This window comes from Carcharhinus amblyrhynchos, chromosome 20, assembly GCF_965287045.1.
Source record: "Carcharhinus amblyrhynchos chromosome 20, sCarAmb.v2.hapA, whole genome shotgun sequence".
In the NCBI taxonomy this organism is placed as follows: Eukaryota; Metazoa; Chordata; class Chondrichthyes; order Carcharhiniformes; family Carcharhinidae; genus Carcharhinus; species Carcharhinus amblyrhynchos.
Window position 1 is genome coordinate 45131546 of NC_137343.1, and position 69410 is coordinate 45200955.

Genomic DNA, 69410 nt, shown 5'->3' on the forward strand with positions numbered 1-69410 from the left:
TGGGAAGGCAGGACTGTGGCAGGGAATTAGCATGCCAGGCAGTATCAGGAAATTCCGCATCTACCTGCCTCCCACATCAGCACCAAATCCTGTCTTTGGTTTAATATTTTAATGGAAGGCTGGCATCTTTGGCAGTGCAGTACACTGTCAGGAATGGGAATTGGTCCCCCTATAATCTTCACTGAACTGAGGCTGCTGTATGTTTTCATAATAGTAGTTAAATTTTGGCTATGCATTGGTTAGAAAGTAGAACGAAAGGACATTCTAATCAGACTGACATCAATGTCACAGGGGAAAAAAAATGATTCTCATGATTCAAATGGCTGTATTGAGAACCTGTGACATTAAGGCATCACTTGTTCTCACTATTGTGCTAATCCAGACTCCTGGACAATCACCCTTTCGCAGGGTGTGAAGTTCTTTTCTCAGTAAGTTTAATTCTAAATGGCTTCTAACTGACCGCACTGCATCAAATATGTATCCATAGTAACAGGAAAACATTCTGTGATGCAACAATCTGTGTTTGAAAAATATTCTAAACAGTAACTTGTCATTGAGACATTTAAGTCTTGAAAGGTTTTCGCAATCAAATGCTGACGAATTGTAAACCTAAAAGTAGTGGCTTATTTGTAAATGATGTTCTGATTGCGATGGACCATTCAGACTGTGAGATGACCTATTAATGGTAGTGTCTGTTTACCTTGTGATCGGAAGTTTTAATTACAAACGTTTGATGAGTTAATAACGCAAGTTTCTGCTGCTACAGGAGCACTGTGAATGAGCATACTGTGGGCATGGACACAGCACATGATGCAACTGGTGACGTAGTAGATAATCCAAAAGACTGGATTGATGTGCTAGGTATGTGTTATGAATGTTAGTTACTAGTAAGATACCTGGTGCAGAAATCTTACTTGAGATAAACTGATGTGAATGATCCACTGTTGCAGGCAATGGGCTGCTGAAGAAGAAGATTCTAAAATGTGGCAATGTTAACCTCGAGAGACCCAGAAATGGACAGAGTGTGAAAATCTGGGTGAAGATAATGCATGAAAATGGAGATGTCATCCTGGGCCGCCAAAGGCTCTCATTCACCATAAATGGAGAAGATGTCATTAAGGTGGGTGAACAGAATAATGTGGACACAAACCAGCTTATCACTACACAAAAACAACATAGCATTAGAAGTCACAGCTGTGTACGTCACGCATATGCATGCTACAGCAATTTTACCCATCAGTAAGTCAACCTGTGTAATGTCTCGGTAGGATTCATGATGCTGTGTAATTTGCATATGTATAGAGTCAGTACTTAGACATGATTCAGATCTGCAGTATAAAACTATGGTTCTTTTTATACGCTCGTAGCTCACAGCATAAGTGGCAAATGGTAGACAGAGCTAGATAATTCCACAACCAATGGATCAAATCCAAGCTTGTAGTTCTGTCACATCCAGTTGTGAATGGTGGTGGACAATTATACACAGATGTGGGCATTACTGGCTGGGCCAGCATTTATTCCCCAATCCTAATGTCCCTGAACTGGCTTGGTAGGCTATTTCAGAGGGTTTCAGAGTAATCGCATTGATATGGATCTGGGGACATGTGTAGGCCAAATCAGGTAAAGACAGCAGATCACCTTCCCTAAAGGGGTATTAGTGAACCAAATGGGCTTTTACAATAATCGGCAATATTTCATGGTCAATATTAGACTTTTAATTCTAGATTTTTAAATTGGATTCAATTTTCAATATCAGCTGAGGCAGGATTCAAACTCAAGTGCCCAGAGCATTACTCTGGGTCTCCGCAATGGCGGCAGAGTGCTTAGCACTGCTGCCTCAGCACCAGGGTCCCGGGTTCGATTCCAGGCTTGTATCACTGTATAGAGTCTGCACATTCTCCCCGTGTCTGTGTGTGTTTCCTCTGGGTGCTCCAGTTTCCTCCCACAGTCAGAAAGACGTACCGGTTAGGGTTAGGGTTAGCATTGGCTATGCTAAATTCTCCCTTAGAGTACCCGAACAGGCGCCGGAATGTGGTGACTAAGCGATTTCACAATAACTTCATTGCAGTGTTATGTAAGCCTACTTGTGACACTAATAAATAAACTTTAAAAACTGATTATTAATCCAATCAAAATATACCATTACCTCCCCTTAGAGTCTACATCTATGTAAAATTTATTTTGGTACATAATTCACATCTCAAGTTTAAACCTACACGCAATTCACAGCTTTATTTCACACTAATTTGTAATTCACTTGTATCATGGAAACTGAGAGCTATAGCATATCACTATATGCAGATCTGCCTTTAACTGACATCAGTGTACCCTTCTGCAGTTACAAATTACATACAGTACTGCCTTCTATAACCTGTGTATTCTTATACTCAGCTATAATTAACTTGCACACAACTTTATCTATCTATGACTGACATCTATAATTCAAATTTGTTGGTGTTGATTTGTGCATGATTTACACACACAAACAGGCATGATAAGTTGTGCATAATTCATAGGTAAATAATACCTGTGCCAATAATTCATACCTGTATCAATGCATAACCTGTGAACTATATTACACACAGTTTCAAATAACGACATAATTCACAACAAAAACAGGAAAGGCTGGAAAATCTCAGCAGGTCTGACAGCATCTGCATGGTTCACATCTTGTGCTTATTTTCAACTATGCCCATCAAATTTGTGTGTTTTTCATTGAGTTCATTAGTCAGTTTAATTCAATCCCATGAAATTTCAACTAAACTATTATCACATTAATGTCAGTTTTAATTAAGGTTTTAACCATCACTTCACAAAAAATAATTTCATGAGGATTTAAAATTAATTGCTTTCTTTTATGTCTTCTGGTTTCTATTTCCTTTCCATTACTACTCTTGCTTCACCTCTCCTGTTATCTCTTCTGGTCTATAGAGTCACAGACCAATACAGCACGGAAACACACCCTTTGGCCCAACTGATTCATCAGCTGGTCCCAATTTCCTGCATTTGGCCCTTTTCCCTCTAAACCTTTCCCATCCATGTTCTTATCCAAATGCTTCTCAAATGTTGCTATTGCACCTGCCTCAACAACTTTCTCTGGAAGCTCATTCCAGGGCAGCACGATAGTATGGTGGTTCGCACTGCTGCCTCACAGTGCCAGGGACCCGGGTTCGATTCCCGGTTTGGGTCACTGTGTAGAGTTTCCTCCGGGTGCTCTGATTTCATGCCACAGTCCAAAAGACATGCTGGTTAGGTGCTTTGGCCATGCTAAATTCTCCCTCAGTATACCCGAACAGGTGCTAGAGTCTGGTGACTGGGGGATTTTCACCGTAACTTCATTGCACTGTTAATGTAAGCATACTTTTGAGAGAATCACTACTTCCAGTCTGATGTCCACACCCTTCTGAACTAAAATTGAAAATGAATCCTTAAATTTTTTTCCTGGGGACGAACCACTTGACTTTGACTTGTCAATCAATCTTCCCCCTCCACAATGTAAGGTCAAAAAAGATCCCAGAGTAAAAATAAACAAAACCCCATTTAAACAGCAATAAAAGGACTTCTAGCAGCCAGCTGGTGCCATAATGAGAAAGAAAACTGATGTTATGAAACCTGCAGAGAACATGATTTTTTGAAACTTTCTTAAAGGTACATCAACCAATGTGGAATGCCATAATCATAGATAAGGGTCATGGGTGGAGGGGGGGACTGCCAATTTTACTGTAGTTAGATGCCAGATGCTTGTTTTCTATACTTACATCAGTGAATCAATGTAAAGGAGTTTTAAGCCAAAGGTATTGATGTGTTGTCCAATCTAGACAGGCCTGGCAAAAAAATGGTCAAAGTCCATGAAGTTTGCCTTCTGCCATTCTGGTAATCACATGATGCAACACTGATGGAGTTGCTGTTAATCATAGCAATGTTTAGTCTCTAACAGACCATAATAGACCTAGACATTAATACAAGGAAAACCAGGGGATGAAGAACTTTGGAAACTATGGGCAGGATTTTTCAGACAGTGGAGTTTCCCATTCCATTGCTGAGAGTCTGCAGGGAACACATCCCCAGCAAGACCAATTGCCCTGCAACCATTTAGCACGCCAAGGTGTGTTAATTGGCTGGAAACAGGACTTACACCCCTCACGTGGGAGCATGTTCCACCTCAGAGAGCTGTTGACCAATGTGATTGGCCAACAGTTCTGTAGTCCTATCAGCACCATTAGCAACAGTGGCCAGGATTGGGGCTGCTCTTGGATGTTCAAGAGTAGCCTAGTGCTTCATGTCGTTAGTGTGCGCTTAAACTGGACCAGATGCTGGGCAACATGACAGCTCAGTGACTATCACTGTTTGCTGTGCGGACACATGGATCTGGGCCAGTGTCTGTGGGAGTTTGCGCATTATCCCTGTGCTTGCGTGGGTTTTCTCCGGGCGCTCCGGTTTCCTCCCACACCCCAAAGACGTGCTATTAGGCTGATTGGAGGTAATAAATTGTCCCTAAATTAGTTTCCCTCAATGTGGAATGCCATAATCATAGATAAGGGTCATGGGTGGAGGGGGGACTGGTAATGTTAAAATGACGGCGAGGGCTCATTGGGCCGAAGGGCCTGTTTCCCGGGCTGTTTTTGTTCTTTCGTACAAACAGACTCAGATCTAAAGTCCCGGAGATCAGGACCAAGTAAGTGTTCTCACGGTGAAGTGTGGGAGGGAGGACAGGGGAGATGCCCTAGGGGAAGGAGGATTTTCGGGAGATATATCCTGTGGAAGTGCACCCAATGTGGAAATGAGGCTAATGAAAGGATCCTCCAATTCTTGCCTGAGGCCTGAGCAGGGTGACTTGCCAGGCTTCACTCCCTACTTCAGAACGCCTCCAGCCAAACTCAAAATTGAGGCATGGTGGGATGTAGCTTTTAAGTTTTTATTAATTGCCCACTTAAAGGGCTCAATTTTTAAAATTTGTTATTTCAGGGGTGTGGGCATCATCAGCTTTGCCAGCATTTATTGTCCATTCCTAATTGCCCTTGAGTAGCTGGTGGTGAGCTGTCTTCTTGAACCACAGCACTGATTCTCAATGTGGCGTTGGTACTCCCAGAGTGCTGTTTGGAATGGATTTCAGGATTTTGACCCAGTGACAGTGGAGGAGTGGCAATATGGTTCCAAGTCAGTATGGTCTGTGTCATGGAAAGGAACTTGCAGGTGGCAGTGTTCCTCTGTATTTGCTTCCCTTGTCAGTATGTGGGGCCCTGGACTCAATCGAGGCAGCATCTTGGTGACAGGTCAGCTGGCCAAAGGAGCCAAAGACTCCAACCTCCAGTGATGGAGTCCGGAGACGAAAAGCCCATAACCCGCCTGTGAATAGATTCTGAAGGAGTTTCCCTTCCCGCCTGATGGCCTTACCAACTTTAGGTCTTAATTTATAACTTCAATATAGGCAGCCAAGTTTTCCTTTCCTGCCTGCATCTACAGCATCTACCACTCCTGGTGCTGGATGGCATCAAGCATCAGGACCCATAGGGAAGGCGAGTGTGGATGTAGCCAATGAGGATGCCATCTCCAAATGATTGTGCCAGAGGGCACGGTAACAATATTGGCAGGCTAGGTATCCCCATATGGGTTCAATGTTGGGATACCAAAGCCACTGGAAAATCCAGCCCAAAGTATTCCAACATGTTACACTTTGCAGGGAGCCTTTTTCATAAACTGACAACTCTAATTATTTCAAGGTGCAAATATGATACATTTATCAGCAAAATATAACATGATTTGTTAAATACAATTTTCCTTCCCTCTCCAAGGCCCTCGAAATATGTGTGCCCCTTATGTACATACAGGAAGTAGCACTGATTCTCACTGACTCCAAATTCTGTTCTGGAAGAGCTTCCAGGTAAGACATTACATGCATTTTGTTGCAGAACTACACATGGCTGGAAGTAGAAAAAAAGATGTCGATACTGATCAAATCACAAGGACAAAGGTAATCAATTGCTTTAGGGATGTAACCTGAACTTTGAGATTTAATTATTTAGTATTTTATGTTCCAATGCTTAGTTTGAATGCCAGTAGAGCCCTTGTGGTGTTCTTCGAACTAAAGAGCGCAGTTTTGATGTTAAACACCTAACCTGTTGAAATTCTTTGAGATTACCACCCTTGATAAGCATATTCCAGAATTAGAGCTACATTTTAACAGCAGGGATTAGACGATGGTTATAAATGCTTGCTTCAGGTTCCAGAATGACTTGCTTTCTCTTTTCTTGATTTTTTTTGTATCTATAAACAAGGACATTGCTTGTTACATAGATGACATATGGAATGTAACAAAACCTTTAGATTAACATCCTGGGAGTTACCATTGACCAGAAAGTAAACTGGACTAGCCATATGTATACTACAGTTCCAACAGCAGGTCAGGAACTCAATTCTGTGGAGCGTAATTTACCTCCTAACTCCCCAAAGTCTGTCCACCATCTACAAGGCAGAAGTCAGAAGTGTGATGGAATTCTCTCCACTTGCCTGTATGAGTGCAGCTCCAATACACTCAAGAAACTTGACACCATCCAGGACAAAGCAAACCACTTGACTGGCACCCCATCTACAAATGTTCACTCCCTTTACCACCGACACACAGTGGCGACACTGTATACCACCTACAAAATGTAAGGCAAAAACTGACCAAGGTGTCTTAGGCACTACCATCTAAGTACAAGAGCACATGGGAACGCCACCACCTGGAAGTTCCCTCCAAGCCCTCACCATCCTGGTTTGGAAACTATATTGCCGTTTCTCCACTATCGCTGGATCAAATTCCTTGAACCCCCTCTCTGACAGCAGTGTGGGTTTACCTCCACCACATGGACTGCAACATTTCAGGAAGGCAGCTCATCAGCATCTTCTCAAGGGCAATTAGGGCTGGACAATAAATGCTGGCCTCACCAGTGACATCCTCATTCTATGAAAGATTTTTAAAAAAGTATTTGATCTCAATAATGTTAAAGACAGAAGAGGATATTGTGTATGTGTCTCCCTCTCTTGTAGCTCTGTCTTTAATCACCTCATGTTCTAATTCTCCTTGCCTTACTTTCTCTGGCTTTTTGATAACCTGTCTGAAATGTTCTCTGCTTTCAAAAGAAGCTACAAAAAAACAATCAAAATAATGTCAATGATTTTAAATATTAGGATCGGCTCAAAAAGTTTAGTCTTCAGTACTGGAGATAGAATTGAAGATTTAGAAAAGTATAAAAGAATTGCATCTATATAGTTAGATACATTATTTAAGAGCCAAGAACTAGCAACAGTTAGATTTGTTGTTTCTTTTTGCAGAGGATCATAGCACACTGAAAAAAGGCTATATTTCATCCATTGATTTAGTAATCAACCTATTAAAAACTTTTAACTTCACACATGGATATTCACATTCAATAAGAACCAATGTGATTGTTCAATAAACAAGCATCAACTAAACTTCAAGCTCAATCTTCAAACCAAAAGGCTTTAGGTTTGCTTTACCAGAACATTTGCACAACAGGAAGTTCCTCCTGATTTAATGCTTCAGTCTTTCAGACCTAAACAAGCAGTTCGGATCATGCAAAATACTCATATATATAAGCTGATAAGAGTGGCTTGTTGTAAAAATCGGAATGGATCCCTGCTGCATTTGTGTGGGGGGCGATTCTCCCATCCCTCTTGTAGCGCAGCAGGCCTGGAGACTCTAACGGAGGCTGTTTGGCAGGTTCATCGCTGGGTGCCATGGCCTCCACATGTCGCCGGCAGCTGGAATTCAGGTGCTGTCAGCTCCATGCTGGAAATCTGCGTGGAGCTGCAACATTATTTAAATTCTAACTTTAATGCAATTTAAACATCATTAGTGAGCTCGGAACAGAAGTCTCTGGGCCCACTAGCGTCTCCTCACACTGCCAGGAGTGTTTCACTGGGAATTTGGTGGCCCAACCCTGCTAGAGTGAAGGGGGAGCCATCATGGCCCGCCCCCCCCAGCAAGTTGAGCGCCAGAGCAGGAGGGCAGTGTCACCTTGGCAGTGCCAGCCTGGCCCCCTGGCACTACCCAAGGGCTAAAGTGCCAATGCGCAGAGCATCAGGCAGTGCCAAGGCAGTGGGCTGTGCTGCCAATCTGCATTTGGGCTGAGTGACAAAGGGAGGGAGGCCATCAATCAGGGCTGGCCATGGGGAACTGGGGGACATTGAGGCTGGGGGTGGGGGGGGTGCGGTGCGGTGGTTGAGGCTGGCCTGGGCATGTTCGGGGGGGGGCCAGCGATTGGTCCAAGCAAGGGTCATAGGGGAACCAATCAAGCTGGCCAGTGATCAAGAGGCCGGCAGCTGCGCATGCGCTGATCCCCACTCTGACACATTGGTGCATGTGCAATGGCCTGCTCAGCATTGAGGTACCAGCCTCCCCAGTGGGAATATGACGCGCCCACTGATTTACACTCTGCAGTGCACAGAGTGTGGGAGATTCATTTTGAAACTCCTGCTGAAAAAGCCAATGGGATTTACTCCTGTTTATACGCAAATTTGACATTTAGAATCTTTTTGGGAGAATCCCCCCCCCCCACCGATTTGGTGCTGCATTTTTGCATATTTTATAAATCAAAACATAGCACAAGCCTTAATATTTAAATGTCTGGTGACCATTTTGATTTATACAACTGCAAAAATATAACCCATCTGCAATGAACAATGTGCAATAAATATAAATGATCAGGATGTATTTATTTTAGAAGAAAACAGTTTTAAATGAATAGATCAAAAATAAACAAAGTTCAATTTGTACTTTTACAAAATAATTTTTCACTAGGAAGCCTGTTTAAATGAGTTGCTCGAAACATTTCTTAGTTAGATGTCTGTGATATGATTGAAGATTTCCGGCATTCCTACATTTTACCCTGCTTTGGGTTCCTCGTCTATTCTGCTCTGCTCAGCAGCTGGCTCTGACCTCATTGCTACACACTTCACTTCCTGTGCAGGCTATGTATGGCTGTGTGCTAGCTATATTGGTGGACTAATAATTCTAAGGCCACGAGTTCCTATCTCACTTTTGCAGATTGAAAATTTGAATTCTATTTAAATGAAATCTGGAAATAAAAATATGCCAATCAGTACAAGTGAAACTGTCACTTAATGTTCTATAGGGAAGGAAACCTTTTGTCCTTATCAGTCTGTCCTATACGTAACTCCAGTCCCACACCTATGTGGTTGACTCTTAACTGAAAAGTGTTGTAGTAGGTCTAGTAATCCTCGCAGTTGTATCAAGCTGGTCAAAATGGTTCAAGGAAAAGGCCCACTGCTTTCTCAGGAAAACCAGGAATAGGAAACAAATGCTGAATTTGTCAGTGAACCCAAATCACGAGAATAAATATAATGTTAAAGAAGATCACTCAACCCCGTTTGAATGGCAACAGGCATTGGAAAGGTATCCAGAAGTATTTTACTAAATTACAAATGCTACATCATTATGATTTGTTTATTGTGTAAAGTTCATTGACTTGACAGTTGCTTTACTCATCTTTACTCAATAATTAGGTGAAAAATTTAAATGTCTTATGGTCAAAATCATTTTATGCCACAGGTACACAGAAGCATAGATAAGCCATTTAACCCTTAAGGCTGTGCCTCCATTCAATGAGTTCATGGCTGACCTGCATCAAAACTCTACATACTCATCCTATGCTCTGCTGCTCATGTAACAAAGTGTTATAAAACAAGTCTGATTATTTCCTGGAATCAGCTATTTAATTCAATTTGAATTCAGATGGTTCTATGTTTTAAGTGCCAAATTCAAACATATTCAGAGGTGGCACAGTGGTCAGCACTGTTGCCTCACAGCTCCAGAGACCTGGTTTCAATTCTGGGTGTCTGCACAAATTCCACAGCCATTCTCCCGATGTCTCTGTGGATTTCCTCTGGATGCTCCAGTTTCCTCCCACAGTCCAAAGATGTGCAGGTTAGGTGATTTAGGACCCATGCTAAATTGTCCCTGAGTGTCCCAAGATGTGTAAGTTAGATGGATTAACCATGGTAAATGTGTGGGGTTATGTGGATAGGGCAGAGAAGAAGCCTGAAGTAAAATACTCTGTCAGAGGGTTGGTGCAGACTTGATGGGCCAAATGGCCTCTACTGCACTGTAGGGATTCTATGATTCTATATTATGCCCTCTATATCTTCTTACAGATCTACAGCACTGAAGAATTGAGGAAATCTGGAAAATATTAGCCCATGTCAATTGGGAAGTTCATGTTCTGGTGTTGCAGTCTTCTATTTTCTAACAATGCCTTTTCTCCTGCCCCATCAATTGGTCACTTTCTATTTTTTTGTGCTGTAACGCTGAAAGCTTTGTAGAGAACTCTCGGTCGTGGTTCTTCCCCTACATATGAATGTGTGGTGGCAATATTAGCATTTTTACAATCTATAAATACAAGGTAAGATTCAACAGCCAAACCAAGCAGATTTGTGTCACTACAGGAGAGTAATTTCCAGTCATGTCCTTAATTGCTTTGCAGTGAAGCATCAGAAGTGAAGCCAGGATCCAAACTCCTCCTGGAGGTTCACCTCCTGTCAGTCAGTGGAACTCGGCTGGAGGTGAAGCCCAAGGCTGAACAGCTGAAAATGATCAGGAATGAGCGGCAGAAAGGCAACTGCTATTTCCAGAGCAAGAATTATAAGCTGGCGATCCTTTGCTACACTTGTGCTTTGACAATCATAGATGCAAATACCAAAGGTATTGAACTTTTTTTTTCGAATAGCTATGTTTCCTACTAAAACTGCAATGTTAATCAAAACCTTTGATGTTTTTTAGATTAATGACATTAGGGTTGCAGCCCTAAGCCCATGAATGCAACATTGCAATCTTAGCCCCTCTGCTGCTGAAATCCCTTACTTGTGTTTGTGAATTCCAGACTCAACAATTTCAAAGATCTCCTTGCTGATCTTTCATGCTCCACTTCAAACAAATTCTGATTTGTTCAAAGTTTTGCTGCACATATCATACCTGTGCAACATCTCAGGGATATTATCACCATCCTTTTGCTGACTTACATTGGCTTTTTATTTTCAACACACAAAATTAAAAATTCCTTGTGCTCAACTATAAATCCCTTCATGATACTGTCCCACCATATCTCTGCAGGCTCCTCTACCCTTATGTCCCCATCCAAACACTGCCTTCTTCTTTATCCTCAATCCTTTACTTCAACCTAGACTTGGTGGTATTGCAATCAACTATTTGATGTTTGCTCCTTTGAAATCTCTCTTTAAGTATCTCTTCCTCTGCACTTCTCCCTGTCTTTGCAGCTGCTTTTTGGCCCTGTTTCTTCAACTTAACTTCTAGTCACCTTTCCTATTCTTTTTCTTCTTGGCTTGTTAGTTTTCATTATGCCTTCCTGTGAAGTGCCTGAATGTTTTATTACGTTAAAGATACTTTATACTTGAGTTGTTGTTATTTCACTGAGTCCACTGAGATAGAGTGCAACCTTTCAATGCTTTTGATCCCCAAACCTTGCATTGAGCCTAACAGTACCTACCCTGAGAACCTATCTTGAAGATCCTGGAAGGAAATGCAATATTTCTGCAATGATGCAATGTTGCATCTTTCTGTGGTACTTGCAAATATATTCCTTTATTTCTTGTTGCTAACTAACATTGAGGAGCAGATGAATAATGTGATCTGAATAGCTGCCCAACTTTAGCCTGTGTTCTCCAACTAGGTTAGCTGTACATCCTGCAGTGAAGATACTCCAGTAGCAAGTAATAAAAGGATAAACCTTCACAAAGTAAATAAAAAGGTTTAATAAAGAAACTTCATTATGCCTCATCCTTGGCCACAAACACACCCCTCAATCCTCGTCTGCTTTCTATTTATACTGGATCAGCTGACCACCACACCACTTTGCCATTGGTTACATTGTCTGCCAGATCAGCTGATCCGCAGAGCATGTTATCATTGGTTACATTATAACATTAGGCTGTCATGGACAAGAAGGAAGAGCAGCGCTCCCAAACTACTTTCAAATATGGCACCATTTTAACACTTGGAAATTAACTTGATTCTAGATACCAACAAAACCAGAATAGCAATATAGCAGCACAATAACATCCAGCATATAGAATTCATAGAATCCCTACAGTGCAGAAGGAGGCCATTTGGCCCATCAAGTCTGCACTGACTACAATTCCACCCAGGCCCAATCCCCGTAAACTCACATATTTACCCTGCTAGTCCCCCAAATACAAGGGACAATTTAGCATGGCCAAACAGCCTAACCCACACATCTTTGGACTGTGGAAGGAAACCGGAGCTTCTGGGGGAAACCCAACAGACACAGGGAGAATGTGCAAAATCCACACACATAGTGAGCACTGGCCAGGTTTGAACCTGAGTCCCTGGCGCTGTAAGGCAGCAATGCTAACCATTGTGCTACCATGTCACTGAAGTTCATGCATTGTAGATCAACATATAATACATCATACAAATATGAAAATCCATGTTTTTAAAGTACTTTGTAAAAATGTTATTATTGTATGCACTCATCAGTCCACTACTTCACCTGAGCTGCAGCAACTAATGGCCTTTGGCCACGGAGCAGAAAAACCTAGTGACATTCGCATTTGCATTCAGCATTACTGATCCATAGCAGCATCACAACAAGTTTCCCTGAAGGCCATCTTGAGGTCACTGATTTTAATGTGCGATGAATCAAATAAATGTTTAATTTTTTGGGATTTCAAACCACACAAAATAATGTTCATAATCCCAGAGGCTGCAGTTTCACTGTGGATTCCATATACACAATGGAGCTTTAAAAGAACATTGATTTAATTCACAAGGTTAGGGTTATCTGAAGACGGAGCCTTGCTCCTTCCAATCGGAGGCTGGGCTTTATGAAGGAAATGGAGTGTTTCTGAACAGGATTGGAACATAACATGTGATTGAAACCTCAATGACGAGGAACAATCAGACTCTCCATATTCCCTGGTGCCAGAAGACTTTGTGAAGACCCTGTTCACCCCAAACTCATACAAACACAGCAATCAGCTCTCTTCACATCAGCCTCACTCCTGTCAGCTATCCACACAGACACTGTTATGCTCCCCGTTGGAATCAATAAACAAAAGAACAGTAATCACCACAATGATAAATAAGACCTTTGAATTTTAATTTAACAGTCAAATCAAAGTCAATATGAATTATACATTGCACAGTGGATGCAATAATATTAGATCCTGCTTTATTTCAAGGCTATCCGCTATTTATCCGTGGTGACTGTCCTGTTGCAATTATGTCGACTGTGAAATTATGGGCTTCCATCACAATGCACACACTGTAATCAGCCCCATACTTCTCCAAAACTCACAATGTAATTTGCCTCATTTGGCTCCTCTCTCTCCGCACACATACAAAGTTCATAGAAAGAAACACTACAGTGCAGAAAGAGGCCATTCAGCCCAAGGACTCTACACCGACCACAATCACACCTAGGCCCTATCCCCATATCCCTACATATTTACCCACTAATCCCTCTAACCTATGCATCCTGGGACACTTAGGGGCAATTTCGCATGGCCAATTAACCTAACCTGCACATCTTTGGACTGCAAGTTATCACTCTCTTCACCAGCGCGCACACACAAATGGTAATCAGCCTCTCACCCTGCCCCCCATCTCCCATACAAACAGATTAAGCAGTTAGTGATGACCAGCAGGGAGGCATAACAGCTCTGATATCCAAAACCCCAGTCCCAGCCCCAAAGCCAACAGTCAGTGAGGAGGGGCAGAGAGAAAAATAGGGCTTATTGTGCAGTCTACTGACACTGGGTAGGAATCTCATTACCAACTTGGCAGAGACACGCAGAGATGAGCAAAACATAGGCAGGGTCAGACACCACCTGATCCTCATTGCTTGTGCAGGGAGCAGTGTTGGACTGGGGGTGGGATGGAGGGAGGGGGTTGGGTTAGTGAGCCCACAGTCTCATTTGCTGTTCCTGTGACCCCAATTGAGGTTGTGATCCACACTTTGGGAACCACCGGCCAAAAGACAAAGGCAATTAGACCCTATCAAAAGTCTACCCTTCTGTTGAAGTTAAGCAGTTTTCAACCTATGCTTATGTCACAGGATTTAGTCCAGGTGTGATCACAGACTATGGCCCTGCATGTTGCGCTGACAAGTCATAAATGACTACATTAATCTTTCAGATGTCCTCGACCATGAAGATGAGAAAAGTTTCCTTGATGAAAAAGTGAAATGTTACAGTAATATTGCAGCCTGCCACCTGAATACTGGAAATTTAGATGAGGCTTTTTCCTGCTGCGATATTGTCTTGCAGCATCAGCCTCAGCACTGCAAAGCCTTGTTCAGGAAGGGCAAGGTAAGGCTCCTTTTAGCAAACCAAATAAACTAAATCAAATAAACTGAGGGACAAAGTAAAAGGGGCAGCCCTTTAAAAATGGGGGTAAACTGCCCAAACAAAAATAAAGTGTAAAGGAAACTTAAAACATCAAATCAAAATGTGAGTTAAGAGGATCAATAACACACCCCAGCCCCTGTGAGGCCCAATGGACACGGAAGGTCTTGATGGTGCCCGTAGACTCCGCATGCTCCCTCTCCAGGGACACCCGGCTGTGAATGTAGCCACAGTTGAGGGACAGACAGTTGGACTGAGTTCCCTGTTTGTGGGGAATCTGGCCAGGCTCAGGAGCAGGCTCACGAGGAGATCGTCTGCCCCCCTCTTCACCCCATGCTGGGTTCTCGCAAATCAGGAGCATGGGACTGAAGTGCAAACCAAAAATCAATAAAAGGAGTTTTAGGTAACAAAAAAGGGAATGCAGCCTAAAACAATTAGCATAGATGTGATCCACAGAGTCCACAAGAAGGGCAGGTTTCTTGGGAGTGATACAATTTACGGTTGCATCATACTGCTGCATGAACTAGCCTCTGTCTCAGGTCCTCAATGTATTGGGGGCGGATCCCTCCATAGAGGGACCTCCACTGGGAACCTCCGCCACCTGACAGCAACAAGGTATGCCAAGGCGTGTGAAGGCAATGGGCGAGGAGGACACGATAGTGGAAGATGTGCAGCAGCAGCTCATACAGGAAACTCCTCTGTGCAGTTTGAAGGGCACGGAGAACATTTCTATGAACCAGCTCAAACTGTGAGGTGCCAGACCTGGGAAGGATGGTCTGGGCTTAGGGCCAGTGCGAAATTTCATCCGAGCATGGGTACGCTCATCTGGGATCCCGCCGCACAGTTGCATCTCCTTGAGACCATATGTGATGTAAGGTTCGAGCATAACTGTTTTAAGGCCATTAGTCTCAAGCTGAACATCCACCCCCATGCACTCAGCCAGCGCGTGAGGAAAGGACAAGGTAAGGCCTGTACTGGATATTCAATTAGTTGTCCAAATCCGATTGCTCATTGATTGAAAACTTCTGTTTTGGACTTTTAATAGACATAGTTGAAATGTAGTCTTTACAAATGTGTACCGTGGGGTAAGATTTATAAATTGAGTGTAGACACTAACAAATGAATCCATTTGGACCATTGACTGCAACAGTATGATCTGTGGACAAAGCAGAAGGGAGATGTTGGAGATAAAGCAGGAAAAGTGGCTAACAATGTTCACTCTGGCATGGTGGTTAGCTGAGTCATTAGTTTTAGCTGCTCAATTCTTCACCCAAAAGTATTTTATGTACATCATCAAATTACTGTTACTGCCATACACATATAACCAGGCATTTATTTTATTTCCAGTTTCCTTGTCTTCCTATTCCTTTGCTTAAAGCAACAGTCTGGACTTTCTGCAAGAGAATTCCTGCAGGATCAGCATAACTCGTTAGAAAAGCCTCTTTTTTTTTGTAAGGAAACTGCTGAGATCAAGAGAACCCACCAAAATTAAGACCAATGACCTTCACTGACCAGCTCTATAATGTTGAGCTGAACAGCCACTGTTCATGATTAAAGAAACTGATTGAACAGCCTTCCAATTGAAGGAGTGATAGTTGATGCAACTGTTCAAGAGACAAAGCGTTAATAAATACATCCAGATCTCCTCATCGTGGAAAAATAATTTATCCTTGACCTCGTAGAATCATAAAATCCTACAGTGCAGAGGGAGGCCATTCAGCCCATCGAGTCTGCATAACTACAATCCCATCCAGGCCCTATCCCCATAACCCCATGTATTTACCCGAGCTAGTCCCCCTGACACTAAAGCATGGCCAATCTACCTAACCCGCACATCTTTGGACTGTGGGAGGAAACCGGCGCACCCGGAGGAAACCCACACAGGCACAGGGAGAATGTGCAAACTCTACACAGACAGTGACCCAAGCTGGGAATTGAACCTAGGTCCCTGGCACTGTGAGGCAGCAGTGCTAACCACGTACTACTGTGCTGCCCAAACTGTGCCACCATGCCATCCATTACTTCCTTTCTGTAAAATGCTGCTAATATAATTGTGCAGAAATGTGAGTTATCTACATATCTTTTTGCAATTGTTTCAGGTGCTCGAACTGCAGGAAAAGTATTTTCTCTCAATTAAATTTCTTCGAAAGGCTTCACAGGTAGAACCTGCAAATCAGGTGAGTATGTTCTCAGTGATGTTCTAATACCTCACCAGGAGTGCACGCTTAATGATACAGCTTCAGAAGGTGTTTAGATTTGCTGCTTGTGCTTGTCTTGGTTCTGATCATCACCTCTTTCTTTAAGTTTGCTGCTGGTCAGAGTGCTTTGCCATTGGTGAATTTTCTCTCTCTCGCTCAGTGGCACAGTGCTTAGCACTGCTAATAGCACCAGGGACCCAGGTTCAATTCCGGCCTTTGTGCTAAACTCCACACAGTGTCCCTTCTCCCTGTGTGGGTTTCCTCCATGTGCTCCTGTTTCCTCCCACACTCCAAAGATGTGCAGGTTAGGTTGATTGGCCATGCTAAATTGTCCCTTAGTGTTAGGGGAACTAGGAGGGTAGGTGTGTGATTTTATGGGGATAGAGCCTGGGTGGGATTATTGTCAGTGCAGGCTCGATAGGTCAAATGGCGTCCTTCTGCACTGTAGGGGTTCTATGATTCTATTAAACGCTTCTGGCCCTTCTATGCCCATTACGGCAGTTTGTCAATAAGCCTTTACTCATTCTGCCAGTCATGAATATACTTTTGTCTTTATGCACTGAAAGATACTCAGCCCCTAGTGAATGCATTCTCCACAGCGACTTTAATACAAGCACTTGCCTTGATTTGAATTCTGACTCATTGCCATCCTTCAGCTCATTCACAACATTTACACTAAGCTTGTCCAAAACACAGTTGCAAGGTCACTCTATGTGGCCCCCAGAGCAATTACTGAAACTGCCAGCAAGATGGTCAGTGAGTTTGAAGATTTCTGCAGGGGGCAGCTTCTCTAGTCAGAAACCACATCCATTAGAGATTACATTACTCACTCACTAGAGCCTGACTCACAGAAAGACTCAGCAGAATCATAAACAACACAGTTGTCCATTGCAAAACCATGGCTTACATACTCACCGGGGCAATAATCCAGCCACACTCACCAAGAATATCTAAGATTAAAAAGAGCAACTTATTTACTCAACAATCTAAAACTAGTAATATCATTGGTCGACTCTCCATTCAACTTTGTCAATGGCACTGAGAACTGGGCGGTTTCCATAATAAATGGCTGATTCAATGTGCCAATTTTGTGCCTCAACAGCAAGTGGGAAATCAAACTCAATTATTTACTTGATGTTGTCTGCTCTTTTTAAGAAGAGTAAGTAAATACACAAGAACCTGACTTGCCCAATCTTACTAAGTACTGAGCAGTATAAAAACAGAATTATGTCTCTGGAAATTCATTGACTTAGATGTTACATCTGTCTTAGAGTCTGATAATCGTTTACAAATCCTCAGTAGCCTTTATGCATGAACATGATAGGGATGATATTCTGCCAGGCAGCTTTCCTCACTGTCAGTACATATCAGAAATTCCAGGTGCATTGCGTATGATTTGCCAACCATTAAATTGTATACACCACATGGCCAAATTTCTGAAATGCATTGCCAGTGGGCAAGTCTCCCTGCCAGGGATGCACAGTCGATAGATTAAAAAACACAAGTGCAATCTAACATTTTCAACTGCTGTTTGTTCCTGCAGGAAATTGAGAGGGAAATGAAGCTTGTTTTTGACAAATGGGCAGAAAAATCAGAAGGTGCCAGCAATGCTAAAACAATGACTGCTTGTCCACTGTTCTCGGTAGGTTCAAAATTATTTTGCTACATACTGTGTATAACATGGGTTAGTCACATATGGGACATCTTCTCCCTGTTAGTTTTGATAAGCTTATAACAGGAGACCTTACCTACTCAAAACAACAAATCCTTACAATAACGAAAGACAACTTAAGTGATGAGGATAGAATCCCTTCAGGGCAGAATGAGGCCATTTGGCCCATCAAGTCTATATCGACCACAATCCCACCCAGGTCCTATCCCCATAACCCCATTTACCATGCTAGTCCCCTATCACGAAGGGGCAATTGGGCATGGCCAATCAACCTGATGTGCTGCTTACAACAGTAAATGTTGGAGCAGAGTTGAAGCACCTTCACTCTGTGGCTTACTGTGTTGTAACTGGCCTGGCAGTGTTTCAGGCTCTAGTAGGTGCCTGAAATAAAATAAAGCCTTGCATTTATGGAGCACCTTTTACAGAGTCCAGACATCACAAAATGCTTTACAGCCAATGAAATACATTTGAAGTGTCATCATGGTTGTTATATTGGAAATACTCACACAATTTACACACAGGATCTCCCACAAAAAAGTAATGTAGTAACAACCTGATAATTAATGTTGTGATGTTGATTGAGTGAGAAATATTGGCTAGAATAAGTGTCATAAAGATCTGAGGGCATCACATCCACCTGGGAAGGGGGACAGAACTTCAGCTTAACACTCCACCCAAAAGATAGGACCTCTGACAGTTCATCACTCCCTCAGTACTCCACTGGAATGTCAAGCCTTTCTTTTGTGCTTAAGTCATGGCGTGGCACTTGAACTCACAACCTTCTGACTTCGAGACAAGTGTATTAAAAGCTGAGCTACAGATGACACCAGTGGTAAACTGTCCAACTCCCCAGGACTGAACACCCTCCACTGACCATCCAGAAGGTGAAGTGGGATAGTGGTCTGACAATTGTTCTCCCTAACTCTCCCTGTGCCATTTTCCTTACATTTGTGCTTATTTAATGAACAACCAGGAGGACCTCTACTGAAACTCATAGGATGTCTACAGTTTAGAAGGAGACTTCTCAGCCCATCGAGCCTGCAGCGACTCTCCAACAAAACATCTTACCAGGTCCACCCCCACCCTATCCCATAACCCCATGCATTTATCCTGCTCATCCCCCAAACATACATATCTTGAAACACTAAGAGGCAATTTAGCAAAGCCAATCTATCTAACCTGTACATCTTTGGATTGTGGGAGGAAACCAGAGCAACCGGAGGAAGTCAAACAGACACAGGGAGAATGTGCAAATCCACACAGTCAGTCATCCAAGACTGGAATTGAACCCAGGTCCCTGGCACTGTGAGGCAACAGTGCCACTATGCCTCTCAACCCAAAACTCCAACACAGAGGTCTACATGAGTCTTAATATAGTCTTCAACTAATTTTCTCTTGATATCAACAATCATAGAATGTTATAATGGAGGAACAGATGGTTTGTCCCACCAAGACCAGATCAGTGTTTGTCTTCATATATCAACCTAGTCTATGATCTCCATATGGTATATATTCTTTCTCTAATAACTATCTAATCATCCTGGTAGTTCTATGATCTCAATATCCATTTCCTGCATGAAAATTGAGGTTACATCTTGGCCTAAGATTTTGCTGTAATAATAAGTGACCAGATTCATGCTCACCATTATTGTTGGTTAAACAGAACTTCTGGCATCAGTACATGTTCCATTAAACATGGAAATCCAGAATTGGCCTTCAGAGATACCCTTCTCTTCCACAGAAGGTGCTATTGCAGTCCACACTAATGGATTCAATACTAGAAGCACTGTAATGCTGTTAACATAGGGCACTCTATTACTTCTTTCTATACTGAAGTGGGCTAAAAATGCAAGGGCTCGTGTATTCAGCAGTATGTGAAATGCTATAAAATGTAATGTTATAATTACTGTTGAACAACCTATTTGGTCTTGAAAAAAATCTCATTCCCTCAGAAAATTAATTTTGCAAATTTAAAGAGAAATTAATGTTAGATCTTTTTTACGTATTCTATTCCTTTTATCTCCTTTCATCCCATCTCCCTGCCTCAATCATTATTTTGCTTATTGTATCTGATATAAATGCAAGTTATATTTCCATTTTACATGCTGCTTTTCAGTCTCCATGTCTCAGTGAAGATATCTCAATCTGATTAGTTGAACAGCCTCACTGTGGCTTGCCCTATTCAAATACCACAGATCCCACAAGGGTGATGCTGCACTGAAAAAAGATGGTGGCGGATTAGTGGAATGTCCCATTGACAAAAGCCCACATAAAGTCCCTGAGGAACTGTAATAGAATCTTACAGTGCAAAAGAAGATCATTTGGCTCATTGAGTATGCACCGACCACAATCCCTCCTAGCCCCAATCCCCATAAACCCATGCATTTCCCCTAGCTAGTCCCCATGACACCAAGGGGCAGCTTAGCATGGCCAATCCACCTAACCTGCACAACTTTGAACTGTAGGAGGAAACCAGAGCACCCGGAGGAAATCCATGCAGGCACAGGGAGAATATGCAAACTCCACACAGACAGTGATCCAAGCGGGGAATCAAACCTGGGTCCCTGGTGGTGTGAGATAGCAGGGCTAATCCCTGTGCCATCATGCCACAGGGAAGAGGCTTAAGCAAGATGATTGGCAAAAACTGTTTATTCATTGCTGTGAGCAATTATTTAGTATCTCTCCTATTTCATCATTCTTCGCTACGGACTTATTTTCCTCATTTTATCGTTGCTGTAACCCTGCACTGAAATTTTCTTTTTAGACAAATGTTTCTAGAAAGCCTTTTCTTTGCTATTTTTTCTGCTTTGTTTTTATCTCACCGCTTAGCAATTCTAACCTTTATATGTAGCTTTCGTACAATTCTTCATGTTTGGACTGGCATTCATTTTTCTATTTGCCATCAAGGAGCTTCTGCTAGACATCACACCGATAGAAGATATGAATGCAGAAAAGCAAAGTATTGCAAAATGAGGAAAGATTTAAGGGACGTGTTTCAAGTTATGAAGTGTTGTGACAAAAGTAAATGAGGAGTAATCATTTTCATTGCAGGAGGAACAGTAAGCAGAGGACAGCTATTTAGGATAATTTACAAAGGAATTTGAGAGGGTAAATAATGAGGGATTTTATTCCATGTGTGTTATGGTCTGTAAAGCACTGCCTGATAGAGTGGTGGAAGCAGATTCAAAATAAACTTTCAAAAGGAAATTGAATTTATACTTAAATAAGAAAAAATGCAGGGCTATGGGGAGACAGAGAGCATTGGAGTGGAAATAGTGGATTAGCTCTTTCAACGTGCGGGCATTGAAACAACAGGCCAACTGGCCTCCTTGTGTGCTGTATCATTCCATGATTTGCAAAATTCAATTTGCAAAATAATTGTTTAACATTGGTGTTTCATCACTTTGGTGGCTTTTTCTATATTAAAGGTGCTAAATAAATACAAATCTCTTATCTAATACAAATATCTCTTATCTCACTCATGGAAATAAGCAGTCAAAATGGCATCTAATGTTGCACTGCACATTTCCCATTCTGTGTAGTTCCACACGCGGCAGTTGCCATCTTCTTTCTATATGTAAGAATATGTGACAAATGTATTGTAGGTTATTTGATCAAGAGCAATTTTGAAACTGAATCCTATCCTATTCTCATCTGAAAATCCACGTGTCCATGTATTAATGAAGTATATTACATATTAAATATTTTACATTATGCTCAAAGGCTGTTCATCACAGTTACAATATTGTTGGTCATAATTTCCTTGGTTAGCTCAACTGCAGAAATGACAATGCTCACTTCACAAACCAACATACCTTGGTGCTTATTTTCCAAACCCACCTGCTCATATCTGCAGATTGCACTGGTATTGTGCATGCCAGAGAATAGCAGAATAGAGTGTGTGCACGTTCTCCCTGTGCCTAGCATGTTTACTACCAGCACGAGAACCCCCTTTGGGATTCTTCCAGCTCTTGCACCCCAACATATGCTTTGTTTGTTTCAAGCCGGATTCTCCCTGCTCCTGGGATTCTCTGACCCTCCGGTGCAGCGGGAACCTGGTGCAAAGGAGTACTGGTCTCCACAAATGGAAACCAGGATAGCCATGCTGGGGGCTCAAAAGCCATTGAAGCCCCTGGGTGACTGGGACTATGGCAGTGCCAACCTGGCTCTGTCAGTGACAAGGGAGCAGGCCCTAAAGTGGCAGGGCCTGAAGTGGGGCCCAAAAGAGGATCTATTGAGAGGACTATGAAGCCTCGATGTGAGTGATCTATGTGTTGTGTGTGTGCATGTCTGTGGGGTTAGGGAGGGTGGTCTTCAATTTCACTTTGCGATCAGGATGCCCCTTTTTCGATCTCTGTGAAACCGGGCTTGCCAATGTGTTTAGGCCCCACCCCTCTCTGAACTGGTGCAAAACGTGAACCCATGGATGCCAACTTCTCCATTCTCACTGGCAGCAGTGGCAGGTCATGAATGGCCAGAGAATTCCAGCCTCTGTAAAGGATTGCACAAGAAAAATGTGTTGATAATGTGAATAACTGGACTTTTCATCATAACACAGAGGAACTGTACAATCAGCTTTACAATGTTGTATTTCAGTAACTGCAGCAGGAATTAAACCATCATTAATATTTAACAGTAGCTATCCTGAGGAGTTTGTTTCTTGTTGCCACAGGCTGAAGACAGTAAGATTGAAAATTCAAAGAATCATTCAGAAACACAGGAAAATGCAGAAGAATGCCAAGAGATTTAAAGAGCTGCTGAACCTTTCAGAGACTGATTTAGGTATGTTTGATTGATTGAAATTTCAAATAATAAAAATTGTGCTGATCATTAGAGCACTCATAAAAATATGTGCTATTTAATTAATGAAATTTATTTTGCAGGAATGGTTAATGTATGTTCTCAGGCCTGAGCCCAGTTAAAATATAAAATTATAAAGAGGTAGACTGTAACATACATTAAGATAAAGATGAGTAGCTGACAAATTCTCAAGTCATAACACTCAAACCAGATGATGGAAGTGTAGCGTAATTTTCTTTAACCAACAATCTGGAGTTTAATGTAGGATGCCAGATTAGGTTCATTTGGGATGCCCTACCTTAAACCAACCATGAATTGTTAAGATGTTTCGTCAGCAGCTTGAGTAAAGTGTAGCATTGGTCAAAAATAATTTAACTTTAGGCTCACCAGAGATGAAGACAATGTTGCTCTCAAGAAGTAATTTCATTATCCCACACATCCAAAAGTCTTAGCTATTAATACAACACTCAACCTTCAATTCTCCAAACTTTCTCTACATCCTAGCTATGACTGTAACATTACATTCTGCACCTTCTTTCCTTGTCTAAGAACGGTATGCTTTGTCTGTATAGCGCACAAGAAATAATATTTTTCACTGTATACTAATACTTGTATACGAAAAATAAATCAAATCAAAATCAAATCTATGAAGTGTCATTGCTGGGAACTTGGAATCATCATTTTTCACTTTATGTTATTTCTTTAACTTTAAATATGTTGGGAGCATCACAATCGTAATTGTCACATCATAGTTTCTGAATTACAACAGTGTAACATTAATGGAGTTTGACTTTGTACGACAATACTCATACATCAGCAGATTCACAGCCTTAGCTGGATTTTGCTTAATGTAACAACTCAGTTCAAAATGTGAAGCCTTTGTAGCCGTATTGCATACTGATATCAACTGTATGCTCTCAAATTATGTCTCAGGTATTGATAGAATGATTTACGACTTCCTTCCAGAAGTGGTTGGGTTAAAGTTGCAATGGCAGTCTGATCTCATTTTTATATAGTGGACTTTTTAAAATTCATTAATGGGATTTGGGTGTTGCTGACCAGGCCAACATTAATTGCCCATCTCGATTGCCTTTGAGAAGGCAATGCTGAACTGCCCTCTTGAACTGCTGCAGTCCAGGTGGTGTAAGGGCACACACAGTGTTGCTTGGAAGGGATTTCCAGGATTTTGATACAGTAACAGTAAAGGAATGGTGATATATTTTCAATTCAGCATGGTGAGTGGCTTGGAGGGGAACATCTGGTTGGTGGTGTTCCCATGTGTCTGCTGTCCTTGTCCTTCTAGATGATAGCTGTCATGAGTTTGCAAGGTGGTGCCTAAGGAGCATTGGTGAGTTCCTGTAGTGCATCTTGTAGATAGTACACACAGCAGCCACTGTGCACCAGTGGTGAGGGAGCTTATGGATGGAGCCAGTCAAGTGGGCTGCTTTGTCAAGCTTCTTGAGTGTTGTTGAAGCTGGACTCATTCAGTCAAGTGAAGAATATTCCACCACAGTCCTAACTTATGCCTTGTAGATGATGGTGAGGTTTTGGGGTAGCAGGAGGTGAGCTACTCGCCACAGGATTCCTAGTTATAGCACCTCACAATCTTGCTGGCACTTAATGGTGACTATTTTAACAGTAATCCTTGGTATGGAGTGCTTTTGGAATGTCACAGCATCTTCAAAGATGGTATCAGAATGAAAGTTTTTTTCCTTCCTCACCTTGGTTGCACCATCCATCAACCTTTCACAAGTGTCAGATGTCTGCAGTTCATCAGTCACCTTCTCCTGCTTCTTCTTGTACATTACTGAACTTAATTGACCATGAGTAAACTGAAGTCAATAGGAAACAGGAGGAAAACACTCTACTGGCTGGAGACATAGTTAGCAAAGAAGATTGGAAGTCTTAAAGTGCATCAAGGTAGGTAAATCCCCGGGACCTGATGAAGTGTATCCCAGGACATTGTGAGAAGCTAGGGAGGAAATTGTGAGTCCCCCCGCCAAGATATTTGAATCGTTGATAGTCATGGGTGAGGTGCCTGAAGATTGGAGAGTGGCAAATGTTGTGCCTTTGTTTAAAAAGGGCTGAAGGGAAAAGCCTGGGAACTACAGGCCAGTGAGCCTCTGTGTGGGTAAGTTGTTGGAAGGTATTTTGAGAGACAGGCATTTAGAGACACAAGGACTGATTAGGGACAGTCAACATGGCTTTGTGAGTGGAAAATCATGTCTCACAAATTTGATTGAGTTTTTTGAAGGGGTAATTAAGAAGGTGGATGATGGCAGTGCAGTTGATGTTGTCTCCATGGACTCTAGCAAGGCTTTTAACAAGGTAACACATGGTAGGTTATTGCGTAAGGTTAAGTCTCACAGGATGCAGGATGAGATATCTAAATGGATACAAAATTGGTTTCTTAACAGAGTCTTTTGTCTTTACGATTTTGTCTTTTAAAAAGCATTTAGGTAGTTACATGGGTATGACGGGTCTAGAGGGGTCTATGGGCCAAATGTGGACAATTGGGATTAGTTAAGGGTTTAAAAAGAAAAAGGGTGGCATGGACAAGTTGGGCCAAAGGGCCTGTTTCCATGCTGTAAACCTCTATGACTATGATTGCAATGGTTATGGGAAGATAATCATCTCACCAATGGAGTCCCTCAGTGCAGTCTCTTAGTTGCTTCAGTTGCTTCTGTAATCTTCCCTCCATTACAAGGGCAAATATGAGGATGTTTGCTGATAGTTGCACAGTATTAAGCCTCATTCATAACTCCAGATAATAGTGTAGTTCATGTCTGCATGCAACAAGACCTGGACAATATTAAGGATCAGGCTAATAAGTGGCAATAACACAAATGCCAGGCAATCACAATCTGCAATAAGAGAGAGCTAAACTACCTCACCTTGACATTCAAAAACATTACCATTGCTGAAAACACCACCATCAACAACTAGGCAATCAGAAATTTAATTGGACCAGTTATATAATTAAGGTAGTTGCATGAACAAATAAAGGGCTGAGTCAGTAGTCTGGGTCATCTCTTCATCACTACTTATAATGCACAGATAGGTGTGATGGAATACTTTCCACTTGGCTGGGTGGATGCTATATAAACCACTGTCTAGAAGTTTTATACCATCTAGAACAAAATAGCCTGTTTGACAAGCACCCCCATCTTAAACATTCACTCCCTTAACCATGTCTGTGATGTGTGCAATTGACAAGATGCACTGCAGCAACTCACCAGGACTTTTTCGAGAGCACTCTTCAAACCCAGCACTTCTACCATCTAGCAGGACAAAGACTGCATGCACACAGAGGCAGCACCACTTGCAAGTTCCCCTCCAAGGCACATACCATTGTAACTTGAAATATACCATCATTTCTTCATTGTCACTGGGTCAATAACTTGCAACTCCCTACCTAAGAGAACTGAGGGAGTACCTACACTACACAGACTGCAGTGATTTTCTCAAGGATAGTTAGTGGTGGTCAATAATTGCTGGGCTTGTCAGAAACGCCCAGATCTTATAAAAAAGATAGGTCAATTTAGAAGAGATTGTGCATTGATTTCTCTGAAGCCTTTCTAATTTCTGTAGCTTTCAGCCATAGTCTGAGTTTATCTCTTTCCTAGGCTAAATTAATCCTTTTTTTGTAAGTAATCTTAAAATCTGGAGTAAGCTTTACCTCTTTATACCTAATCATCAAAATGAACAAGGGAAGACTTTCAAAAGTTAAGTCTGTTTTTAATTGATATTTTTAAGACAGCCTATAGTCTTTTGTTTATTGTAATGGGTCCATCTGTTTCAAGCAAACAAGTCTCAAGGTATTTCAGAAGGCAATCTGTTGTTTCTTCATAAAGAAAATAATCCCTTCAGAATTTACTACCTTCATTCTTACATTGCGCTAATTTGGCTGTTGATAATTCAACTCATTTTTAAAATATAACACAAGTTAAAGAAAATGTAATTTAACTCAATCATATTTTCTTGGATTCAGTCCAATTTTTCTGTGAATATATAATTCATGATCAAGACCAGGGTGATGTTAACTGATAATGAGAACATGAAATTAAAATGAGTTTACAATATTTTGAATCTATCTATAGTTTAATTCTGAGTTCACAAGATTAAACAAATTATCCTTGGATGAAAGGGATAATTTGATCTGTTCTTTTGAGAGGAGGCAGAGAGTGGGGATAAAGGGTACCTTTCAGCATGGTAGCTGGTGACCAGTCAGTCAGTGTTGGGATCACAGCTTTTCATTTTATACATCAATGATCTAGATAAAGGAACTGAACGCATTGTGGCTAGGTTTGTAGATTCAAAGATAGGTGGAAGGACAGGTAGTATTGAGGTGGTGAGGAGGCTGCAGAAGAATTGGACAGGTTAGGGAGTGGGCAAGAAGTGGCAAATGTATTACCTGGGAAAGTATGAGGTTATGCACTTTGGTAGAAATAATAGTGGCATTCAGAAGTTGGAACCGCAAAGGGAATTGGATGTCCTAGTTTAGGGTTCTCTAAATGTTAACTTACAGGTTGAACTGGTAGTTAGGAAGGCAAATGCATTGTTAGCATTCATCTCAAGAAGACTAGAATACAAAAGCAGGGGTGTACAGCCGAGGCTTTATAAGACTCTAGTCAGAGACATTTGGAATATTGACAGCAATTTTGGGCCTTGTATCTAAGGAAGGATGTGCTGGCCTTGGAGATGGTCCAGAGGTTAACAAGAGTGATCCCAGGAATGAATGGCTTGATATATGGGGAGCATTTGAGGATTCTGGGTCTATACTCAATGGAGTTTAGAAAGATGAGGAGGGATCTTATTGAAACTTACAGAATACTGAAAGGCCTGGATAAAATGGATATGGAGAAGATGTTTCCATTAGTAGGAGACTAGGATCCGAGGGCACAGCCTCAAAGTAGGCCACAGCCTTAGAACTGAGATGAGGAGGAATTTCTTCAGCCAAAGGATGACGAATCTGTAGAACTTACTGCCACACAAGGCTGTGGAGGCCAGTTCATTACTGTAGTTAAGACAGAGATAGATAGGTTCCTGACCTGTAAGGGGATCAATGGTTACGAGGAAAAGGTGGGAGAACGGGGTTGAGAAATATATTAACCATGATCGAATGGCGCAGCAAACTTGATGGGCTGAATGGCCTAATTCTGCTCCTACATTTTATGGTCTAACAGCAGAGTTTATTGTATTTTTGATGGGAAAGAATAATAAACATTGCCAATTGGCTTGGCAATCCAAAATAAAAAGGGGAATGAAAAGCACCTTTGCTGCTGAAAGACTGGCATTAATAGAAGCAATCATTACAGAGGTCTACATCTGCAATATACTCTTGGAATTAGTATACAAGGGGCAATGTGACAAATGTTTGCCCATAGAATGCTACGTTGATAACTGGTCTCTTGTTTACTCAGCAAAAAGTGCTGCTGACAAAAGGCTCATAATAGATTTACCTAGCATAAAATAAATTTTAGGGAGGTGTCGAAGATGTGATGGGTTGACAATTATTAGGCTATTTTATGCAAAAAAAAGCCTACTCCATGAAATTACTATGTGCATTGGAAGAGTATGTGACAAGGTTAATAATAACAAAACTGAATCTTTTCCTTTTGTTTTTTAATTATTTATATGTGGCAAAGGAAATGTGGGATTTATGATGTGAAAATACTAGACTTTGTTTTCTATAGTTTGGTTGAGAAAAAGTGTTCTTGAATTTTTCAAAAGCTTAAATTTAAAAAGACAGGATCTTCTGCCAATGTATCAGCAATTGTGATGCATGGCAATTACATCATTAAGCCAATTGCATTGTTAAAGGTGAGCATTGGTTCACCGACTATCACTTGAACAGTGGTTGTGGAAGGAACTGGAAGAGTCTGGTGCTCTGTCTTGAGAATAAATCTGCCTGATGTAAAAGACTAGCTTTGAACTCATTCTTTCACCATATGCTATTATTAGACTTTACATACTTTATTGACCTTAATCTAAACTAACTTCTAAAGGTACTCAAACTTTCCCAATATTTCATGGTTAGAATTTATTGCCGCCATCATTTTCCCCTGCCTCTTCCAGTCTTTTAAAATCCAAGCTTAATATCTCCTGATTAAATAAGCTGATTCATATGGTTTTCTGATATATATATCAACCCTGGTGATAACATGTAATTGGTGGGCTTCAGTCATTCAACTGAATTCCTCAATTTTAAAATAAAATTCAAAATGCAATAGACATCCTTGGCTATTCCAGATAATTATTTTGTTTTCTGGACTATGGATTCCACTGAACACACCATGTACGTTAAAGTTAATAGGCAGCAAATGTTGGATTGGAATCCACACAAAGTGGAAAACTCCAGCCAATATGTAACTGCTTAATTTAGTCTATATTGCCTCCCTCCAAACAATTTAGGAATAGTTGCAACTCTTCTGCACCTCTTTTCAACATATTTGGCACAATTAAGCCTATGTTATAACTGCCTGGTCCAGACAGTAATCGTAAGTAGAAACACATATTTGCGATGTCTGCTTCAGTTCTACCCCATGTGTAACTGCCAACATTTAATCCCAATTTGTCTTGTGCCTGCTAAATTTATCTTGCAACTCTGCTGCCTGTATAGTAACTGCTACGCTATATTCAACCATCCCTTTGAATGACAAAGGAATAGATGTGATGCAATTTAGTAATTCACGTTTAAAAGTTATTCTTTAAAGAAACAGTAATTGGATTATGATTTTATCATGTTGAAGTGTAACTTTGTACCACAGTTTCACCCCAGACAAGACCAGTGTGGACACAAATTAACTGTTATGTACATTATTAACTGTATCGAAAATCGTTTGTGTAACAGTGCATTTGGATAAAATATCTTTGTCACCAACACATAATGTATAAGCATTTATAGGGGCCAATATACTTGTGAACTGTATTTTCTTTCTTTCTCAGAAATATTCTGATGCATGCATTAGAAGATACATCTGCTCCCCTTAAAGGTATTACTGTGTGCAGGCTGAGAAAACTAGAAATTCCTGTTAACATCATTAGTGGATAAATGTTTAATATGTTTGTGTGATATGCTTCTGTCCGTTCCTACAATTCCATTTTGACTTGTTCGATGCTCCAATTAAAACAATGGACAAAGGAGTGTCTTACAAATTCCCAGTTTGTTCACTAATATGGCCATCAGCAATACCTAGCCTACAATCTACAAAGAAGAACAATGTTATGTTATCTTAGGCTGTTATGTAAATCCACTCATCTAAATCTACGCCTAGAGTTAGTTGCTAGACTAAACAATATATCACTTGATTTAACATCTACCTATACCTGGATTGAACATGTTATCTTGTGGATCAAACATCTTGCTTCTACACTGAATAATATCTCACCGAGAGAAAGAGAAAGGGGGAGAAAGAGAAAGAGAGAAGGGGCACAGACCAGAATAAAAGTTAACGTTCGTACTGAACAGATTATTTACTGAATGAAGTGGAAATGTATCTATCCCTGGTTAGAGTTTATCCAAAGTTACACAGTTGGTTCAGCTATGCAACATTCTCAATGTTCTTCTTATCTGCTATTCGCAATGCCATTTATTCAATCATTCCTGTGCAACTCAATGCCCGTTGCTGAATCATCTTTATTCAGTCACCTCTATTGAACTGTACCAGGTATCCATTATTATTTGTAGAGCATTTAGGCAAAATCATTTAACAAAGGTTGGACTGATGTTTTAAAAAGTAAGTTTCTTTCTGCAATCCATATTCACACCAATTTCTCAAGCATTTTGTGTTTGTCTGTTCAATCAACTTTTCTTACCAAAGCCATGATTTATTTTATACATTAATTAGGTTCATTGAATGATCCTTAAGACACTATCAGTGTGTGCATTTTATTTCAAAATGATGCAGTTCCTTTCTGTAAAGAGCATGTCCATGACTGGTGTAAATATTAAAAAAAAACATAATGTTGAATTCAATAAAACATGTTTGGATTTGTTCACAGAGTACTATCTTAATGACTGGGAGTTCTCTTTAAAAACTCTCATCATGCCTTTATGGATAATTATGATGTTAGTCCTTAGTTGCCCGTGTAAGGAGATGCTTCATCATGTCTCCATGATAGCTAGCAACTCACCAAGCTTACTTCAATAGTGCTCCCTTGCACTATGGTCACGATAAAGAAATGACATAAAACTCAGGGTTGAATTTTGCCATGACTGGAGGAGTCAACATCTGAGCTACTTCAGGATCCTTGTTCCACTGGCTTAGTTTTCTGGGAGGTGGCCAGTTAGTAGGTCACTGTCCAATGTACCACGATAATGTAGCCACGACAGATCAGCCATGATCTTATTGAATGGTGGGGCAGGCTCGAAGGGCTAGATGGCCTACTCCTGCTCCTATTTCTTATGTTCTTATGTAGTCAGAGTGCCCAAAGAGAGAGGCGACTAGGAATCCCACTGCAAGGCTGTGTGCTGCTGGTTTGATTGGAGCAGAGGACAACTTCAGATGGAAACATGATAATGATGATGTGAAAGGCAGCCAATCTTTCCCATTTAGCACCATCTGGTGGATCTGTCTATAGGTGAGGCACACAGGTGTCTTTGGATCAAAGATATAACTTCATATTAATTTGATGGCATGCTGACCTCTCGCTCTGCTCTAACCTCTTGTGAATAGGTGAGTTGCAGATAAATTGACAGTCCAGTGTGCCTTTGGCACAAATTTTCTGGACAAGAAATGTCTACTTCACAGGCACTAACTTCGTTAACACAGGTATTGCTGTTACCACCATGTGCCCCCCTACAGGAGATGTGCAATGAGGTAGGAACAGGTAAAGAAGATGGTATGATGCATTTTTTTTTCCAAATTCGCCAAGACCCTGCCAAAGACATCTCCACGAGCTGAAAATTTTCTGCCACTAACTTCCACTCCTGGGTTTTATAATTAGGAGCAAAAGGTAGTGACTGATGAGCACAGCAGAGCATAAACATCTGAACTGAACAACTATTTAACTTACATATTCACACACTAAATGGACGCTCAGTCACTTGTTTTAGTGGTGCCAACATCCCTGGAAAGTGCTGGTGGTCATTTATGGAAATATTTTTTCCCCGATAGCATGGACTAGCCCAGCATCACTCCACTAACCTGACAAAAAATACTGAAAAATGTGATTGGATGAATATCAACATTATCATCTCTTAAAGCCGCTTTGTGTTGTAAATTGATAGGCTTAGAATTGCCTGGAACTTCAGTGTAACTGCAGCGTTGCACTGTTTCTTGTTTGAGGAAATTTGCACTTCATGGATTTACGGTAACTTTTTATCAAAATATTGCTGCATTCTAATTTCTTCCATCATTTGCAGCACTTCCAACTTACTTTCACAGACAGCACTCATTTCAGTGAAATTTCTGCATGGAAAAAGCAGGAGGACGCATATTTCTTTCATTTACTCCCACTTGTAAGGGACATTAAATTTATATGCAACGCAACCTGAAAGTCACCTGGTGAATTCAGTTCCTAATGTTTTATTTTGCCTGTTTGCAGTGTAAATTGCAGAGCTTTGATTTTTAAAATCAAATGAATCTGTTTCTGCAAGAGAAAAGCTTCTACTGTTCCATTTTGTGAAAGATGTTGCGCTTAATTTGAAGAGCATGGTGGCGTCAAACTTTAACTTTCATCAATAAGAGATAAGGATCACATTCTAAGTCCCTCTGTGCCTCAATTGTTCACAATGATTTCAGATTTTTTTTTCACCCCAGTAAGCTAAGCAGATTCTCTCAAAGGTTCAATATAAGCTGCCACCTTAAGATCAGTATTGAACTGGTATAAATTTCAATACATATGCATTAACATTGCGCACGCAATATACACACCTCATTTTCTGGGGTTCAACAAGTATGAAGCATCGTCTATAAAAGCAAATTACTGCAGATACTGGAATCTGAAGCAAAAACAGAAAACGTTGAAAAAAATCAAGCAAGTCTGACAGCATCTGTGGAGAGAAAATAGAGTTAACATTTTGAGTCTGGATGACCCTTCATTAGATCTTTTTAACAGAAAATGCAGGAAAATGTTAGCCCACCTGACAGCATCTGTGGTGAGAGAATAGAGCCAACATTTCGAGTCTGGATGACCCTTCCTCAGAGCCCTGAGATAAAAGCAAATTACTGTGGATGTTGAAATCTGAAACAAAAACAGAAAATGTTTTCTGGAACATCTCAGCTGGCGTGGCAGGTCTGACGAAGTGTCACCCAAAGTCAAAAAGGGCTGTCAGCCCTGCTGGGACTTTCCAGCATTTTCTCTTCTTGGTGGACACTTTTACTTATTCTTTTACTCCATCCTCAAAGTTACAATGGGAGTGCTCAGAATGCACCAGGCAAACCTAAATCCATTCCGTGCCTGCTCCAAACGACAAATTCAGAATCTAATTCGTGGTTCCCCCCAAGACAGACAAAACAAGATTCAAGCCTTTCCCAATGAAGCATTGCCCCCCATCTTGGGCTTGCTCGCCCTCAGCCAAACGCGCCTCCTACGTCACCTCGCCGTTCTCCCGCCAAAAGCGCCGCGCACGCGCACACCCACCTCTCCGGCCAACGGGCGACGTTGTGACGTCACCGGTCGCGTGCCGCGCTGAAGCCGAGGCTCTGTGACGTCAGGCCGGTTGCCGCGGTAACGCGGACGCCTCGCTGCCGCTCGCGGCCGGCGGCGCTAGATGCTCAGGAGCGGGGTGAGTAGCCGAGTCATAGATCATAGATCATAGAAGCCTACGGTGCAGAAAGAGGCCCTTCAGCCCATCGAGTCTGCACCGAACACAATCCCACCCAGGCCCTATCCCCATATCCATACATATTATAGCCACTAATCCCTCTAACCTACGCATCCCTGGACACTAAGGGGCAATTTCTTAGCACGACCAGTCAACCTAACCCGCACATCTTTGGACTGTGGGAGGAAACCGGAGTATCCGAAGGAAACCCACGGAGCTCTACCCGAGCCCGGCTCCGTCCCCGTCCCCGCCCCAACCCAGCCCCCGGGCCAGGCCCTTATTACAGGCGGGATACATCCTCAGCTTTCCACGGCCACTCCACATGGACCGGTTAGTCTAGTCATTCTATTAGCTCACTGCAACACGCGCCATTGTCATTGTTTAGCCTTAGGATGTGGAAGCTATTGAAAGGGTGCAGAGGAGATTTACAAGGATGTTGCCTGGATTATGCCTTTTGAGGATAGGTCGAGGGAGCTAGGTCTTTTCTCCCTGGAGAGAGGCAGGTTGAGAGGCAACCTGTTAGAGGTTTATAAAATGTTGAGCCATGTATAGATAGGGTGGATTCTCAGAGGCTATTTCCCAGGGCTGAAGTGGTTGCTACAAGAGGACGCAGGTTTAAGGTGCTGGGGAGCAGGTACAGAGGAGATGTTGGGGTTAAGTTTTTCACTCAAAGGGTGGTGAGTGAGTGAGTGGAATCGGCTGCCGTCGGTGGTGGTGGAGGCGAACACATTGGGGTCTTTTAAGAGACTTTTGGATGAGTATGTGGGATTTAATGGGGTTGAGGGTTATAGATAGGCCTGGTAGGTAGGGACGTGATCGGCGCAACTTGTGGGCCAAAGGGCTTGTTTGTGCTGTAGTGTTCCATGTTACTGTGTGAACTGGCCCCCTCATACGGCAGTCCCTGTGCACGCTGTACCTCACTCAGTTATAATAACGACGCAGTTGTGCACTGGCCACCTGCTGGCTGGATATACAAACCCACACTACACTCGCTTTTATCTATTTTGTTAATTCGCAGACTATGGGCACCGCTGGTAAGACTAGCAGTCTTGCCTGCTGCTCATTGCCCTTGGAAACACCATAAGATATAGGAGTAGAATCATCATAGAATCCCTACAGTGCAGGAAGAGGCCATCTGGCCAATCAAATCTGTTCTCCCATTCAATCATGACTGATATTCAACCCCATACTCCTGCCTTTTCTCCATAATGTATTCAAGAAGTGGTTAGATGTAGTACTTGGGGCGAATGGGATCAAAAGTTATGGGGAGAAAGTAGGATTAGGCTATTGAGTTGGACAATCAGCCATGATTGTGATGAATGGCAGAACAGGCGCGAAGGGCCAAATGGCTTCCTCCAGCTCCTTTCTTCTATGTTTCTATAACCTTTAATCTCCTTATCAATCCAGAACCTATCTATTTCTGTCTTAAATATACTCAATGACGTGGCCTCCATAGCCTTCTGAAATGGTAAGCTAGTTCCTGAACTGCTGCATTCAGTGTGATGAAGGCACTCCTCCAGTTCTCTTACGTAGAAAGTTCCAGGATTTTGATCCATGAAGTATTCTAACATAATATGGTGATTTTGAGGAGAGCTTGCTAGTGGTGGTGATTCCATGAGCTTGCTATTCTTGTGGGAGAGGTCACACTTTGGGCTGGTATACATGAAATTAGAGGCACATGTAAAGTAAATGGGCAATGGCTAATCTTTAAGGAATGAATGTATGCATTGCTGGTCGAAAAAGTAAAGTGGCCTGACTGCGCCTTACAAAATAAATTACTGATATTATTAGATCCAAAGAGGAGTCATGTAAAGTTGCTCGAAAAAGTGGCAAGCCTGAGATTTGAGAACAGTTCAGAATTCAGCAAAGGTAGACAAAGAGATTGATTAAGAGGGGAAAAATAGAATATAAGATTAACTTGCAAGAAACATAAAAGTGGACTGTAAGAGCTTCTATAAGAATACAAAAAGAAAAAAGATTAGCAAAGACAAATATAGGTTCCTTAAATCTGAAATAAGAGAATTTATAACAGAGAACAAAGAAATGGCAAAGCAATTAAGCAACTATTTTAGTTTGGTGTTCACAGAGAAAGACCCAATAATGCTAAGGAATCAAGGGTTTAATGAGAAAGAGGAATTGAAAAAAAATCCTCTTTCTTATTACTGGAGAAAATCCCTACTACTGGAGAAAATAATGAAACCAAACACCATTAAATTCCCAGGGCCTGATAATCTACATCCCAGGATACGAAAGGAGGTGGCCATGGAAACAGTGGATGCGCTGGCTGTAATCTTACAAATTTTTGTAGATTCTGGAACATTCCTGGCAGATTGTAGGGTAAATGGAACTGGAATAATGGACTAGTTAGCCTAATATCAATAGTAGGGAAAATGTTAGCCTATTATAAAGGATAACAGGGCAACATGGATTTATGAAAGGGAAAGCATGTTTGATAAACTTGATGGAGCTTTTTGAGGATGTAAATAGTAAACAGATAAGGGTGAACCAGTGGAGTGCTGTATTTGGATTTTCAGAAAGCTTTTACTAAAGTCTTCCACGTAAGAGCTTAGTGTGTAAAATTAAAGCACGGGGTGGGGGGGGGCAGTGGCAGGTGGGAAAGGGAGGTTGGGGGAGGGGGGAGGAGGAGGAATTGGTTAGCAGACAGGAAACAGGAGGAATAAATGGTTTATTTCCAAAATGGCAGCCAATGACTAGTGGGGTCCTGCAAGGATCTGTGCTTGGGTCCCAGCTATTCACGAAATGCATTAATAATTTTGGGAACTAAAGGTAATATTTCCAAGTTTTCTGATGGCACCTTGTAGTGGCACAAGGGGTGTCACAGTGGTTAACCTTACATCGACAGGGACCTGGGTTCGATTTCCAGCTTGGGTCACCGCCTATGTGAAGTCTGCATGTTCTCCATGTGTCTGCGTGGGTTTCCTCTGGGTATTCCTACAATCCAAAAGACAGGCTAATTAGGTGCATTGGCCATGCTAAATTCTCCCTCAGTGTACCCAAACAGGTTCCGGAGTGTGGCGATTAGGGGATTTTCTCAGTAACTTCATTGCAATGTTAATGTGAGCCTACTTGTGACAATAACAAATAAATAAGCTTAAAGAAAAACTTAAAATGTGGTGGGAATTAGGGTGGTGAGGAGGAGCTAAAGAGACCTCCAGTTGATTTAGATGAGTAGAGTGAGTGAGGAAATGCACGGCAGATGCAGTGTAATATGAAGGTGCCCATTTTGGATGGAGAAGCCAAATGGCAGAGTATTTTTATATTATGATAGATTGGGAAATGTTGACATACAAGGAGACTTAGGAGTCTTAGTTCAGCAGGCAGAGTAAGCAAGAATGCAGATAATGCAAGCAGTTAGGAAGGCAAATGATATGTTGGCCTTTATTGTAAGAAAACTTGAGAACAGGAGCAGGGTCTTGGTGAGAGTACACGTGCGGGTATTATGTGTAGATTTTCTCTCCTTATCTAGTAAAGGAAATATTTCCCATAAATGAAATGGAGCAAAGGTTGACAGAATTATGGTATCGTCAGCACACTAAAAATGTTTATCCATTTTATCACTTCTGGGTGTGATTACTCCAATGCTTTCCAAGTTCTATAATTTGGAATTTGAAACTTGGCCAAAATTTTGCCATTCATATTTGCCCAACACTAAGTCTGCCTTCCCAAATGTCCCTATCCAATAACCTTCACTGCCTCTTTGTCCACCATCACGATAATTCCAAATTATGCCCCTTGTCTTTTTTTGCCTCTTCTCTGCCTGCCTCTGGGTCCTTCTTCAGGTTGATATTCCTGCAAGTGTCATTTACTCTTTCAACTCTGGCTTTTTAATTCACTCTTTCTCCATCAACTGTATATATGATTTGAATGCTCTCTCTAAATCACTGCACTTGGCATAAGTTCTCAGTTAATCATTGGATCAAATTGTCTGGGAGGCAGAATATGTTGAAGATGCATTTAGATAAGATGCCTGTAAATTTTTCTTTGCATTTGAAGTTAGTGCTATATGGCCTGAAGGACTTCATTCAAACGTGCTTCCTTTCTCGTTCAACAAATGTGCAGTGCCTTCAAATGGCAATTATGAATCCCAGTGTAATGCACAGAAATATGTTCAACATTGTCACCAATTTAATCCATTTTCTTCATGACTATTGCAAATTTTAATGTGAATTTTTTAACTAGATTTTTTTATCTTCTCCAGGATTTGAAGTATAAAGTGAGGGTGACCTTACTAAAAACTCATGCTATTGTACCCAGGAAGGAAAGTGATTGTTGTCTTTACCTGACTCACCTGCAGGTGACTGGCATAAGTGTTCTTCTCAATCTGAATTTCTCTAGGAAGCCATACTCAACTGGAAACTCATTACTACCAATGCTGCAGTCTGTCAACAAGTCCTCGCTTTTCAGAGCATGATTCCATTACTACTGACTGTAATGTATTCAATTTATGTATTTTTCTCAAACTGGAAAGGAATAAAATAACATACTATTTTGGGGCTAACACAGTAGGAGTTGTATAACATCTAAAGTGTGTGTTTTTTACAGAGGGAATCTTTCTGTTGATATACTGTCATACTCAAAACTGCTAAAGTAACATATAACTTTTTCTTTTTAGTTTAATGTCCTTTGTGATGATCCAATAATTAGTTTGATGGTGCATGCTGGTGAAATTATAGGATGAAGTGGTTTGGAGACTTTTCTAAAGCTGTTGGAGGTGAAGGATTCCTCAGTGTATAGGGTGAGTGAAATCCCGATCCTTTCTTTGTCAAGGTGTTTAAATTTTCTACCCCAACATGGAGAAGAGATCTTGCCTGACAGTGCAAATAATTTGTATGAACGTACACTGTTGACGTGATAGTCACTGAAATACCCCATAGAACAATCTTGACTGTTATTTTAGTGTTTGATTATCCTTATGGATCCTTTCTGCATTGTCTTCAATGTTTTAACATCATCTTTGTGTCTTACTGAATGGCAATGTATATGGTACGCAGGTTGTGGTCCGACAAGTGCAATTTATAGATTGATCATGAATTTCTTTGTCTTGTATTTTATTATCGTTGAAAAATAACATATTAGCCTGGTTGGACACTGAGTGTCAAGTGCATTAAGACTCTTAGGCCTCTTTCTATTCAATTCTTGGCTATTTCAATACTAGTCATGGGTCACCCATTTTTCAGCGCAGTATTTCATACATTTAACAGTATTTCATAACTTTAATCTGCTACTGTTCAGTCCACTTATTTTTGTCATTTCCAAAGTACATCACTGTCTTTCCTAGTTTATCATCTGCAAATTTGCTGAATTTATAATGAATTTCAGAATTCAAACTATTGTTGTAAATTAAGGCAGCAGTGGTTCTGACGCCAACCCAGCTGGTGTACATATTATCTACTATTTTCTGTCTTTCTGCCAATTTCTAATCCATTCCAAGTTGTACTGTAAATCCTAGCAACTTCAGCTTAATTTATGCACTTTCACATGAGCTTTGTCAAGTATCTTCTCAAAATATACACATATACAACATATTCTCATGTTTTCATTATATTGTCCCCTTGTTTTTTTAAAAGTAACTCTTTTAAAATTATATTTGGATCCCAGTCTTTGATATATCTGAATTTAAATCATGGTGAACTTTGGTGATTCCATGGCCATTGTTCCCCAACAATGCCATGACTTCCATTCTTCGTGCATTAGCTGGGTCATATACGAATGAATACATGCTTAGATCAGCACTACTGTAATTACTTCATTGTCTCACAGGTCCATAAAGCGGTCACACTGATTCTAATGTGCTTGAGTTTACCAAGCCGCATTAATTCATTGACAATATCTACTTAATTTTTTTTAAATTTTGAAAATGATTTGTGATGCAACATCAACAAAGTGCTTTCATTGACAGGAATTAGCATTTTTTTCCCTGTAAAATTGTCCAAATTGGGATGAAGTCTATTACGTTTTTGAGTGGTTGAAATATGTTATCCAGACACCAAAGAATCAGTTTTACCAGATTTGTGTCTTACAATGTGAGGATATTTGTTAATGAGATTCTCAATGATTTTCCTTCACTGGAGAAGCAAATACCAAAAATCAAGAGATGGTTCAATGCCTATTCTACATCTCATCCATTGTCTGATACTGGTAAAAGATGGCTTCTCTCCTCATCACTGTTGGAGCACTTTAAAGTAACCCTGATTTCACAAACTCTTATCATGAAAACAGGTATTAATGTGACTCTAAATCACTGTCTTTATAGAACTTCCAATGTGCAACAGGCCAATGAGATCAGTGAGGCTTGTTGTAGAATGTATTATACAGACCCAAGGTACACCCATTTTTATGAACACCCATTTGTAGCATGTGAGATTTTTTAAACCCAACTTTTAACATAAATTTGTTCTTTGTATGCCCGATTTAGATTTGTAGCAGTTAAAACATTCTGTGACATGGAGCATGAACTTGCAGCGTGCGATTCAGTGCATTACCTTGAAGGCTGGATTGATGTGCTTGGTATGTACAACGGGCCATGAAAATATCAACAAGATAATGGAGATAAGTATATCAAAATATGACAGTAAATTTGTTTCCATAGGGAACGGCCTACTGAAGAAAACAACTCTCAAATCCAGCGGCAACCAAACTGACAGCCCACAAACTGGTCAAAATGTTAATATCTGGATAAGGACAATGCTTGAAAGTAGGAAAGAGATTGAACCCCCTAAATATCTTAGCTTCGTGATAGGCACTGGTGATGTCTGTCAGGTATGTGAAAGTTAAATTAGCAAATTAAAGGAAATTAACAATATTAGGTTAACCTCAATGTATCTTTAATGTGGAGCAATGTTAACATAGTTTGAATAAAGTTGCTATACTGTATATTGTTATAATCCAAGTCCAGATCTCCAATTTGCTGTTAGGATCCAATTAGAAACCAAAACAGTTTGTTTAAAGTTGACAAAGTTTGCAATTCAAGACATTCGCTCAGTGAAGTAAGCCACTGATTCCACAGGCTTTTACAAAACAAAAGTAAACTTTACTGCAAATGATCAGGATGATAAGACAATTTACAATATCCAACATTCAGAGTAAGTATGAAGTAAATGTGAATTAACAGTCAAATTGTGGTCAAACACACCACATTGCACAAATGCGACTTATCCAGACATTAGTAACACTGTGTGTCCAGATTATCTAGATATTAGTAACACTGTGCGTCAACCAAGCTCACTGAAACTCCATCTTTCTCAGAAGGATTTCCAGTCTTTGCCTTCGAAGATCTTGTCTTGTAAAGTTCTCCAACTCGATGGCATCATTGATGGCTCACTGGATTTCAGTTTCATGTCCTGAGATTCCATTCCCTTGGATTCATAAGAACATAAGAAATAGGAGCAGGAGTAGGCCATCTAGCCCTTCCAGCTATATGCTCAAGCACAACTTCGGCTCTTTGACCGCACCGAGCAGAACAGTACAGCTCCAAAGGGGTATCTTTGACCCAATAGCCCACAGCACAGATTCACTGATCTTCAACTGCCTTCTCAGATTTTCAGGGCTTCTCTTGAGTCATCTTCAATTATCAAACTCAGATGGTATCAAAAACAGCCCATCTCATAAGAACATAAGAACATAAGAAATAGGAGCAGGAGTAGGCCATCCAGCCCTTCGAGCCTGCCCCGCCATTCAATAAGATCATGGCTGATCTGTCGCTGCTCAGTTCCACTTTCCCGCCCTCTCCCCATAACCCTTAATCCCCTCTCCTATCAAAAACCCATCAACCCGCGTCTTAAAAATATTTAGCGAGGCAGCCTCCACCACTTCAACGGGCAGAGAATTCCAGAGATTCACCACCCTTTGAGTGAAGAAGTTCCTCCTCAACTCCGTTCTAAACCGCCCCCCTTTTATCTTGAGGCTGTGCCCCCTAGTCCTACTGTCTTTTTTGAGCGGGAAGAGTCTTTCCACCTCTATCTTATCCATCCCATTCATCATCTTATACGTCTCAATGAGATCTCCCCTCATTCTACAGCTAAAATCATTTATGGATAGTCATCAAATATTCAAGTAATGTTATTTTAGACCCTCATGGGTTTTAGTTATTCAAGAAACAGAACACAAAAAGCTTCCTGCTTTAACATATCCAGTCCTCTACAAACGGAAAAATATTAGAGTTCAAAATACTTTTAAAACCCTTCTACAATATCGAGGATTTCTTCGAAATAAACCACTATCTTTATACCATTCAAAACCAGATTACACAATCTTTAGCAACTATGGATAGTGCCTATTTTTTCCTTTTTAATTTTTAAATTCTTTCCTTTTAATTAGTCTTTATAATTCACTTATTTAATTATTAAAAGTGTTCCTGTGTTATTGTTGCTGTGAGCAGATAACCAGTCATTGTGCATTTATAAAATATTCTGATCTCATTCCAGATTACTTTCAATTGCTTCCAAATTTTCATAAAGTTTAAACTTTTGATAGAGAAATAGAGATTTTTAAAATTTTCTTTCTTCTCCAGCTTAGAGCTACATTCCTGTAATATTTATGTTTGTAGTGGGCTGTCTGATCGTGTCTGATTCCAATTCACTAAGCTACGTTCCAGGATGCCTTCTTAACAGATAATGGCGACCAAGCTATGTCATCGTTACTCTTTGCTAAATTTCCTTTGCTAGTGAAGAAGGCGATTTAGCTTATTTCTAGTCCAGTGACAATCAGTAAACGGTTCAAATGAGGTAACGTCTAGTTCTTAGGCCAGTGCTGCCCGTTCTGTGTACGAAGGTGTCTGGGTAAAAATGGCTATCCATTAACCTGTATCCGTTTTCTCAATTCCAAGGTATAAATCCTAAATATATATGAATTCTGCCTATTTATTCAGGTATTTCAGTCACAGTTGCTCCCCCCCTATTGCACTTCTTTGAGCAGAGCATTCAGTGTTTCAGGATATAATTCTGCCTACTACCTCTTGATGGTCTTTGCTGGTTCACATAGATACAACAAACAAAACAGGAAACACAGATTATAGTCTAAACCTGGAACTTGTTCTCCTAAAAGACTGTAGATATTGGGTCAATTGTAATTTCCAACATTGGGTTTGATAGGTTCTTGTTGGGTAAAGATATCAGGGAAATTGGGTAAAGGTGAGTAAATGGAAATACAATTTGCTTCAAGGGGCTGAATGGCATCCATGCTTCTAAGACACCAATGTTCAACTGTAGCAACAACATTTATGATCAGCTTTTTTAATCCAGTAACCCCTTCCATTCATAGAATACACCGCACTCATGAACAATGCACAGACAGCACACAATTATTACATAAGCTAACTGTTACATTTGGCTAGGTTAATTCCATCATCTTTATTCATGGGATAACTGCTAACACAGTGATCCAGCTCATTTTCTTGTGTGAATTGTTTAATCATTCTTATCTGTGCTGACTTTAGATGCAAACAATGTAAAGTGGTCATTCCTCAAACATTTATCAGCTTAAAATACAAGGAAAGAACCACAAGAAATTACCATTTGATTTGATTTATTATTGTCACATGTACTAGCATACAGTGAAAAGTTTTGTTTCTTGCATGCTATACAGACAAAGCATATCATTCATAGAGAAAAAAAGGAGAGAGTACAGAATGTAGTATTACAGTCATAGCTAAGGTGTAGAGAAAGATCAACTTCGTAATTTCAATTAATGCTGTTCATTGGTTTGAGGCTTTTCCACGGAGTTTATAATGATGCTTAATTTCCCTGTAAAACTTGCTTTCTCTTTCAAAGGCCCTTGAGATCTGTGTTCCTTTGATGAAACTGGATGAAACCATTTTGATCCATGCTGATGTGAGATTTTGTTCCCCAAATGCAAGATGGTAAGGTTGGATGCGTCATTGGCTAGTGATGAATCGGGCTTATCCTGTTAGATCACAATCTTCATACTTTGGGAATTAAATCCAATTTTGATAGATCCCAGAAACAAAACTAATAGCCTGGTGATCACTGCATTAAACATTTCCAATCATTTAAAGTACAAGTTTATTTATTAGTCACAAGTAAGGTTTACATTAACACAGCAATGAAGTTACTGTGAAATTCCCCCAATTGTCACACTCCCACACCTGTTCGGGTCAATGCACCTAACCAGCACATCTTTCATAATGATCTATAACTTAAAATTGTTGTCTGGGTACCTCCATGTTGACGATGTTTCCTGTAGCTACTCACTGGATTCATCTGGGAAATTGTGACTAATTTGTGACCTCACAATTTGTTGGATTATAGCATGTAGCTCTCCAAACACCAAATTAGTGGACAGTATCTGTATAATCAGTGATATACGAATGTATGATTTGAACATGGCCAACCACTGATGTAAAACATGTTGAAAGTTGTGCAAGTTAGTGAGATTAGCCAGGCTAACTTGTCTCTAGGTGTCCCAAGCTATATAGGTTAGGGGGATTAGCGGGGTAAGTACACGCGGCTACAGGGATATGGCCTGAGTAATATGCTCTGCCAGACTTGATGGGCCGAGTGGACTGCTTCTATGCTGTAGGGATTCAATGATTCGATGTATTCCCTGGTGTGACCTGAATTATTTCAACTTTGTTAATGTGTTAATTGTATTGAAGTATCTTCAAACTGTGATAGCTTATTAGGAATGTATACAAAGTGCATGTTGAGAAGGGAAAAGCTCAAGTATGGAACAATTGAGACCCTCATGAGACTTGAAACGTTGACACTATTCTCTCTCCACAGATGCTGTCAGACCTGCTGAGATTTTCCAGCATTTGTGGTTTTTGTGTTGTATTTGTAAAGATGGCTTTTAGAAATTGAAAATTGATAGCACAGAAGGACGCTATTTCATCTATTCTATCTGTGAAATACTGTTAAATTCATATGATTAAAATATGATTGATTTGGTCCTGGTCCTGTAGGACAGCTCTTCTGAACCTGGGTGGTTCCTGAGGCAGCTGGAATGCAAAATCAACCCCAAGGAATGTTATTCCCATCACACTAGTGTCTCTTAAACGGACAAGGGAGGCATCCTGGAATTGAATTCTGCCCAAAAGCCTTTAGTTAGCGATGGTAAATATGGACAAGGCAATTATCCAGGTCAGCAGAACACAAGTGTGTGAGAGTCTCTCGCATACTTTTCAATAAATTACATCATACACGAGGGATAGGATAATACATTTTAACATGATGGGAGAGAAATTTGTCTCCGTAGACTTATGTCAATTGCGTGGGGGCAGGTAGAAGTGTAGGCTGGTGCCGGTTTCCTCACTGATATCATTAAAGAAACCTGGATAGATAGTGGCCTATACCCCTGAAAAATCAACTTCTGCATAGGAAAATGAATTTCTCCCAAATAAATCAATGAAACTTAAAGTCTGCATATTGCAGAACTGCTCCCAAGTAAAACTCTTATGCTTTTGCATACCCTCAGCCAGCCACCAGGATCTAAAATATTCCTTGAAGTAAAACTTCTGTCGATCAGTGGTGTCCACATAAATGAAAGATCAGAGGAAGAACAACTGGAATTAATCAACAGAGAGAGGGAAAAAGGCAATAACTATTTCCAGATGAAGGACTATCAATTGGCACTCTTTACCTATATTCGCACGTTGAAGATTATACAATCAAGTTCTGAAGGTACTGACGTACAGTTGACTTAATCTGAATCAATACTTGAGATTGAAACCCCATTACATATTCTATGCTCATCTATTGTACTTGCAGCTAATAACTCAATAATCTCAGTAATTAACTTTTATTCATTGAATGTCTTTTTTCCCTTGGTGGTTTGGTCACATTACATTTAGCTTAATGAATTGATGCCTTGTGGAGGAATTCCACTGGATATACTCTTCATAGGTTAGATTCTTGGTGGTGATATAGGGTAATTTCAGTTGGGAGGAGTGGGCTGTTGTGGAGTGAATTGGGTCAAATTAGAGAGTTCTTAGAGGGCTGTGATGCAGCCTAATGAGAGATTTCCTTATGGGTTGGGTGGGTTATTGTAATGAGGGCAATGTGCTGGGCTGGTGCATTGAGTACATCCAATCCCACTTGTGCGAACCTTTTCCCCCTTCTCCTCTTTTTGATGTCAGACAATTCAATAAGCTGCTTCTTTTCCTCCTTTGGAGCTGCCCATTCAATTTCTTTGCACTTTCCACAAGTCCTTTAGATTTTGTCTGTTAGGATTTCGAAAAAGTGGGACTGCTATTGGAGCTCTGTGACAGAAGGGCCAATTTTGAACTGTAGCCAGCAATTACAAGTGGGCAATGGCCTCAAAATGGCATTGAACACTTCACCATCGCCTTGATGCTAGTGCTGTAGATACTATTAATTCGGCAGGAGTTTTGAGATGGAAGGCTGGGTTAAGAGTAGAGATTTGGGAGTGGCCTACCTGCCTCTCTTACAAAGAGGGATGTGAATCCAGGCAAAATGAAGAATGAGCATAAGCAGAGTTTGCTGAACACTATCAATATAGAGTTTCTAAGAATAACTCATTAAAAATGACAGATTTTACCTTTTTTTTAAGGTGAAATAACACATGACCTGAAGGATATGCTTCTTGATGAGAAAGTGAAATGTTATAGCAATATGGCAGCCTGTCATTTAAAGACTGGAAACTTAAAGGAGACGATGTCTTGTTGTGATATTGTCTTGCAGTACCGGCCTCACCACTGCAAGGCCTTATTCAGGAAGGGGAAGGTAAGTTGGTTATTCATTCACTGATGCTTTGAAATACTCCACATGTTTAGAATGCCATGGGCTGCAATGAACTATATGTTTTCAATTGTTTCAGGTGTTAGCAATGCAGCAGATATATCCCCTTTCCATTGTCTTCTTAAAGAAAGCCTTAGCTGAACAACCAGAGCACCCGGTGAGTGGTTTTTTTTCCCAACTGGGGCATTGGGTAAGGAGTGGTCTGGTAGCCAAGAAGGAAGCATGAGATTCTGGCCTCCAGGATTCCTCCTGACTGCTGATTTAGGCCAGACTTAGAAGTTTGGATAGCTCACTGTTGGATGCTTGGTGGTAAGGTGCAGTTCTAATGTGCTTTATACATTGAATGTGAAGTTTTGAAACTCAGCCTTTGTGAATGCTGTTCCAATGTCAGATACAATGACTTCAGGGATTTATTGGTGGAAAAACATTGGTGCAACATTTCAATGGTAGCATGTGATGTAGGGGACTTCATGTCAAAAATGTCCGTCCACTTACTGCACAACAATAAGCAATAACATTGTGCCAGTGAATTCACTACCTTAATCATTATGGACTCATACCCTTGTCCGGCCAGGCCATTCTTAGAGGTGCAGTGGAGATGAAGCAGAGATCCTTTGTTACAGTTGGCATTGTTCACAGTGCTTGACTAGGCTCTTGATGTTGGCATCATTGCCAGGTCACCACACAACTTCTGGTGAGCATCTTCATCTTTGAGATGTCCAGATAGCAAGTGTGGTTCCATTAGAAGCAGCTCTCTGCCTGGTACTCTTGTTCCCCAGAGTATGATGCCATGCTGGCAACTCCATTCATAAATGCGGGTAAAATTTCTTCAGAAACTGGTTCATGGGCCCAACCTGTAAGTATTTTGTATCTCACATTGGGCAAAAGTAGATCCCAACTGATCTAGTGCTTTACAAAGATGTATCCAAAAAATTGGAATGCCATGACAATTTCCTGTGCTACTGGAGCAGCTGTAATATTTTCTTGTAAATAGCTAAGTGCACCTGCATTTGTTGTGTATGTTCCAGGTTGGTACTTGAATGTATATTCACAGGAAAAAGTCTGACAACACCAGGTTTTAGTCCAACCTATTTATTTGATAATATACTCGCAAGCTTGTGAGTATATTATCAAATAAATAGGTTGGACTAAAACCTGGTGTTGTCAGACTTTTTACTGTGTTTACGCCAGTCCAACGCCAGCATACCCACATCATATTCACAGGAAGACAGACTTAATACCCAACACTGAATTATTGCTGATGTGTTTGGTGGAGTAGTCTTGTATTCTTTAAAAAGACTCGAGCTTGTGGTCTGAAATGATGGTAAAATGCTTATATAAGCATTGGTCGAATTTCTTGACACCAAACTATTGATAATCCTTTATTTTCAACTTGTGAGTAGCTCTTTTTGGCCACCAAAAGTGTTCTTGAGACATAGCCTATTGGCTTTTCAGATCCGTCATCCATCTCATGGGTCAACACTGTACCAACTCTCCCATATGGAGAGGCATCACAGGTCAACACAAGTTCCTTAGATGGATTGAAATGTACTAACAAGTTCAAAAAATGCAGCAATTGTTTCACTTAATTGTTTCATAAAGCTCGTGTTCTTCTAGTAGGATGTTCAAGATGGCTAATAATATCAACAAATTTGGTAAAAAATGCCCATAATCATTTGCCATTCCTAAAAATGACTTGAGTCCATATGTGTTTTGGAGGCTGGTATCCCCTTTATAGCCTTGACGTTGTCTTCCTCAAGTTGTAATCCTTGTGCATCTACATGATACCATTAGTGGCTTGAAAAGTACATTTCTTCTTCTTGATGTGAACTCTAGCTTCTGGAAGTCTACTCAACACCTCAGTTTTCTAAATGCTCGGCTTCTGTCAATCCAGTTATGAAAACATCACCAAGATATACCACAACCCATGGCAACCCCTGTAGCAGACTCTTCATTGTCCTCTGGAAAATTGCTGAAGTTATGCCAAAAGGCAGGTGTGTGTATTGGAACAATCCTGTGTGTGTATTTATTGTGACATAACCTCGGAAGCATTGTCTAATTCGAATTGCTGACAGGTTTGATTCATGTCCTGCTTTGTTTCAGATTGACTTTCAGCCAGCTTTACATGCAAGTCTTCAATCTCTGGGACTGGATATTTATCGAATTTGGCAGCCTGGTTAATTGTTAACTTGTAATCACCACAAATGTGAATGGTTTTGTCTGTTTCAATATGGGATATGGGTGCTGCCCATTCCGAGAACTGAACTGGCTGGATAATGCCTAGTTCTTCCAATTGCTTTAATTCAGTATCTATTTCCTCTGGTCTTGCCCTAAAGAATTGAGGGGTTGCCTCTGTGTCCACACAGAACTTGGCTTTTATTTTGCCGAATCCATCCTTGAAGATACTGTCTTATTTCTTCTTTAGTTGAAGCAGCACTTCTTACTGCACTTGGAAAATCTCAGTCCAATTTAACTTGATTTTCTAAAGCCAATTGAACATAGAACATAGAACATAGAACATTACAGCGCAGAACAGGCCCTTCGGCCCACGATGTTGCGCCGACCAGTTACAAAAACAATGACCCACTAGCCTATACCAATCCCTTTTCGTCCATAAACCTATCCAGAGATCTCTTAAACGCCCCCAAACTAGACGCATTTACAACTGCAGCAGGCAGGGCATTCCAATCCCTCACCACCCGCTGGGTAAAGAACCTACCCCTGACATCCATTGAGGCCGAGAAAGCTTGGTCCTTTGCCTGATCACTGGGAGTTGGGCAGACTGGTGCCCGTAGCTTACAGGTACCATTGCATTGCCCACTATTATTGCTTCTCCAGTATAAGTTGTTAACTTGGCCACAATACTCTTCAAATTCAATGGTTAAACTCCTCTTAAGTACTAATATGTATGCTCAGCTATCATGGTAGCTGATGCCGTTGTATTAACTTTCATCTAAAGAGGCTTCCCATTTACCTGGAGCATTACAGCAATTGGGTTATCTTGACCAGTTTTATATTAAACAGTGAATGAATGTTTAAATCATCGGTGCTGCACTCTTTCACATTGTATACTGGTGAAGCATTATTTATTTACTTAACTTGACTCTGCATCTATGCCTTAAGTGGCCTCTCATATGACAAAAATAAAACACTCGGCCCCCTTATACCTGCAGGATTCAGGGGAGTGGTTACTTCCACAACAGTAACATTCTGCTTCAAAGTTTGCTTATTGATTGCCCCCTCTAAATCAGCTTGTGTTATTTATGGTGATGTTAGTCGCAATCATTTTGCTTGGGCCTCTTCCCCCTTGAATTCGATTTGAACCTGTGGATTATAATTGATAGTTTAGGCTGGAAATGTGACTTCACTAATTCAACAAGCTCACTGAATGATTTAGACTCGGGCACGCTTGAGTTGTGAGACTGAGAATCAGATTATAAGTTTGGGTTCCACGTGCACTCAGAAAAATTGCCTTGTGCTTCACCACCTCCCCTGTTTCGTTCACTTGAAAATAACACCAAAGATGCTCTACATATTATGTCCAGTCATTTGTGGAGTAGTCAAGTGGATCTATCCATCCAAAGAGGAACATCTTGTTAAGTAGAAAGAACAAAGAAAATTATAGGACAGGAACAGGTCCTTTAGCCCTCCAAGCCTGCACTGACTATGCTGCCCGACTGAACTAAAACACCCTACCCTTCTGGGGACCATATCCCTCCATTCCCATCCTATTCATGTATTTGCCAAGATGCCCCTTAAAAGTCACTATCGTATTTGCTTTCATTAACTCCCCAGCAGCAAGTTCTAGGCACCCACCAACCTCTTGGTAAAAAATCTTGCCTTGTACATCTCCTTTAAATTTTGCCCCCTTGCACCTTAAATCTATGCTCCCTAATAATTGACTCTCCCACCCTGGGAAATAGCTTCTGACTCTGTCCATGCCCCTCATAATCTTGTAGACCTCTATCAGGTCGCCCCTCATCCTCCGTTGTTCCAATGAGAACAGCCAAGTTTCTCCAACCTCTCCTCAAAGCTAATGCCCTCCATACCAGGCAATATCCTGGTAAATCTTGTGTGCCCCCTCCAAGACCTCCACATCCTTCTGGTAGTGTGGTGACCAGAATTGAACACTATATTCCAAATGTGGCTAACTAAGATTTCATAAAGCTGCAACATGCCTTGCCAATTTTTAAACTCAGTGCCCTGGCCGATGAAGGCAAGCATGCCTTATGCCTTCTTGACTAACTTTTCCACCTGCGTTGCCACTTTCAGTGACTTGTATACCTGTACACCCAGATCCCACTGCCTATCAATACTCTTAAGAGCTTTGCCATTTACTGTATATTTCCTATCTGTATTAGACCTTCCAAAATGCATTACCCCACATTTTTCCGGATTAAACTCCATCTGCCATCTCTCTGCCCAAGCTTCCAACCGATTTATATCCTGCTGTATCCCCTGATGCTCCTCATCATTATGTGTCGTCCACAAACTTACTAATCAAGCCAGTTACATTTTCCTCCAAATCATTTATATATATTACAAACAGCAGAAGTCCCAGCATTGATCCCTGAGGAACACCACTTATCACAGCTTTTCATTCAGAAATGTTACCTTCCATTGCTACCTTCTGTCTCCCATGACCGAGCCAGTTCTGTGTTCATCTTGCCAGCTCACTTCTGATCCTTGTCAAAGGCCTTACTGAAGTCCATGTAGACGACATCCTCTGCCCAACCCTCATAAATCATTATCTTCACTTCCTCGAAAAACTCGATCAGATTAGTGAGACACGACCTCTTCTTCACAAAACCATGTTGCCTCACTAATACGTCCACCTTATTTCCGAGTGGGAGTAAATTGTGTCTCGAAGAATCCTCTCCAATAATTTCCCTACCACTGATGTAAGGCTCACCGGCCTGTCATTACCTTGATTATTCTTGCTATCCTTCTTAAACAAAGGAACAACATTGGCTATTGTCCAATCCTCTGGGACCTCCCCTGTAGCCAGTGAGGGTACAAAGATTTCTCCTTCTCTCAGAGTACTCTTTCCTTTTCTCAATTTCAATGTAAACTGGATACTCAGTCTGAGGATTGTTCTTTTTTATCTTTGTTGCCAAATGTAAAGATGCTCATTCACCAGTAAAGGGAAAATACAACTTGTTTTTAAGTTTAAGCTACGCAGAGACTTGCAGCCTTGTGGCTGCAATCAGTTCCCAAAATGACTCTGAGGATGGAAGCCTGTGCATACCATAGTGATTCCCCACCCACTCCCAGGATATGTTACCCTTAATCTTAAAGGGACAATCACCACACTGGGGGATGGGGTTGGGGGGGAGGATGCGTTAAGGACCTGAACACTGTTTTCTCATTTCATGCTCTCTTTTGTTCTTAAGCAACCAAGACTAAATGACAGAAATTCAACGTGCTGTGTCTGAAAGAGTACTTTTAAGATGTAAGAATGCTTGAGACCATGTAATGATTTGGAGGAAGGAACTGAAAGCACTGTTGCTAAGTTTGCAGATGATACAAAGACATGTAGCGGGACCGGTGGTATTGAGGAAATAGGGGGGTTGCAGAAGGACTTGGACAGGTTAGGAGAGTGGGCAAAGAAGTGGCAGACGGATTACAATGTGGAAAACTGTGAGGTTATGCACTTTGGAACGAGGAATGGAGGCATAGACTATTTCCTAAATGGAGAAACGCTTAGGAAATCAGAAACACAGAGACACTTGGGAATCTTGTTAAAGATTCTCTTAAGGTTAATGTGCAGGTTCAGTTGGCAGTTAGGAAGGCAAATGCAAGAGGGCTAGAATACAAGAGCAGGGATGTACAATTGAGGCTGTATGCTCCGGTCAGATCCCATTTGGAGTATTGTGAGCAGTTTTGGGCCCCATATCTAAGGAAGGATGTGCTGGCCTTGGAAAGGGTCCAGAGGAGGTTCACAAGAATGATCCCTGGAATGAAGAGCTTGTCATATGAGGAACAGTTGAGAACTCTGGGTCTGTACTCGTTGGAGTTTAGAAGGATGATGGGGGATCTTATTGAAACTTACAGGATACTATGAGGCTTGGATAGAGTGGACGTGGAGAGGATGTTTCCACTAGTAGGGAAAACTAGAACCAGAGGGGGCACAACCTCAGGTTAAAGGGACGATCCTTTAAAACAGGGGTCTCCAAACTACGGCCTGCGGGCCACATCTGGATTGGAGTTTGGAGACTGCTGCTTTAAAACAGATGAGGAGGAATTTCTGTGGAACTCATTGCTGCAGAAGGCTGTGGAGGCCATGTCATTGAGTGTCTTTAAGAGAGAGATAGATTCTTGATTAATGAGGGGATCACGGCTTATGGGGAAAAGGCAGGAGAATGGGGATGAGAAAATAGCAGCCATGATTGAATGGCGGAGCAGACTTAATGGGCTAAATGGCTTAATTCTACTCCTACGTCTTACAATCTTAATGTAATTCCATTGACTGTTACACTATCATTGTGTGCTGCTGTTTACACTTCCAGGAAATTAAAGAGGAAATTAAGACTATTATTAGCATATGGAAAAAACAGAGAATATCTCGTATTACGGAGAAATTTGGACGTGACAATTCAAAACGACCGGCCACCAGCCAGGGGTTTCTTAAGGTAGGCTTGAAATCACCCACTGATTGGGAAATATGCCCCTTGGTTCCTACAATCAGTATATGTTTTGTGACAGAGCTTGCTTGAACCTAAGTTTTAGTCTTTTCCTAGCAGAGTATCATTTGTGTGCCCTGGCCAAAGGCATGTGAGGTTTCTGTTACTCATGAGTTAGACCCAAAATACCTGATATTTCTGTAATTTTAAATCCATTGATATCGAGGAAAAGATCAACTGGATGGTACAGGGTGTACGATTTTATATACACTGTAATATTTTAAAAGAGAATCTACAAATCTCTAGTATACCTGTTTAAACAGCGTGTGGTAAGAAGCCTCATCACCAGGTTAAAGTCCAACAGGTTTATTTGGCAGCACAAGCTTTTGGAGTCTCAGGCTCTTTCTTCAGGTGAAGGTGAAAAAGGAGCCTGAGACTCTGTGCTGCCAAATAAACCTGTTGGACTTTAACCTGGTGTTGTAAGACTTCTTACAGTGCCCACAACGTTGGCATCTCCACATCATGGCTATCATAAACAGAGTGTAGCATGAGCAAGCTCCTAAATGCATTGTTTGTGGGTTAGTGGAACTTTTGCTCAATAAGGCAAGCCAGTCAGTTCTTCTCTGTCCTCTGCTTGTAATTGTACTAGAGAACTCTGTTTAATTTCAGGGAAGGATAGGTCACTACAATAGGGAGGAAGGAGTAGAAAGATATTCTGATAACCTTGAACCAAAAATCTTTGCCTACAGATTTTGTGAACTTATTTCAATAACCCGGTCACCATTTCACTTTTTCACCAGAAAGTCCTTACCACTGATGTCAGCTTGGTTCAGTTGGTGGTACTCTTGCTTATTGATCCATGATTCAAGTACAAAGGGAGAAAATTTGTATGCGGTTTATCCGTGTCATCCAACAAAGCTTTGACAAAACGGAAAAACCAAACCAACCCTGGAAAATTGATGGGCCAAATCTTGGTCAAGCAGGGCCCTTTGCTGCGTGTGCCATTTGTTAGACTTTTACCTGCACCTTTCAGCTTGAAAATTGTTTGGAAATGGGAGCTGATAAGGGCAACAAAGGCATCTGGGACCATAAAAACCAGTGAGATCAAAATGTATCTTAACCAATGAAATGTAAGGATTGAGAAAGAAACAGAAGAATGGTGGGGAGGCAGGATGACTTAAGAGTCAAGTCAGATACAGAAAGAGAAAGACAGAGGGAAGGAAGGATTGGATTAAAAGCGAGAGTGGGAAAAGAGGCAAAGGGAAGGTGAGATGTCACCTGAGAGGCAGGCAGCACGGTGGCACAGTGGTTAGCACTGCTACCTCACAGTGCCAGGGATCCAGGTTCGATTCCCAACTTGGGTCACTGTCTGTGTGGAGTCTGCATGTTCTCCCATTGGCTGCGTGGGTTTCCTCTGGATGCTCTGGTTTCCTCCCACAGTCCAAAAGATGTGCTGGCTAGGTGCTAAATTCTCCCTCTGTGTACTCAAATAGGTACCAGAATGTGGCGATTAGGGGATTTTCATAGTAACTTCATTGTGATGTTACTGTAAGCCTACGTGCGCTATTGGTAAACTTTAACCAATGTAAATTGCCGAACAGGTTGAGGAGATTCTCATTTCATGGATTATGTTAGTCATCTGAATTTACAGCTTGATTTAAGTTGATACTCAAGTTCATGTTAACGTGATTACTTTTTCTGAAAGATCTGGCATGCTGTTTTTTGGACTTCTGTGGCTCTTTGAAGTTATGCTGGGTGAATGTAAATATATTGACTGTAATTATATTCAGCCAGAGGGGTAATTCAGCACAGGGCTAAAGAAATACTTATTGTTTTTTCTCTCTTTCCTTCTAGCTCTAGCATATTTGTCTTTTGGGAATCTTTTCAATTTCTGCTATCTCTATTGAGTGTAAATAGGTGAACAGGGCTACTGTGTCTTGTTTGCTCATGATTATTGTTGCTCATTCTTATTAGTATTTACATTTTCTAATTTTATTAATTTTCTTTCACAGAATATAAACTGGAAATGGACATTAGGAATTTCTGCTATTGCACTGGGTAGTATGATTTTATATAAATGGAGATGAATCCTAATAAAGAGAGATCCTGCTTCAGATTAGAATAAGAATTTGCTTCAGATTATGCTAAAGTCGAGAGATCTATAAACTGTTGATGAAAATTAATTTGCAAATTTGTGTGTCAAATTGAACTTGGCTCAGCAATTCAAAATTAATTGAAATCTTTAAATATATATATATATCTATATTTACAAGTAAATCAGATTGTTTGATGTTTCGTTTCTTGCCTGGAGCACTGCCAATTCATTAGAGTACTAAGATTCAATGGCATGATATGGGGGAAACCTGTTTATTTTGGGAAGACCTGTCCAGATAGAGGTTAAACCATCTCTCTGCGTAGAGTTGCAAAAGTCTGTATGTCTTCTAATAGCTGGCTGAAGAGAACACTTGGAAGCAGCGAAGCGGACTTAAAAACCTGGGGATAAATCATATAAATGCTCAAGTGACTTAGGGATATTCAAAGCCACGTTTGACTCTTTTGAAAACATAACATTCTTGTAGTCAGACCAGGATAATGGTAAGAATGAAATGGGAAGAAAGGGGGCCCACAAACCAGGGAAGTTCCACCAAGATTGGTGGAACGGCAAATTGCGCGGAGGGTGTGGAGAGTCTGCAGAAGGATCTAGATAGGCTGGGCGAATGGGCCAGGAACTGGCAAATGGAATTTAATGTTGGCAAGTGCGAGGTGGTCCACTTTGGCAGGAATAATGGTAGGAAGGATTATTACTTACGTGGAGAAAAACTGCAGCAGGCGACAGTGCAGAGGGACCTCGGGGCCCTTGTGCATGAGTCACAAAAACCCAGCTTGCAGGTACAGCAGGTGGTCAGGAAGGCAAATGGGATGCTGGCCTTCATAGCGAGGGGGATTGAATATAAAAGTAGGGAGGTCTTGCTGCGGCTGTATAGGGCATTGGTGAGGCCGCAGCTGGAGTACTGTGTGCAGTTTTGGGCGCCGTACTTACGCAAGGATATTTTGGCCTTGGAGGGAGTGCAGAGGAGGTTTACTAGGCTGATGCCGGAGTTGAGGGGGTTGAGCTATGAGGAGAGGCTGAATAAACTAGGCTTGAACTCACTAGAGTTTAGAAGAATGAGGGGAGATCTCATTGAGACGTATAAGATGATGAATGGGATGGATAGGATAGAGGTGGAGAGACTCTTCCTGCTCAGAAAGGACAGTAGGACTAGGGGGCACAGCCTCAAGGTAAAGGGGGGGCAGTTTAGAACGGAGTTGAGGAAGAACTTCTTCACTCAAAGGGTGGTGAATCTCTGGAATTCTCTGCCCGTTGAAGTGGTGGAGGCTACCTCGCTAAATATTTTTAAGGCGCGGGTTGATGGGTTTTTGATAAGAGAGAGGATTAAGGGTTATGGGGAGAGGGCGGGAATGTGGAACTGAGCCACGACAGATCAGCCATGATCTTATTGAATGGCGGGGCAGGCTCGAAGGGCCGGATGGCCTACTCCTGCTCCTATTTCTTATGTTCTTATGTAAGTTCTATGTTAATTCCTACCCTGTGTTGATTTAGCAGATCTCAATCAAGGTTGTGTGCTCCAGATGATCTGGGGGCAGCTTGGTGGCACACAGTGGTTAGCACTGCTGCCTCACAGCACAAGGGACCCAGGTTCAATTCCAGCCTCGGGTGACTACCTATGTGGAGTTTGCATATTCACCCCATATCTGCAAGGGTTTCCTCCGGATGCTCTGGTTTCCTCTCCAGTCCAAAGATGTGCGTGTTGGATTGATTGGCCCTTCATGTCAGGGGGATTAGCAGGCTAAATTTGTGGTGTTACAGGGATAAGGCAAGGGTGGGAATTTTCATCAGTGTAGTCTCAATCTGCAGTGTAGGGATTCTATGATTATATCTGGCAGATCAAAATTAGCCAGGTTTGCTGCAGCTAATTTCTCTCCCACTCTGCCAAGGGTGCATGTCAAATCAGTGTCAGGATTGACAATGGCTTTGAAGTCTTTCCCGGTTAAGTAGCCAGCCAACTCTAGGCTCACAATGTCACTTGAGTGAGTTATTGGAAAGCTGTTGGTACAGCTGGAACCACAAACCCAGTGAAAATCCTTGCCTTCAGAAATGAGAGAGAAAATCAGAGTATAAACAAGAAAAGAAAAATGAATAATAGCCCAGTGTAGTCAATGACAACAGTTTAGCTAATTTGCAGATCTTTTGTATCTAATTATAGCTAACAAATTTTATATTTTTAAATTTCGGAAAGATAGGAAGAAAGGCAAAGGAAATGGAGTAGTTAATAATGAATGAGATCAGCACAGTGATGAGAAATACTCTTGGTTTGGAAGATCAAGGTGTAGAATCAATTTGGATGGAGACGAGAAATACAAGGGAAGTAATTCATCTCAGGGCAGTATATAGGCTCCCCTAAAAGTAGCTTCACTAATCAAAAAATAATGCGGACTTGTAAGTAAGATGCTGTAATAATCTTTGGTAATTATAGCCTTCAAACAGACTGGACAAGGCAAACTGACCAAGATATCCCTGATGACCAGTTTATAGAATATATTTAGGACAATTTCTTGGAACATGACGCTGTGGAACCAACCATGTAACTTTTTTTTGACCTGATAATATGTAACAAGACAGCATTAATTCATGATCTTGTAATAAAGGATCTTCTTACTACGAGTGGTCATAGTAGTAAAGGCCAGAATTCTCTGCTGCTGCTGCCAGCAAGAATTGAGAATTTGGCGCTCAACCAAATCCCCATTTACTGCAGCAGGACATTGTTTGTGGGTGAGAAATCTGGGTCTGCAACTAGTGTCTTAAACTTAAATAAAGGCCATTACAAAGGTATGAATACAGGCTTGAGTAAAGCAGACAAGGAAATTAGGCTAAAAGGGAAGACAGTGGCAGATATTTAAGGTGATATTTCATAACTTTCAAAGATGCATTCCATTAGAAAGAAAGACCCTACTAAAAAATAATCCATGACTTACTAAATAGTAAGGATGATATGAAAATTAAAGAAAAAATGTATAGTTCTGCAAATGTTAATTGGGCTGGAAGATTAGGAACATTTTAGAAACTCACAAAAGGTGACTAAAAATAATAGTTGGATTGGAATGTGAGTAAGCCAACAAGAAATATAAACACACAATAAGAGAACATTAAAAAATTGGAGCAGGAGAAGACTGTACAACCCATTGAGCCAACTCTGTCGTTATGATCATGTGCAATTTTGGTCCCCTTATTTGCGAAAGGATATATTGGCCTTAGAGGGGGTGGAGAGAAGGTTCACCAGGTTGATACCGGAGATGAGGGGGTTTGCCTATGAAAAGAGATTGAGTAGATTGGGCCTGTATTTGTTGGAGTTTAGAAGGCTGAGGGGTGATCTTATAGAGACATATAAGATAATGAAGGGGCTAGATAGGGTGGAGGCAGAGAGATTCTTTCCACTTAAAAAGGAAACCAGAACTAGAGGACACAGCCTCAAAATAAGGGGGAGTCAGTTTAGAACAGAGTTGAGGAGGAACTTCTTTTTCTCAGAGGGTAGTGAATCTCTGGAATTCTCTGCCCATTGAAGCGGTGGAGGCAACCTCGTTGATTATGTTTAAGTCACAGGTAGATAGATTTCTGATCAGTAAGGGAATTAAGGGTTATGGGGAACGGGCAGGTAGTGGAACTGAACCACTACAAGCCATGATCTTATTGAATGGCGGTGCAGGCTCATGGGGCTAGGTGGCCTACTCCTCCTATTTCTGATGTTCTTATAAAAGTATTGGCAAAAGAACCAAGGGCAACATGAGTAGATATATTTAGCAGTGAGCTGTTGTGTTCTCAAATGCATTGGCTGAAAGAGTTCAATAGAATCAAATGCAATAGAAATATTCAGAAGACAATTGATAAATACTGGAAAAGAAATGTTTACAATGCTAAATGGAAAGAGTAGGGGAGTAGGATTAATTGAATGACTGTTCCCAAGAACCTGTATATGCAGAAAGGGCCAAATGGCCTTTTTTGCTCTATGATTCTAGTGTAAGCAGGCATAACAGAGCGCTGTTATCACAGAGTAAGCTGCATGACACCAAGCTAATAACACAGTGAATAGATGTGGTACATGGCATTATCAGACATGATAGGGTTGATATCACAGAGTGAGGTGTTATGATACAGGGCTAATATCACAGAACAGATATGGCACAACATTATAACACATAATAAGTAGCATGAGACAGACCTGATATTGCAAAATGAACAATATGACACATAGCTAATAGCACTGAGTGAATAGCTGGATTGGGCAGATTTTACAGGATGGGCAGGCATGACATAGGATGATACCATAGAGAGAAAAGATGGGGAGTTATCAGAGTGACACAGGATTGAATTCACAGATTGATCTACTTGAAGCAGCAGAATTCACAGTGAGCAGATATGATGCAGTACAAGAGAAGGATCCCTCAGTAGTTGTGACACAGCAGATACAAAATAAGCAACAAGAAGTGCAGCAGATACCATAGAATAAGGAGCATGACACAATCAGACATCATTGTGGGCAAAGGGGAGAGGCATTCCTGAACAGATTGACCCAGGGCTAATATCACAGAGCGACGGAGAAGCAGATACGTCACAGGGCTGATTTAAAAAGTGTGCAGTTCGAAGACAAGGGTAACATCACAGTGGGAGCAAATTTGACACACGACTGATATCAGAGAGGGAACAGATCTGACAGAACTGATATCACAGAGGGAATAGATATGACACAGGGCTGATATCAAAGGGAGCAGATCTGACACAGGGCTGATATCACAGAGGGAGCAGATCTGACACAGGGCTGATACCAAATCTCCTGATTAGAGACGGAACCTCTGTATCTGCACTAATTAGGAAACTACTATTTGTTGAAAAGGCTCCGATTTCCATTCCATGATAGAGAACACCCTCAGCACTAGAATCCTCGCTGAGCAGTGAAGTGAATCAGCATTTTTAATGCACTGGCTGCTGTAAGGTGAGTAATTGTCCACTGTGAATATTAGTAAATGGGTCAGTGGATGAATAAGTGAATGGGTAAGGTGGCATGTAGGTAGGATGGCAAGATGTGCAGGTATGTGGGGTGCAAGGTGGAAGGTGTGCAGGGTGGCAGGTAGATAGGATAGCAGATAGGCGAGGTTTAGGAATGCTAAGCTGGTGGTGTGACATGGGTAAGGTGGCAGGTTTGTAGGCTGGCATGTGGGTGAGGTAAGTTGGTGATAGTTGAGTGGACTCAGAAGGGGTTGTCAAGTCAGAGACTAGTCAGGTGGGGAAGTGGGATCAAAGGTGTAGTCAGGTAATAGCCTGGTCAAATTGGATTGGGGGAGTTGGAGTCAGATGGAAGTCAAGGGAAATGGTCAGGTGGGGGTCAGTTTTATAGTTACACAAGAATTAAACTAAGATTTTTCTGTCTATTGTCTCCAGAGTACCTATCAGGTAGGTAAGTTGGAACTGTCCAACTCTTGCAGAGAGTCCTTGGGAGCAAGGGAGCCCATCAGAAGTTTCAACGTTCCAGGCAATTCCTGGAGTCAGGATTTTTTTGGGGTGTAGAAGCAAATCTTGTGGGGGGGGGGGGTTGTCTGGTCTCCGACCTTTCAGAGACTGGAAGATCTTGACCATATATTTGCAGGTTGTCAGACATAAGAAATAGAATCAGGAGTAGGCCACCAGGTCCCTCAAGCCTGTGCTGTCAATCAATATGATCATGGTGGATGTATGCCAGCCTCAACGCCTTTTCTGTGCCATTTCCCCAATCTCTATTCCTCAATCTATTAAGTATTTATCCACCACTTTAAATACTTCTAATGATCTAGCCTCCACCACCCTCTGCACAGAGAATACCAACGATTAACCACTCTCTGCAAGAAGATATTTCTACGCACCTCAGTTTTAAATGCCAGTCCTTTACCTTGTAGCTATGTCCCCTTGTCTGAGACTCTCCCACTTGTGAAAACATCCCACAATCCACTCTGTCAAGTCACCTTAAGAATCTTACATGTTTGAAAAGGTCACCCCTCACTCTTCTGAACTTCAAGGAATATAGACCCAGACTATTTCATCTCTTTTGATTGGACAACTCTCTTGTCCTAGGAATTAGCTTTGGACTGCCTCGTATGTTACTATATTCATTTTTAGGCAAGAGTTCAGCTGTTCAACTGTATGTAGTCTTCCAGATGAGGCCTCACCAATACCCTATACAATTGCAACAAAACCTGCCCATTTTTAAACTTCAGCCCCTTTGCAATAAAGGGCAAAATGCCGTTTGCCTTTTTAAATACTGGATCTGCTGGCTAGCTTTTTGTCATTCATATAGTCGAACACCTAGATCTGTCTGTACTTCACTGACCAATTAAATAATAATCTACCTTTTGATTCTCCTACCAAAATGCATGATCTCATACTTACTCACAATAAACTCTGTTTGCAAGGTTTTTGCCTCGTCACTCAATGTACTTATATCCCAATACAGGATCACAAAGGACAGGAAAAGTGAGTAATGGGCTGTGGCACCGAGGTTTTGCCTCATGGAGAAGGCACCATGCAAGGTACTATCTGCTGTTTCATGAACTCTACCCCAATCCCATCAGGAACAAAAGCCTGGAAAGCAGTTTTTTAACCCAAAGACACCTGATAACTGTCATATTGAAACAGAAGCTAAATTGAGTCAGTCTACAACAAACCTATCACAATAACAGTCTATAGTAAAACAATCACAGTAACAGTCTGTAATAAAACTATCAGAGCAAGTCTATAGGAAACCTACCACAACAGCAGTCAATAAAAAAGCATGGGGGCAACACATTGGTTAGCACTGCTGCTTCACAATGCCAGGGACCCCAGGTTGATTCAAGGCTTGGGTCACTGTGCAGAATCTGCACATTCTCACTGTGTCTACTTGCGTTTACTCTGGGTGCTCTGGTTCCTCCCCCAGCATTGGCCATGCTAAATTCTCCCTCAGTGTACCCAAACAGGCACCAGAGTGTGGTGAGTAGGGGATTTTCCCAGTAACTTCATTGCAGTGTAAATGCAAGCCTACTTGTGATACAAATAAATAAACTTTAAACAGTCTATAGTAAAGCTACTACATGACAGTCTATAGTAAATCATGGGGTGGCACAGTGGTTAGTAATTTAATTCCCGTCATGGGTCACTGCCTGTGCAAAGTCTGCATATTGTCCTTGTGTCTGCATGGGTTTACTCTGGGTGCTCCAGTTTCCCTTCTCAGTCCGAAAGAAGTGCTGTTTAGGTGTATTCACCCATGCTAAATTCTCCCTCAGTGTACTTAAGCATGCACCAGAGTGTGGCGACTAGGGGATTTTCTCAGTAACTTCATTACAGTGTAAATGTAAGCCTACCTGGGACACAAATAAACAAACTTTAAATTTAAAATAGTCTATCGTAAAGTTATCACACTGACAGTCTAGAATAAAACTATCCCAACAGTCTATAGTAAAGCTACCACATCAACAGCCCAAAGTAAAGCTATGACAGCAACACTATAATAAAGGTATCACAGCAATAGTCTATCGTAAAGCTAGGTGGGGTCTGCTTACTCAACACCTCGTGGTGCCTAGATGTAGCAACACTGGCAAGTTTCACACTAAAATGCTGCTCCTATTATCTTCTGTGAAAGTTCACCTTTATTATCCTGACAGTTTACCTCCCACCTCATGCAGATGTGAAGATGTCGTGCAGTGTTGGTCTGAGGAATTGGATAATTTCCTACGGTACTGTTTGGAGTCAGTGGGCTGGTCAGTATTTAGAAACTCTGCGGCAGCCTGAATGAGTATGCCACTGACTTCATTAGTAATTGTGTAGAAGACTGTGTGCCAAAGAAGCAAATCTGTGTGTTCCCCAACTGGAAACCATTGGATGAACAGGGATATCCAATGCTTGCTGAAGTCCAGGTCTGGGGCATTCAAGTCAGGCAACACTGTCCTATACAAGAAAACCAGATATGATCTAAGGGAATCCATCAGGGATACCAAAAGACAGTACTGGACCAAGCTGGAGTCCAGGCTAGCCACACAGACCCCTGCCAACTATGGCAAAGTCTGCAAGACATAATAGGCTACAAGACAAAGGCATGTAAAATCAGCAGCTCCAATGCACCCCTCCCCGATGAGCTCAATGCACTTTATGCTCATTTTGGACAAGAGGTCAGCGAGAACGTGCAATGAACTTGTATCTGGGTCATCATTGCAGATGTCAGAGCAGCTTTCTCAAAGGTCAACCCATGGAAAGTGACTGGCCTAGATGGGGTACCCAGACAAGCACCCAGACAGACCTTGAGCAGATCAGCCGGCGGGGGGGTATTCGCAGACATCTTCAACCTTTCTTTGCAACAATCTGAAGTCCCTCTCAGCTTTAAGAAGACCATCATCCCAGCACCTAAGAAAAACCAAGCAATGTAACTCAATGACTATCATCCGATGACTCTAACATCCATCGCTATAAAATGCTTCGAAAGGCAAGACTTGGCACAAATCAATTCCAGACTCCCGGACCACCTGGATCGACGACAGTTTGCCTATCACTACAACAGTACACAGCCCTGCACTCAACCCTGGAACATTTAGATAACAAAGACATTTACGTCAGACTCCGATTTATTGACTACGGCTCAGCCTTCAACTTCATGATTCACACAAAACTGATCTCACAGACCACAATCAGTAAGGATTGGCAACGACACCTCCTCCACAATCATTCTCAACACTGGTACCCCACAAGGCTGTATTCTCACCTCCCGCCCCCCTCACACATCTACTACTGTGTGGTCAAATTCCCCTCCAGTTAGATTTTGAAGTTTGCTGATGTAGTGGGACAGATCTCAAACAATGATGGGACAGAGTACAGAAATGAAACAGAGAATCTGGTGAACTGGTGCAGCAACAATAATCTCTCCCTCAATGTCAACAAAATGGAGGAGATTGTCATCAACTTCAGGAAGTATATAGGAGAACATGCCCCTGTCTACATCAAGAGGGAAGAAGCAGAAAGAGTTGAGAGCTTCAAGTTTTTAGGTGTCCAGATTACCAACAACCTATCCTGTTCCACGCTGACAATATAGTTGAGAAAGCCCACCAACACCTCAACTTTCTCAGAAGACTAAGGAAATTTGGCATGTCAGCTACGACTCTCACCAACGTTTACAGATGCACCATAGAATGTATTCTTTCTGGTTGTATCACAGCTTGGCATGGTTCCTGCTCTGCCCAAGACTGCAAGGAACTACAAAAGGTTGTGAATGTAGCCCAATCCATCACGTAAACCAACCTCCCATCCATTGACTCTGTCTACACTTCCTGCTGCCTTGGCAATGTAGCCAGCATAATTAAGGACCCCATGCAACCTGGACGTTCTCTCTTTCCCCTTCTTCTGTTGGGAAAAAGATACAAAAGTCTGAGGTCACATACCAACCAACTCAAGAACAGCTTCTTCCCCGCTGCCATCAGATTTTTGAATGGACCTACCTTGCATAAAGTTGATCTTTCTCTATCCAGCTATGACTGTAACACCACATTCTGCACTCTCATTTTTTCTCTATGAACAGTATGCTTCGTCTGTATAGCAAGATAATTAGAATATGAAGAGCAAAAGACTCACATTCCAACCTGTAATTATCTTGCAATTGTGTTTTTGCTTATGTGTGTCATGTTTGTGAATTAACCTCCATTCACCTAATGAAGGATCAGCGCTCCAAAACCTTGTGATTCCAAATAAACCTGTTAGACTTGGTATTGTAAGACTTTTCACTCTGCTCGCCCAGTTCAATGCCGGCATCTCCACGTTATAATAAAGCTACCACAACAACAGCCTAGAGTAAAACTATCACGACAGTCTAGATAACTATCACAGCAACAGCCTAGAGTAAAACTATCACGACAGTCTATAGTAAAGCTATCACGACAGTCTATAGTAAAGCTATCACAACAACAGCCTAGAGTAAAGTTACCACAACAACAATCTATAGTAAAGCTATAGTAGTTTCAGTGAGCACGTACATTCAACAACAGTATTGAATGAATGCAATGACGTCACAATGGGAATAACCCCCACCTTTGCGCTAATTGGCTGTTTCGTCTTATGGGTAAATTGCGACAATGTATTTAATGCTGATTGGTCAGATTTCCATTCGGAGGGCGGGTCACTCATAACGGTTAAACGTTGATTGGTTAATTTATTATCAATGAGGAGAAGAGGGCGCGGAAAGGTGACAGAAGCTCCACAATGATTGGCTGCAGCCATGTCATTCACAAGACGGTGCTCAAACTGCGGAAAGGTGAAAGGATGGCGGACGGGGAGCTATGGAGAGTGAGTGAGTGCGGGCCTGTTCTGTGGCTAGGGTAATGCATTGTGTAGAAGGAGCGACCGTAGAAAGTGGATAGAGTTCTGGTGTTTGTTTTACTGGTGAACATTCGGTGTGCATAGATCAAATGACCTCCATAGGACAAATTACAGGGACAAATGCAAGATGTGATCGAAAATCGACCTGCTTTTAGATTTTAGGAAATTATTTGCCCACCACTGAAACTGGACAAGATGGAAATCGAGAATCAGATGAACTAGATTACTTTTAGCTCTGATGAAATGTTCCCCGTGTTAGGACGGCATGATTGGGAAGCCACTTCTAATATTCTTGCAAAGATCGCTTAGAATAAATGTCTACTGTTATTTTGCAGAAGTTCGGCTGTTCTGAAGACAGGACTGAAGTAACTCAGACAGTATTTGCATACTGCAGCTCAGCTGTGCATTCGTACCGTTTAAATTGTGGTCAAATAACCTTAAATAGTGGTTTACTCCTGAGGGTAGCATTCTTGGCTCACGACATGGGGTGTTTTACAAGTTCTGTGTTCTGTCAAGGTGTTTCTGACCTGGCAAATGCCTGTCTTGTCATTTCAGCCTCCTAGGTTATGCGATGATTACCGCAGTGAGTGGAAGCACTGCCGAAGTTTGGGGAATCTCTTTCATCACTACTACACATATGGAGAGTTGCCCTCCTGTCAACAGTGGAAGAAAGATTACCACAATTGCATAGAATGGGAAAAACTTAAGTCTGACGAGGCTAAGGTGGGATTTATGAAATTACTAAATATTAAATGCATCAGGATTTAGCCAAATATCACCGTGATAACTGCCAGAAGCATTTTGTTTTGAAGTTATTCTCTGATATTGTTTTGCCCCTTCTGAAGACAGTGACTTATGATCGATACATGTGTACAAGCAGTTGCAGCAGTCTAGTTGAAATAACCATTTTTATTTTGATTTGATTTATTGTCACATGTATTCTACAGTGAAAAGTATTGTTTCTTCTGTGCCATACAGACAAAGCATACAGTACATGGAGAAGGAAAGGAGAGGGTGCAGAATGTAGTGTTAGTCGTAGCTACGGTGTAGAGAAAGATCAACTTAGGTCCATTCAGAAGTCTGATGGAGCCGGGAAGAAACTGTTCTTGAGTCAGTTGGTATGTGACATCAGACTTCTGTGTTTTTTCCCGACGGAAGAAGGTGGAAGAATGAATGTCCAGGATGCATGAGATCCTTGATTATGCCGGTTGCTTTTCCGTGGCTGCAGGAGGTGTAGACAGAGTCAATCGATGGGAGGCTGGTTTGCGTGATGGGCTGGGCTTAAATTTGAACAAAGCCTGTTTTTATGGGAGGCCTGATGGCTCACCAGTACATTCTGTATCTCCCAATGTTTAAATGCACATCAGTCAGGGGGCACTGAATGCTCTTTAAGGGATGGGATTGTGCTTGGGACTATTGGGGCTGGAAACTGCTCCTTGTACTTGCTATCAAAATATAGTTCCAGCTACTCAGAGGAAACTGTTGTCGAAGAATTATTTGATTTAGTATACAGAAAAAATGTTAAAAGAACCTTGCATTTATTTGGCACCTTTCAGGATATCCCAGAGTGCCTTACAAAATGTTTTTGGGGTTTGCTCATTGTTGTAATATAGGAAACATGGCAGCTAATTTGCACACAGCAATCACATCTGGTGTTGGTGTAGTGATATTGTCACTGGACTAATAATCCAGAGACATAAGGTAATGTTCTGAAGGGCCTGGGTTCGAATCCCACTATGGCAGTCAGTAAATTTTGGAACCTGGAATGACCATGAAACAGTTGTTGTAAAACCCATTTGGTTCACTAAAAATGTCTTTTATGGATGGAAATCTTACATGTGACTCTTGAAATGGCCTAGCAATCCATTCAGTTCTAGGGATGGGTAACAATGCTGGCCCACCTATTCAGACCCACATCCCATGAATGAATTTTTAAAAACCCAGATTCTGTTTGAAGAGTTAATATTCAGCAAACAAAGCTGTTATGTTCACTGGATTGATGCTAGGAATTATGGAGGCCAACAAACTAAAAGGAACTTTATTAATGAGGTGTGTACAATACAGGTTGCTTCTTTACTCTGCACTCTGACCCACACTAGTGATCGGTGATATCATGCATATCTTATTATGCTGCGTTGCTTCTCCAAAATCAATTTGGAATCTGCAGTGCAGAAGGAGGCTGTATGGCCCATCAAACTTGCACTGACAACAATCCTACCCAGGTCCTATCCCCACAACCCCATATATTTTCCCTGCTAATCCCCCTGACAGAAAGGGCAATTTAACATGGCCAATCAACCTAACCTGCACATTTTTGGAATGTGGGAGGAAACCTGTGCAGACTCCACACAGACAGTGACCCAAGCCAGGAATTAAACCTGGATTCCTGGCACTGTGAGACAGCAGTGCTAACTATTGTGCCATCCCATATAAATACATAACATTTCCACCCCCTTTTTAAATCGAACATCCCCAGGAAATTTAAACAAGTATAACGTGAACAATAATAGTTAAGTCAGATGGTGTGGAGATTATTATTCTCTGAATGGTTGCCAGCGACCCTCAGCATCTGCTTTATCGGCACTAGTTGTAACCTCTGGTATTTTTGACTTTGTATGAAAATTGTCAGTGGTTATTTTGACTGGAGTCGATGTTGTACTTAGAGGTTGATTCCGTGCTTGGTCTGAAATTGAGGTGTTTTTCTTAAATAATTTTCTTGGTGTCAGGATTTCAGGAAGATTGAATTCAGAACCTTGCAGTTCTATCTCTGAATAGATTCTCCCCACCAACATCTGGTCCACATGTCTCTTCCAGATGATGTCATCCCGGATCTGGACGGCATATGAGACAGGTCCAGTATGTATAATGATCGTGACAGGAACTCATTTCTCTGCTGCTGAGAAGTTCCTAGGGAGAACTTCTTGTCCTTAGTGGAAAACACAGCTTTGTTTCCCATCATTCAATCTGACCTTGTTTCTTTTGGATGATTTATTTTATCTCTGGAGGTTTCAACGAGTTGAATGCTGAATGTGATTGCCATTTCACCATCAGTAATGCTGGAGAAAGTTTTGTCACTGCATGAGCAGTATTCCTTTATATGAGTAGAAATTGTTTTAGACATTTGGTCAATGTCTGACTTAAATGTATGTTCATTGTTTGCACAAAACTTTCTGCTAGTCTATTTGTAGCAGGATGATATAGTGCAGATCTAATATGTTGTGTATCATTCTCTTTTTCAAGAAACTTCCAAATTTTTGAGAGATGAACTGTTGTCATTTATCACTCACTAATTGCTCAAGAAATCCAAATTTACTAAAGATTTCTCTTAACCTCTTGATTTGTCTTTTCTGTTGAAGTTGACTTCCTTATGGTGACTTCTGGCCACATTGATTGTGTGACTAGGAATATGTGTTCTTCAAAATCATAGAATTCCTAAAGTACAGAAGGAGTCTGTTTGCCCCACTGAGTCTGCACTGACCCCATCCTTACCACGTAATACCACATACTTACCCTGCTAATCTCCCTGAAACTAGCATGGCCAATCAATCTAACCTGCACATCTTTGGATTGTGGGAGGAAACTGGAGCACCCGGAGGAAACCCAATCAGTCACAGGGAGAATGAGTAAACTCCGCACACACATAGTAACCCAAGCCAGGAATCGAATCCAGGTCCTTGACGTTGAGGCAGCAGTGCTAACCACTGTGCCGTCATGCTGCCTCACAGGTCCTGCATAATCAATGTGCATCTGTTGCTAAGCCTCTTCTGGTCATTCCCAAGGATGCAGTGGTG

General features: G+C 41.3%; 3 protein-coding genes and 1 long non-coding RNA gene across 5 annotated transcripts in view; all 4 read left to right on the forward strand.

Moving 5' to 3' along the window:
* The first annotated feature begins 794 nt into the window (after window positions 1–794).
* Window positions 795–23023, forward strand: LOC145356021 (peptidyl-prolyl cis-trans isomerase FKBP8-like). Its single transcript, XM_080208589.1, has 8 exons — window positions 795–861; window positions 951–1120; window positions 5793–5881; window positions 10506–10723; window positions 14195–14367; window positions 16503–16580; window positions 18145–18243; window positions 22946–23023. The coding sequence occupies exons 1-8, from the start codon at window positions 795–797 to the stop codon at window positions 23021–23023; spliced, it is 972 nt and encodes a 323-aa protein (XP_080064715.1).
* A 10680-nt stretch (window positions 23024–33703) lies between these two features.
* LOC145356200 (uncharacterized) lies at window positions 33704–38594 on the forward strand. Its single transcript, XR_013889076.1, has 3 exons — window positions 33704–33805; window positions 38064–38159; window positions 38478–38594. It is a non-coding gene; the product is annotated as an uncharacterized LOC145356200 (long non-coding RNA).
* A 1691-nt stretch (window positions 38595–40285) lies between these two features.
* On the forward strand, window positions 40286–55828 carry LOC145356153 (peptidyl-prolyl cis-trans isomerase FKBP8-like). 2 transcript variants are annotated; one of them, XM_080208762.1, is made up of 8 exons: window positions 40286–40372; window positions 40455–40624; window positions 43633–43721; window positions 45296–45501; window positions 46391–46563; window positions 46658–46735; window positions 53088–53210; window positions 55214–55828. In XM_080208762.1, exons 1-8 carry the CDS (start codon window positions 40309–40311, stop codon window positions 55286–55288), a joined length of 978 nt encoding a protein of 325 aa, XP_080064888.1. In that variant the 5' UTR covers window positions 40286–40308; the 3' UTR covers window positions 55289–55828. The 2 variants fall into 2 exon arrangements, with proteins under 2 accessions (XP_080064888.1, XP_080064889.1); XM_080208763.1 differs by lacking the exon at window positions 40455–40624 and having other exon boundaries at window positions 40289–40372.
* A 9713-nt stretch (window positions 55829–65541) lies between these two features.
* The window catches only part of c20h22orf39 (chromosome 20 C22orf39 homolog), a 7624-nt gene continuing 3755 nt past the window's right edge, over window positions 65542–69410 (forward strand). Inside the window, exons 1-2 of the mRNA XM_080208510.1 lie at window positions 65542–65586; window positions 66175–66342. Of these exons, the coding sequence (XP_080064636.1) occupies window positions 65563–65586; window positions 66175–66342 (192 nt within the window). The 5' untranslated portion in view covers window positions 65542–65562. The remainder of the gene's footprint in view (window positions 65587–66174; window positions 66343–69410) is intronic.

What these genes read in the sequence shown, in the direction of transcription:
- LOC145356153 (XM_080208762.1), top strand. Translation starts at nt 40,309, where the DNA reads ATGGAGCATGAACTTGCAGCGTGCGATTCAGTGCATTACCTTGAAGGC. An exon ending in GCACTGGTGATGTCTGTCAG is followed by an intron (nt 40,625 to 43,632) that starts GTATGTGAAAGT and finishes TCTCTTTCAAAG; the next exon opens with GCCCTTGAGATCTGTGTTCC. An exon ending in CCTTATTCAGGAAGGGGAAG is followed by an intron (nt 46,564 to 46,657) that starts GTAAGTTGGTTA and finishes CAATTGTTTCAG; the next exon opens with GTGTTAGCAATGCAGCAGAT.
- LOC145356021 (XM_080208589.1), top strand. Translation starts at nt 795, where the DNA reads ATGGACACAGCACATGATGCAACTGGTGACGTAGTAGATAATCCAAAA. An exon ending in AGACTGGATTGATGTGCTAG is followed by an intron (nt 862 to 950) that starts GTATGTGTTATG and finishes CCACTGTTGCAG; the next exon opens with GCAATGGGCTGCTGAAGAAG. An exon ending in AGGTAGAACCTGCAAATCAG is followed by an intron (nt 16,581 to 18,144) that starts GTGAGTATGTTC and finishes TTGTTCCTGCAG; the next exon opens with GAAATTGAGAGGGAAATGAA.